The following is a 72,089-nucleotide window of genomic DNA, read 5'->3' on the forward strand; positions in this document are numbered from 1 at the left end:
AATGTGTCAGTAACTGGTTCAGCGTGTTTACACTTAATAATCTGATAACTGCAGAAAATCAGACTGTGTCAGTAACTGGTTCAGTGTGTTTACACTTAATAATCTGATAACTGCAGAAAATCAGAATGTGTCAGTAACTGGTTCAGCGTGTTTACACTTAATAATCTGATAACTGCAGAAAATCAGATTGTGTCAGTAACTGGTTCAGTGTGTTTACACTTAATAATCTGATAACTGCAGTAAATCAGACTGTGTCAGTAACTGGTTCAGTGTGTTTACACTTAATAATCTGATAACTGCAGAAAATCAGATTGTGTCAGTAACTGGTTCAATGTGTTTACACTTAATAATCTGATAACTGCAGAAAATCAGATTGTGTCAGTAACTGGTTCAGTGTGTTTACACTTAATAATCTGATAACTGCAGAAGATCAGATTGTGTCAGTAACTGGTTCAGTGTGTTTACACTTAATAATCTGTTAACTGCAGTAAATCAGACTGTGTCAGTAACTGGTTCAGTGTGTTTACACTTAATAATCTGATAACTGCAGAAAATCAGATTGTGGCAGTAACTGGTTCAGTGTGTTTACACTTAATAATCTGATAACTGCAGTAAATCAGAATGTGTCAGTAACTGGTTCAGTGTGTTTACACTTAATAATCTGATAACTGCAGAAAATCAGAATGTGTCAGTAACTGGTTCAGTGTGTTTACACTTAATAATCTGATAACTACAGAAAATCAGATTGTGTCAGTAACTGGTTCAGTGTGTTTACACTTAATAATCTGATAACTGCAGAAAATCAGACTGTGTCAGTAACTGGTTCAGTGTGTTTACACTTAATAATCTGATAACTGCAGAAAATCAGATTGGGTCAGTAACTGGTTCAGTGTGTTTACACTTAATAATCTGATAACTGCAGTAAATCAGACTGTGTCAGTAACTGGTTCAGTGTGTTTACACTTAATAATCTGATAACTGCAGAAAATCAGATTGTGTCAGTAACTTGTTCAGTGTGTTTACACTTAATAATCTGATAACTACAGAAAATCAGATTGTGTCAGTAACTGGTTCAGTGTGTTTACACTTAATAATCTGATAACTGCAGTAAATCAGACTGTGTCAGTAACTGGTTCAGTGTGTTTACACTTAATAATCTGATAACTGCAGAAAATCAGATTGTGTCAGTAACTGGTTCAGTGTGTTTACACTTAATAATCTGATAACTGCAGTAAATCAGACTGTGTCAGTAACTGGTTCAGTGTGTTTACACTTAATAATCTGATAACTACAGAAAATCAGATTGTGTCAGTAACTGGTTCAGTGTGTTTACACTTAATAATCTGATAACTGCAGTAAATCAGACTGTGTCAGTAACTGGTTCAGTGTGTTTACACTTAATAATCTGATAACTGCAGTAAATCAGATTGTGTCAGTAACTGGTTCAGCGTGTTTACACTTAATAATCTGATAACTGCAGAAAATCAGACTGTGTCAGTAACTGGTTCAGTGTGTTTACACTTAATAATCTGATAACTGCAGAAAATCAGACTGTGTCAGTAACTGGTTCAGTGTGTTTACACTTAATAATCTGATAACTGCAGAAAATCAGACTGTGTCAGTAACTGGTTCAGTGTGTTTACACTTAATAATCTGATAACTGCAGAAGATCAGATTGTGTCAGTAACTGGTTCAGTGTGTTTACACTTAATAATCTGTTAACTGCAGTAAATCAGACTGTGTCAGTAACTGGTTCAGTGTGTTTACACTTAATAATCTGATAACTGCAGAAAATCAGATTGTGGCAGTAACTGGTTCAGTGTGTTTACACTTAATAATCTGATAACTGCAGAAAATCAGATTGTGTCAGTAACTGGTTCAGTGTGTTTACACTTAATAATCTGATAACTGCAGTAAATCAGATTGTGTCAGTAACTGGTTCAGCGTGTTTACATTTAATAATCTGATAACTGCAGAAAATCAGATTGTGTCAGTAACTGGTTCAGCGTGTTTACACTTAATAATCTGACAACTGCAGTAAATCAGACTGTGTCAGTAACTGGTTCAGTGTGTTTACACTTAATAATCTGATAACTGCAGTAAATCAGATTGTGTCAGTAACTGGTTCAGCGTGTTTACACTTAATAATCTGATAACTGCAGAAAATCAGATTGTGTCAGTAACTGGTTCAGCGTGTTTACACTTAATAATCTGATAACTGCAGTAAATCAGACTGTGTCAGTAACTGGTTCAGTGTGTTTACACTTAATAATCTGATAACTGCAGTAAATCAGATTGTGTCAGTAACTGGTTCAGCGTGTTTACACTTAATAATCTGATAACTGCAGAAAATCAGACTGTGTCAGTAACTGGTTCAGTGTGTTTACACTTAATAATCTGATAACTGCAGAAAATCAGATTGGGTCAGTAACTGGTTCAGTGTGTTTACACGTAATAATCTGATAACTGCAGTAAATCAGACTGTGTCAGTAACTGGTTCAGTGTGTTTACACTTAATAATCTGATAACTGCAGAAAATCAGAATGTGTCAGTAACTGGTTCAGCGTGTTTACACTTAATAATCTGATAACTGCAGAAAATCAGACTGTGTCAGTAACTGGTTCAGTGTGTTTACACTTAATAATCTGATAACTGCAGAAAATCAGAATGTGTCAGTAACTGGTTCAGCGTGTTTACACTTAATAATCTGATAACTGCAGAAAATCAGATTGTGTCAGTAACTGGTTCAGTGTGTTTACACTTAATAATCTGATAACTGCAGTAAATCAGACTGTGTCAGTAACTGGTTCAGTGTGTTTACACTTAATAATCTGATAACTGCAGAAAATCAGATTGTGTCAGTAACTGGTTCAATGTGTTTACACTTAATAATCTGATAACTGCAGAAAATCAGATTGTGTCAGTAACTGGTTCAGTGTGTTTACACTTAATAATCTGATAACTGCAGAAGATCAGATTGTGTCAGTAACTGGTTCAGTGTGTTTACACTTAATAATCTGTTAACTGCAGTAAATCAGACTGTGTCAGTAACTGGTTCAGTGTGTTTACACTTAATAATCTGATAACTGCAGAAAATCAGATTGTGGCAGTAACTGGTTCAGTGTGTTTACACTTAATAATCTGATAACTGCAGTAAATCAGAATGTGTCAGTAACTGGTTCAGTGTGTTTACACTTAATAATCTGATAACTGCAGAAAATCAGAATGTGTCAGTAACTGGTTCAGTGTGTTTACACTTAATAATCTGATAACTACAGAAAATCAGATTGTGTCAGTAACTGGTTCAGTGTGTTTACACTTAATAATCTGATAACTGCAGAAAATCAGACTGTGTCAGTAACTGGTTCAGTGTGTTTACACTTAATAATCTGATAACTGCAGAAAATCAGATTGGGTCAGTAACTGGTTCAGTGTGTTTACACTTAATAATCTGATAACTGCAGTAAATCAGACTGTGTCAGTAACTGGTTCAGTGTGTTTACACTTAATAATCTGATAACTGCAGAAAATCAGATTGTGTCAGTAACTTGTTCAGTGTGTTTACACTTAATAATCTGATAACTACAGAAAATCAGATTGTGTCAGTAACTGGTTCAGTGTGTTTACACTTAATAATCTGATAACTGCAGTAAATCAGACTGTGTCAGTAACTGGTTCAGTGTGTTTACACTTAATAATCTGATAACTGCAGAAAATCAGATTGTGTCAGTAACTGGTTCAGTGTGTTTACACTTAATAATCTGATAACTGCAGTAAATCAGACTGTGTCAGTAACTGGTTCAGTGTGTTTACACTTAATAATCTGATAACTACAGAAAATCAGATTGTGTCAGTAACTGGTTCAGTGTGTTTACACTTAATAATCTGATAACTGCAGTAAATCAGACTGTGTCAGTAACTGGTTCAGTGTGTTTACACTTAATAATCTGATAACTGCAGTAAATCAGATTGTGTCAGTAACTGGTTCAGCGTGTTTACACTTAATAATCTGATAACTGCAGAAAATCAGACTGTGTCAGTAACTGGTTCAGTGTGTTTACACTTAATAATCTGATAACTGCAGAAAATCAGACTGTGTCAGTAACTGGTTCAGTGTGTTTACACTTAATAATCTGATAACTGCAGAAAATCAGACTGTGTCAGTAACTGGTTCAGTGTGTTTACACTTAATAATCTGATAACTGCAGAAGATCAGATTGTGTCAGTAACTGGTTCAGTGTGTTTACACTTAATAATCTGTTAACTGCAGTAAATCAGACTGTGTCAGTAACTGGTTCAGTGTGTTTACACTTAATAATCTGATAACTGCAGAAAATCAGATTGTGGCAGTAACTGGTTCAGTGTGTTTACACTTAATAATCTGATAACTACAGAAAATCAGATTGTGTCAGTAACTGGTTCAGTGTGTTTACACTTAATAATCTGATAACTGCAGAAAATCAGACTGTGTCAGTAACTGGTTCAGTGTGTTTACACTTAATAATCTGATAACTGCAGAAAATCAGAATGTGTCAGTAACTGGTTCAGTGTGTTTACACTTAATAATCTGATAACTACAGAAAATCAGATTGTGTCAGTAACTGGTTCAGTGTGTTTACACTTAATAATCTGATAACTACAGAAAATCAGACTGTGTCAGTAACTGGTTCAGTGTGTTTACACTTAATAATCTGATAACTGCAGAAAATCAGACTGTGTCAGTAACTGGTTCAAGATTGTGTCTTACAAAGTTGTGGCCACACATTAGGATCTTGTTCCCACACTTTACTAAGTCGTGGGCATGACTTAATCATCTTATTCCCACGCCTTACTAAATCGTGGCCCCGCATTAGGATATCGTTCCCACACTTTACTAAGTCGTGGCCCCGCGTTATTTTTATTTATACAGGACGTCACCAGCGGGCTCTGCAATAAGAGGTTTAGCCTAATCGATTAATAAACGCCTTTAAAAGTGATCGATCGGGAATGTTTGAATTTCCTGTCCAATCGATTCTCTGCTGCGTGTTTTCATCCAACCAACACTCACAACGCCATTTTATGACCTCCCGCCCGCTTTCTCCCTCAGCCCGCACTGTCCAATCAGCGTCCAGCGTCCGTGACAGCCAGCCAATCAGAGGCGCCTCTCCGCCCCGCGCCGACTCCGTATTGGCGGGCCGCGGCAGGAATGTAAACTATTCAACATGGAGACGGCAGTGGAGAAGCTGGAGGCGCTGGTAAGCCGCTTCACCCCGAAGCTTTCACCGCATCTGTTTACCCACAGAATCACCCGGCCTGCCGGCCAGCGGCTCAGGGGTCGGGGGACGTGGCGACGAGGCGCTTCGGGCGACTGTAAAGCGGTCAAATGTGGGCTTTTTCGCGCTTCTCCCTTTCCTTCTCAGCGGTGGCAGCGCTAGCCGCCAGCTTCTCGCTCGAATCGTCCCGGTCCACCTTAAACGGTAGAGCAGTTGCAGCGGGGTGCCCGAGGCGCCCTAATGAAACTGCTGCACCATTTAAGGTGGACCGGGACGATTCGAGGGAGAAGTGGCGAATACGAAGCCTCGTCTAGGCGAGCCTGACTGAGCAGAGGGAAAATGAGGGAAAGAGGAGGCAGCTCGCTAAATAACGCCTTTATTAGGGACTCGGGGTCATTCGCGATGCCCGGCGGGGTTCCTCACAGCGCTGCCGCGGACAAAGCGCCTCGGAAAAGCCGATAAAGCGCCCATTTCGCTGGTTTTCGCGCCGAGCGGCGGAGACGACGAACGAGCCGCGGCAGCGTTACGAGCGAAGCGCGTTCACGGCGTCGAGGCCCCGAAGCGCGTCCACGAGAAATGGACATTCAACAGGAGCGCGAAATCCTGACAAATCATTAAAAACAACGGAATTCCTCACAATATTCCAAATGTGCGGGATCAGCAGGTCGTCATCGTCATTCCCGATCTTTCCGACATAGATTCTGCTCTGCTCCTGCCTTAAAACATGCACATGTTCTAGATAACCGGTTTAAATCTCACTTAGAACACCTTCATCCTCCTCCTCATCGTAGGTCACTAGAGCCTCAGGTGTGCACATGTTCTAGATAACCGGTTAAAATCTCATTTAGAACACATTCATCTCCCTCTTCATCGTAATTTAGTTCACTACAGCCTCAGGTGTGCACATGTTCTAGATAACCGGTTAAAACCTCATTTAGAACACATTAATCTCCCTCTTCATCGTAATTTAGTTCACTACAGCCTCAAATGTGCACATGTTCTAGATAACATAACATAGGTTTAACATAACATTTAACATAGGTTTAAATCTCATTTAGAACACATGAATCTCCCTCTTCGTCATAGTTTAGTTCAGTAGAGCCTCAGGCGTGCACATGTTCTAGATAACCGGTTTAAATCTCATTTAGAACACAGACGTCCTACGTTGTTCGGTTTAGTTCGCGACACTCTTAAAGCAGACGGTTCCTCCAGGGTTTTAACTGATCTAGTGCTGAATGTTGAGTGAAGATCATCGTGTTGACGGGTTTTGATGGTGTTTTTGGATATCTAGCACCACTGGCTCTGTTCTCTCTGAGCAGTAAACACTGCGACATATCGTGCGGCGTGAAAATCTGCTGAAGTATTGCGATATTAGAATAGCAGGTTCCGCTGTATATGATCCGGTTTAGTTCACTAGAGCCGGAGACGTGCCCGCGCTGAGACGCGTTGAGTGTCGTGGTGTAGTATAGTGTCGTGGTCTAGTGTAGTATTGTGGTATCGTGTCGAGGTCTAGTACCGTGGTATCGTGTCGTGGTATAATGTAGTATCGTGGTATCGTGTCGTGGTATATAGTGTCGTGGTGTAGTATCATGGTATAGTGTTGTGGTATAGTATAGTATCGTGGTATCATGTTGTGGTATAGTGTAGTGTCGTGGTGTAATATCATGGTATAGTGTTGTGGTATAGTATAGTATCGTGGTATCGTGTCGTAGTGTAGTATCATGGTATAGTATAGTGGCGTGTTATAGTATAGTATCGTGGTGTTGTGCTATAGTATAGTGTCGTGGTGTAGTATCATGGTATACTATAGTGTTGTGGTGTAGTATTGTGGTATAGTATAGTGTCGTGGTGTAGTATAGTGTCGTGGTGTAGTATCGTGGTATAGTATAGTATCGTGGTGTAGTATAGTGTCGTGGTGTAGTATCGTGGTATAGTATAGTGTCGTGGTGTAGTATCGTGGTATAGTATAGTGTTGTGGTGTAGTATCGTGGTATAGTATAGTATCGTGGTGTAGTATAGTGTTGTGGTGTAGTATCGTGGTATAGTATAGTGTCGTGGTGTAGTATAGTGTCGTGGTGTAGTATCGTGGTATAGTATAGTGGTGTAGTATAGTGTCGTGGTGTAGTATCGTGGTATAGTATAGTGTCGTGGTGTAGTATCGTGGTATAGTATAGTGTTGTGGTGTAGTATCGTGGTATAGTATAGTGTCGTGGTGTAGTATAGTGTCGTGGTGTAGTATCGTGGTATAGTATAGTGTCGTGGTGTAGTATCGTGGTATAGTATAGTGTCGTGGTGTAGTATCGTGGTATAGTATAGTGTCGTGGTGTAGTATCGTGGTGTAGTATAGTGTTGTGGTGTAGTGTCGTGGTATAGTATAGTGTCGTGGTGTAGTATAGTGTCGTGGTGTAGTATCGTGGTATAGTATAGTATAGTGGTGTAGTATAGTGTCGTGGTGTAGTATCGTGGTATAGTATAGTGTTGTGGTGTAGTATCGTGGTATAATATAGTGTCGTGGTGTAGTATCGTGGTGTAGTATAGTGTCGTGGTGTAGTATCGTGGTGTAGTATAGTGTCGTGGTGTAGTATCGTGGTGTAGTATAGTGTAGTATCGTGGTATAGTATAGTGTTGTGGTGTAGTATTGTGTAGTATAGTGTCGTGGTGTAGTATCGTGGTATAGTATAGTGTCGTGGTGTAGTATCGCGGTGTAGTATAGTGTCATGAAGTATCATGGTATAGTATAGTGTCGTGGTGTAGTATCGTGGTGTAGTATAGTGTTGTGGTGTAGTATCGTGGTATAGTGTCGTGGTATCGTGTCATGGTGTAGTGTCGTATCGTGTCATGGTGTAGTGTCGTGGTATCGTGTCATGGTGTAGTGTCGTGGCATAGTATAGTGTCATGGTGTAGTGTCGTGGTGTAGTATCATGGTATAGTATTGTGTCGTGGTGTAGTGTCGTAGTGTAGTGTCGTGGTATAGTATAGTGTCGCAGTGTTGTGGTGTATTGTAGTGTCGTGGTATAGTATAGTGTTGTGGTATCGTGTCATGGTGTAGTGTCGTGGTGTAGTATTGTGGTATAGTATAGTATCATGGTATAGTGTAGTGTAGTATCATGGTATAGTATGTCGTGGTGTAGTATCATGGTATAGTATTGTGTCGTGGTGTAGTATCATGGTATAGTATAGTGTCGTGGTGTAGTGTAGTGTCGTGGTGTAGTGTAGTGTCGTGGTATAGTATAGTGTCGCAGTGTTGTGGTGTATTGTAGTGTCGTGGTATAGTATAGTGTCGTGGTATCGTGTCATGGTATAGTTTTGTGTCGTGGTGTAGTATCATGGTATAGTATTGTGTCGTGGTGTAGTATCGTGGTATAGTATAGTGTCGTGGTGTAGTATCGTGGTATAGTATAGTGTTGTGGTATAGTTTCGTGGTATAGTGTAGTGTCGCCGTGGTATAGTGTCATGGTATAGTGTAGTATCATGGTATAGTATCGTGGTGTAGTATCGTGGTATAGTGTAGTATCATGGTATAGTATCGTGGTGTAGTGTAGTGTCGTCGTATAGCGTCGTGGTATGGTATCGTGGTATAGTGTCGTGGTATAGTGTAGTATCATGGTGTAGTGTGGTGTAGTGCCGTGGTATAGTGTAGTATCATGGTATAGTATCGTGGTATAGTGTAGTATCATGGTATAGTATAGTGTCGTGGTATAGTATCGTGGTATAGTATAGTATCGTGGTATAGTATCGTATCGTGGTATAGTGTCGTGGTATAGTATCGTCGTATAGTGTAGTGTCATAGTGTAGTGTCGTGGTATAGTGTAGTGTCATGGTATAGTATCGTGGTATAGTGTAGTATCGTGGTATAGTATCGTATCGTGTTATAGTGTCGTGGTATAGTGTAGTGTCGTGGTGTAGTATCGTGGTATAGTGTAGTGTCGTGGTATAGTGTAGTATTGTGGTATAGTGTCGTGGTATAGTGTAGTATCGTAGTATCGTGGTATAGTGTAGTATCGTGGTATAGTGTAGTATCATGGTATAGTGTAGTATCGTGGTATAGTGTAGTATCATGGTATAGTGTAGTATCGTGGTATAGTGTAGTATCGTGGTATAGTGTCGTGGTATAGTGTAGTGTCATGGTATAGTGTCGTGGTATAGTGTAGTGTCGTGGTATAGTATCGTGGTATAGTGTAGTGTCGTGGTATAGTGTAGTGTCGTGGTATAGTGTAGTATCGTGGTATAGTATCGTGGTATAGTGTAGTGTCGTGGTATAGTATCGTGGTATAGTGTAGTATCGTAGTATAGTGTAGTATCGTGGTATAGTGTAGTGTCGTGGTATAGTGTAGTGTCGTGGTATAGTGTAGTATCGTGGTATAGTATCGTGGTATAGTGTAGTGTCGTGGCATAGTATCGTGGTATAGTGTAGTATCGTAGTATAGTGTAGTATCGTGGTATAGTGTCGTGGTATAGTGTAGTGTCGTGGTATAGTGTAGTGTCATGGTATAGTGTAGTATCATGGTATAGTGTAGTGTCATGGTATAGTATCGTGGTATAGTGTAGTGTCGTGGTATAGTGTAGTGTCGTGGTATAGTGTAGTATCGTGGTATAGTATCGTGGTATAGTGTAGTGTCGTGGTATAGTATCGTGGTATAGTGTAGTATCGTAGTATAGTGTAGTATCGTGGTATAGTGTAGTGTCGTGGTATAGTGTAGTGTCGTGGTATAGTATCGTGGTATAGTGTCGTGGCATAGTATCGTGGTATAGTGTAGTATCGTAGTATAGTGTAGTATCGTGGTATAGTGTCGTGGTATAGTGTAGTGTCGTGGTATAGTGTAGTGTCATGGTATAGTGTAGTATCATGGTATAGTGTAGTGTCATGGTATAGTATCGTGGTATAGTGTAGTGTCGTGGTATAGTATCGTGGTATAGTGTAGTGTCGTGGTATAGTGTAGTATCGTGGTGTAGTGTCGTGGCATAGTATCGTGGTATAGTGTAGTATCGTAGTATAGTGTAGTATTGTGGTATAGTGTCGTGGTATAGTGTAGTATCGTGGTATAGTGTAGTGTCATGGTATAGTGTAGTATCATGGTATAGTGTAGTGTCATGGTATAGTATCGTGGTATAGTGTAGTGTCGTGGTATAGTGTCGTGGTATAGTGTAGTATTGTGGTATAGTATCGTGGTATAGTGTAGTGTCGTGGTATAGTGTCGTGGTATAGTGTAGTGTCGTGGTATAGTGTAGTATCGTGGTATAGTGTAGTGTCGTGGCATAGTATTGTGGTATAGTGTAGTATCGTAGTATAGTGTAGTATCGTGGTATAGTGTCGTGGTATAGTGTAGTGTCGTGGTATAGTGTAGTATCGTGGTATAGTGTAGTGTCATGGTATAGTGTAGTATCATGGTATAGTGTAGTGTCATGGTATAGTATCGTGGTATAGTGTAGTGTCGTGGTATAGTGTCGTGGTATAGTGTAGTATCATGGTATAGTATCGTGGTGTAGTATCGTGGTATAGTGTAGTGTCGTAGTATCGTGGTATAGTGTAGTATCGTGGTATAGTATCGTGGTATAGTGTAGTATCATGGTATAGTATCGTGGTGTAGTATCGTGGTATAGTGTAGTGTCGTAGTATTGTGGTATAGTGTAGTGTCGTGGTATAGTGTAGTGTCGTGGTATAGTGTAGTGTCATGGTATAGTGTAGTATCATGGTATAGTGTAGTGTCATGGTATAGTATCGTGGTATAGTGTAGTGTCGTGGTATAGTGTCGTGGTATAGTGTAGTATCGTGGTATAGTATCGTGGTATAGTGTAGTGTCGTGGTATAGTATCGTGGTATAGTGTAGTGTCGTGGTATAGTGTAGTATCGTGGTATAGTGTAGTGTCGTGGCATAGTATCGTGGTATAGTTTAGTATCGTAGTATAGTGTAGTATTGTGGTATAGTGTCGTGGTATAGTGTAGTGTCGTGGTATAGTGTAGTATCGTGGTATAGTGTAGTGTCATGGTATAGTGTAGTATCATGGTATAGTGTAGTGTCATGGTATAGTATCGTGGTATAGTGTAGTGTCGTGGTATAGGGTCGTGGTATAGTGTAGTATCATGGTATAGTATCGTGGTGTAGTATCGTGGTATAGTGTAGTGTCGTAGTATCGTGGTATAGTGTAGTGTCGTGGTATAGTGTAGTGTCGTGGTATAGTGTAGTGTCGTGGTATAGTATCGTGGTACAGTGTAGTATCATGGTATAGTATCGTGGTGTAGTATCGTGGTATAGTGTAGTGTCATAGTATCGTGGTATAGTGTAGTATCGTGGTATAGTATCGTGGTATAGTGTAGTATCATGGTATAGTATCGTGGTGTAGTATCGTGGTATAGTATCGTGGTATAGTGTAGTATCATGGTATAGTATCGTGGCCGTATCGTGGAGCTCTACTCCGGCGTCGCAGAGAACCGCGGCAGCTTTCTGAGAACACTCCGATTCCTGACCGCAGTGTTATTGACCTTTGCCTGGACGTCGTTCCCCATGTTCTTAACCTTCCACCTGGTGTTCTTTCTTTCAGGCTTTTGTTTTAACGGCTTCTCGTGGTTGGGTTCTGCAGCGAAGCGGAGGACCCTGACTCTGTTCTGTCTGTCCAGTGCCCCTTTTATGTTGTACTACTGGTAACCTCGTTATGAAAGCAGTGCAATGTTAAAAGGGCATTGGCCAGGTATTTGTCTCAAAGGTAGGGTGAGGGGTCAGGCGGGTGGTCGGGCGGGCGGGCGACCCAAACCCCGGCGCTGTTCACAGGCGCTCTGACTTCATTGCACTACTGTATTGGACAGCTAGCAGTGCAATAGTATTGTCAAAGCGTCTGAGAGCAGCCGAGCTCAGAGCTTCCACTGAGGGATGTTCAGGTTCACCAGACGCAACCTGAGGGTTTCTTTCTGCCTCGTTCCTCCTTTTAATCCAATTTTATTCCAGTACGCTGCACTCTCGGAGATAAAGGTGCTAGACTGTCACTGGGGTGGAACCCTCAAGGCTCCATCTCAGTACCTTTAATCAGGGACCATAACTGAACCATAATCCACTGCAATGATCTGTTCTAAGCTGGACTGACTCCACACACCCCGCCTCGCCTCGCCTCCAGGCTTTTACTCTACTGCTCTGTTTAAAACATTCGGTTATGAAAAGGAACAAATACCAACTTTTCACCTGCAGAACCTGATTTAATACATATTCATTCATACATACATAACCCTGTGTCTCCGTTATTGCCGTGTGGAGTTTTCGGCATGTCGGGGAAACACCAGGTGATCTTTACACTGTAAATTTCATGACGACTGGACCAAAAGAAACGGCCCAAAATTCCTGGGATAGACGTCCGGTTCCATTGACTTCCATTAAAAGTAGACTCCCGTAAAGTAGCTGTTTTGGAGATGCGAGGTTTTGATCCGGCAGCAGTGATATACACGTAGTATAAACTGAAATCCGCAGGACGCTGAGGGTGAACCTCAGATGTCAGATGGTGACGTATAGCGAGGAAATAAACTACATCAGACACACAAACACGAGGAAAGTTGAAGGCAAGTCGGACTGACGGATCAAAACAGTCAGGTGAAAATATCGGGCACAAAGTGAATCGGTACAGCAGGTAAGTGGAGAAGGGAACCGAGACCGGAGGGAACATCACTCTAGCTGCTGAACAGTAAAGCCAGTAAAAACCCTCGCCGTCTCACGGCCGTCCAGGGCGGTATGATGAGGAACTGTTGAAACCTGGTTGGTGGTCTCGGTTTGTGAGGCGGGAGGATGCGTGTGGTGCCCCCCGCAGGCCGGCGTGATCGTGTGCGTTAGAGGAGCCGTACGTGACCCTAATTCCCGGGACCCTATCAGTATTGTCTCTGCTGTCCTCTGTGTTCGGAGTAGTGCAATATTGCTTATAGGGTTTCGGGCTTTAGGTTTCGCCTTCGTTCAGCTGCAAACCCGGCGGATCGCTTTAGAACCTCGCTGCACTTTAAAGAACCTGCTGTCTATTTTAAAGGGCTCATAGCGTGACTTTTTCCCCTGGCATTTGGGTCAGTTTATGTACCAAAAACATGGGCGGGGCTAAACTGCTGTAGCTGAATGGGCGGGGCTGAACTGCTGTCAGCGGAATGGGTGGGGCTAAACTTCTAATGAGGTTCTCTGATACGGGCCCTTTAAAGCTCTTTGTTTACAGAGGGGTTTTGTTATCTAGTACCGGATTAAGCCTGTTTGTTGCGGAAAGACAAATAATAATCTGATCTAATCGTCTGTAAACGCTGTCTGATCAGAACGTATTGATTATTGTGTGCGCCGATTTGCTCCCTCGACGTTCCGTGATGATGCTGAGACGTTCCGTGACGCTGTTGTGTTGTTGCAGTTCCAGAAGGCGGAGGCTGACATTGAATACGTGGAGAAGCGGCTGAAGTTTGACTTCGTGACGAGCGCGCGGGAGAGCGGCGCCGTGGAGGTGAGATCTCTCTGCCCCGACACGTCAGACTGAGTGAAACTGCGGTTCTTCATTTCACCAGAAGGTTCTGCGTTTATTTGATCTTTAGCCACCTTTTCAGATCAGCGCGTCGGCCTGACTTCACCACCCTGAGCGCTCGTCGGGGTGGCGCTCTGCCGTCGGGGGGGCGATGCGCCTCTGACGCCACAGTATCGAGACGTGTTTTAGTGTGAGCGTCAATATAGAGACGCAGACAGCGGCACAGGCAGTTAAATGGGACTAATCAATTAATTACAGTAGTAATTGTGATGATTCGGTTGAAGGTTTTCTGTGTGAAAATATAAACAAAAGGAAAACTGAAATTTGGCTTCTGTAACTTTGCTTACACATACGGTTACCACCATATTATATATGTACCATATTATATATGTATGTACAGCACTGTGAGAGTCTCAGGCTCCCAACACACATTTTAATAATCTATTTATTTGTGTAGTTTGTGTTTATTCACTGAGAAAAGTTTAAATATCTGAATAAACAAAACGCACAGAATATTAATAATGACTATATATATAATATAATATAAATAATAACTAGTGATGTTCTGGATGTTGGTGTGTGTGTTGACCCATCTCCAAGCCTCTCCTCCTCGAGGAAGCCCAGTATTATATGTAGTTAAAAAGCAGCTCCTGGTTTGACCAATCAGTGCTCAGTAAATTGAGCTCATGATGTCATTGATGATATTAACGAGTCTCTGTGGCGGCTGTGAAGGTGTCCAGGAAAAATATGGACCTGAGAAATTCTTGTTACTGTTTATAGTTTTTCTGTTTATCTGAATTATGAATACGACTTTATTCTGATGTATATTGTGATAAACTCACTGCTGAGGTCAACTGGTTAAACATTCACTTAGACGCCTAAAACGTTCCCACAGTGCTGTGTGTTGCTGTCGGAGTAAAACCTCGTATCTCCAAAATGGTGACTTTACAGGAGAAGGAAAAAACATACTGTACTTTTAATGGAAGTCAATGGAACCAGAAGTTTTTCCAAGTCATTTTGGGCTTTTTCTTTTGGTCCATTCGTCATGAAATTTGCACCCAATATTAGGGACAACATGCATTTGCAAATCAAGTCAAAGACTGAAAACCAGTGGAAATGGAGATACGAGGTTTGGTTCCGACAGCGGCGATGTACATGCGCGAGGCCAATTTAGCTGCACTGCAAACCTCATGCATTGCACGATGCAGCTCTCCTTTAAAATGAATAGGATGCACCAAGTAAACAGTATAGCACAAATATAATAATAATAATAATAATAATAATAATAATAGTTTTCATGATGCACGATATGGCGAAGCATATTTTGCCGTATTATCGTGTAATTTATGAATCCTGTCACATCGCCCAGCGCTGGGAGCCTCCTGCTGTGATTGGGCAGTTTTTACCGACTAACCTCATGCTGTGGTGATGTGTCTGTGTACTGTAGTGGAGGGTCTGGTTCTACAGCAAAGCTATTCTCTCTTCATGCCTGGTTCTCTACCTTGCAGGGAAACCCCGTTCAGCTTATGGAGAACCTGGCAGCCGTTAGGGCTCGTCACTCGGCTCTGTGCGCGCAGGTGGAGGAGATCGCGGCCGAACAGAAGCGCTCTATGGACTCCATCAGAGCTCACCTGGAGACCACGGTGAAGCTGGTGGAGGAGCTGCAGAACACGGCCGATATTCAGGTACTTTCACTAAAGTCAGAGGTTTTCATAAAAACTCCAGCAGCACTACTGCGTCTGATCCACTCAGACCAGCACAACACACACTAACACACCACCACCACGTCAGTGTTACTGCAGTGCTGAGAATGACCCACCACCCAAACAGTACCTGCTCTGTGAGGGTCCATGGGGGTCCTGACCACTGAAGAACAGGGTAACAGAGTATCAGAGAAACAGATGGACTACAGTCTGTAACTGTAGAACTACAGAGTGGAACTGAGCGGTCAGTGGAGCTGATAGAGTGGACAGAGAGTGTAGAAACAAGGATGTGGTCAGAATGTGATGGTGGTCATAATCCTGATGGTCATAATGTTTTGCCTGATCGGTGTATTAAATATATTCAATTCTCAAATCGCAAGATCTGCAATTTTGTTTACAGCCTTTGTTACCAGCAGTGTTGTCTTAAGTTCGTAAGTGTGGAATCGTAACCCAGAAACTCAGAAGCAACCAAAAATACACGTGTGACATCACAACCATGAATGACTGGCTGTCTGACAGTGTTCACGGTCGACTCAATCGCAGTTCACGATATCGGTTAGAAATATCGCCAGAGTAGATATTTTACCCGAACCGTTCAGCCTGACCAGAGGATGGATGTGTCCAGCTGAATGTGGTCGGCCAGTCTGAAGTCCAGATCTCAGATTTTTGTCTTGTACTGTTTGTGGTGGTCCAAGGACCAACAAAGGCAAAACAGCCAGGTCAGAGCGTCTGTAGAGGCTGCGTTTCCCGTGGCAGGTCAGTTAGACGGGGCGTTTCGTGTAGTATGAGTTTATAAATCGTAGCTTTGTCTGAACACGATGGTCTCTTCAAAGGAAAACCGGAAGCGTGAGCTTCTCGGATGCGTCGGCCTCAGATGTGATTCCTGCTGTCGCTGTGCTGCTGCTGAAAAAGACGGATGAGGGTCAAAACTATGAAACCTACTTTTAAGTACAGCTGTACAGAAGAGCTTTTCTGAAGAGGAACTAAACCTCCTCCGATCAGAGATCACTGATGTAGCAGAGCGAGATGACGACCTTCGTTAACATCAGCGAGATTTAATGGTTTAATTGTTAAGGTACATTTCACTCATTCACACAAGCAGCCACTCCTTTCTGAGCAGGTACTCGGTGTGGAATCGCGAGTATTTTGATATTTTGATGTTCCAGCGCCGTGTTTGATCACCCGTCCTGTTCTAAAGCTGTATGTTACTGTTCTTCTAGGTTCCTCCCTTCAGCGAGGCGGAACAGGAGGCGAGAGACGCTCTCTATTCGTCAGTAGCTGCTCTTTCTGGCGAGGTCTGATCATATTTACATTTTAATATGTTTTATTTCCCTGTTCTGTCAGAATGTAACCGTGTACTTTATGCTGTTATTCCATATTCCAGTCCTCATACCTTAACTAATGAAACAACACAGGTGTTGAGTTTTCAATGGGAGAGATGGGCTTTTGTGCTGACATCGAAAAATATTCCGCAGTAGAGCTGAGCAAGACGGCAATATTTACATTATCATGGTAAATTACGTCACAATATGCTTTTCTGATCATACACTATATTTCCAAAAGTCTTCACTCCCCCATCCAAATCACTGAATCCAGGTGTTCCAGTCACTTCCGTGGCCACAGGTGTGTAAAGTCGAGCCCCTCGGCCTGCAGACTGCTTCTACAGACATTAGTGAAAGAATGGGTCGCTCTCAGGAGCTCAGTGAATTCCAGCGTGGTGCCGTGATCGGACGCCACCTGTGCAGCAAGTCCAGTCGTGAAATTTCCTCTTCTGACTGACCTGCACAGAGTCCTGACCTCAACCCCATAGAACACCTTTGGGATGAATTAGAGCGGAGACTGTGAGCCAGGCCTTCTCGTCCAACATCAGTGTCTGACCTCACAAATGTGCTTCTGGATGAACGGCCAGAAATTCCCATAAACATTCCTAACCCTTGTGGAAAGCCTTCCCAGAAGAGCTGAAGCTGTTATAGCTGCAAAGGGTGGGCCGACATCGTATTAAACCCTATGGATTAAGAATGTGACATCACTCAAGTTCATTTTCATGAGAAGCCAGATGACCGAATACTTTTGGAAATATAGCGTATCGTCAATATTTAAACACTTTCCCAACTGTATGTTGTGAAATATGATTTGGTGCAGCCCAGGATGTAAAATTGTGAATATGAATCACTGAATTCTTAATCCGTGTCTTTTCCAACTCATCAGGAAACATTTATATTGTGATATGAAGACTTGTTGAAGTTTTATACGCTGTGTATATTTATATATTATATATATATAACATGCTCATCCACCTCTACAGTAATGTGTCAGGTCCAACACTTCAGCCAATCGGGCTGTGTGGGCGGAGCTTGGAAGCGGCTGCTAATTTCCATGCTGTTTGTCTCTGCAGGCGCCGTCTGACCGTCTCGCTCAGGAGGAGAATGACCGTAAGTCTGAGACGCTTAATAAGCGGAATGCTTGCGCTCCGTTTAGCCGGTAATCCTTAACGTTTCGTTTACCAAACCCAACGTTCTCTCATTTGGGATCATATGAAGACCGAAAGATTAAAAACTAAACATTTTCTGCCCTGTTTGATCTTAGACGATGTATTTTAAAGCTAATGTTATATGTATATAATGTATATAACTAAATATTTAAAAATATTTCCACGTGTGGTTTTGGTTCACTTCCCTAAGCCCTGTTTGAACAGGATCAGTTTTCCATGGGGAGCTGGGAAGCCGGTTACCCTCGTGTCTGTAATGTTCTGATCTGTTACATCGGTCCGATTTTCCCCACAGAGAACACGAGTCCGCGCCCATTCCAGCCTCCGAACTTCAGAAACTCTTCTCTGCCGAGTCGGTAAATGTAGCTGTTACTGTACGAGGCCAGTGGGTCTCAGAGGCAGTTTGAGTCACTAAATAACAGAATCATGGTTTTGAGAAGCGACGCCGTCTTTATGTTTCAATCCAACACCAACGTAAACTCAATGAGCCGTTTCACGCCTGAGCTTAAGACCGGCTTTACCACGGCCCCTTAGGGGCCCCGTAGATTAATAAGCAGAGCTCGTTTTTATGGCTCCTTCTATAGAAAGTACAAGGCGCTGGAGTCTGTACTGAAGCCGGAGCGCGTAGTGTTTTTGGATGGGGCTAAATTCCCTGAGAAACACCGGTGATAACGACGTTCCCCTCCTCCTCGTGTTGAACCGATCCTGCCTGAACAGGGTTTTAGAGTTCACGGTGAAAACCTGGAGAATAAAGAGTGAAAATTAATACCAAGTCTGTTTATTCTGATTTTAAAAAGGCAGAAAAGCTGAATGTTGGTCATGAGAATCGGCCGCTGCAGTAATGAGGATCAGGGCAGTAAGAGGGGCGGTGGGTGGCGCTGCTGTCGGGCCCGTCAGCCCACGTTAGTCATAGTTTGGCAAAAAGTCTCCACGAGGTTCTTTAGACTCGACTGATTCTGCAGGGCTGAGCGATCAAAAGGTTTTATAGTGAAACTGGAAGTCGTTCAGACCTCGTTATTCCGGCCTCAGCGTAACGAGGTTCAGGGGGAAGTTTAACCCAGAGCTGTATATTCAGTGTTCAGGCCTCTCCTCAGTTTCGGCAGGAATTAAAGGACCCAGAGCTGAATTTATTTCACCCAGGTCCATCAGTCCGAGGGCTCTGACGCTGATCTGCTGTTTCGTGTGTCCAGCAGCGCGGGGTCCGGAGGTGACGGACGCCGAGTTCGAAGCCGTTCCACGAAGCGTGCGAGGAAACGTGAAGCTGACGGACCTCAACACCCTGTACCGTCAGCTGACGCAGCACTTCGAACAGAACAGGTGAGGATGTGGGCAGAAACGCCTCGGTGCCGCCTTCACGAAGGGTCCCAATTAAAATGAAAACGTTCAGAATTTTACTTTTGGCACCTGTAGACTTCAGAATAACTCTGATTGTGTTATCCGGTGTGCTGAAACTCCTTACAGCTCTTTAAATCTCTTACTGTCTTAAATTTGATGAATCGGTAATGAAATCGTGAACGTTTGGATTGATGGGGTCCGAATTACAACATGAATATTCAGAACGCGCTCGGCCTTTAGACTGACCTGCTGAACAGCGAATAATCAGAGATGGTGCATTAGAGTTCATCTAAACTCTTCCATCAGGCTTTAATGAGTTTACAGCGCAGTGTTGGTCCTCCACTCTGTTCTATTAGCAGGACGAGTGCGATGACCTTCATGCTTCTGCTTCAGTCCAGCGTTTACTGGACACTGCAGAGCCCAAAAGTGACCTCTGGGTTTGTGTTATTTGTTTGTATGCTGCCCCCTAAGTAACGTTTAGGAATTGCACTTTATTTGATCGTAGACATCACAGATAGTCACGGTGAATCATAAGCTGCCTTATTTTGCATATTCATGAACGGTGAAGTCAGCTGACCCTCCCACACTTCACACTGGGCGTGGCTCTGCTGGAGTAATGTTGAAGCTGATGGGAGAAGCACTCGTTTAAGGTGGAACAGGAGAAGTAGCCGTCAAAATGCTCAAATCATAAGGCAAATTATTCACTAACTGCATGAAATGAATTTGCTGGAGTTTTTGTTGTAGAATTCCCCCCCAAATTAACAGAGAATGCGTTTTATGATCCGCCGTATGCCGAAAATCTGCGCCGCTCTTTGTGTTGTTCTCTAAAAGTAATGTTTCCAGAGCAGATCACTGAAGAGACGCCGTCTGTTTATAGTTTAGAGCCCAGATTTGGGGAAAAACGGCTCGACTTTCAGTAGAAAAACAAACTGAGTTCAGCTTCTTTTATTATAAGGGTTTAAAATGACGTCACCGTCTATTAGACTGGAGAGAAGAGCTACAGCCTCACACGACGCCCAGCTTCTGAATGGAGCTTATGGAGTATGAACGTTATGGAGAACATGATGAAGTGCGGTTTGGGACCACCGGTGGTCCCGAGGAGTTAAACAGCCGTGCAGGGCCTTTAAGAAAATCTATAACAGCCATACCTACCAAGAAAATAGGAAACATGTGGCAAAACACAGAGTAAGATCCTCTGAGAACTTAAAGCATCATCATCATGCAAATGGCCACCTAATCACGGCTAATCATCAATAATCACAAACGCAGTGGCTGTTCGTGCTGCGTCCAGCTTTAATGTGTGTGTTCTGTTCTCAGAGCGCCGCTGACCTCGCACAGGATGAAGAAACTGGACATGAAGGTCAGCGACGCCGCAGTGAAGACGCTGCAGCACCTTTCGCTCGTGGAGGTGGACAAGAAGGGAAACGTGACTCTGAGCTCCAGAGACTGAAAACGGCCACGAGACGCTTTGACCTCACGGCGTCCGCCGCGCTCGGCCAGCGCGTTCGGTCAGCTGGGCGGCGACGCCGGGGTGCGCGCTGACCGCGGTCAGACTGGATTATTCATCATTTCATACCGTTTTTAATGAAATCGGCGCCACTCAGCAGATCGATTAGCACAACCAATAATCCGGAGAACCACTTCATACAGACACTTTAACACGAGAACCACCGCAGAACTGACGCCCTGCGAGAAAACCGACTGAACGCCGCCGAGTTTCTCAGTGACGTCACAGCGTGCAGCCGGAGCGTCTGGCTTATTTCAAGAAATAAAGCGGATCGTTTGGCTTATTTCAAGAAATAAAGCGGATCGTTTGGCTTATTTTAAGAAATAAAGCGGATCGTTTGGCTTATTTCAAGAAATAAAGCGGATCGTTTGGCTTATTTTAAGAAATAAAGCGGATCGTTTGGCTTATTTTAAGAAATAAAGCGGATCGTTTGGCTTATTTTAAGAAATAAAGCGGATCGTTTGGCTTATTTTAAGAAATAAAGCGGATCGTTTGGCTTATTTTAAGAAATAAAGCGGATCGTTTGGCTTATTCCAGTGAAATGAGACACCTCAGCAGGTAAAATGTAAGCAGTCCTAATGAGGAATGTTAGTGATGTCCGATTTTAATATGCTGTATTTTTGCCGTGTGAATGACTGTGTGGGGATTTAGTGTCCAGATCCCTAAAAGCGGTATATGATTATGTTCAGAGGGAAGCTGCACCGTGTGGGGAAAGTCTGGACTGGGCGGTCAGTTAAAGGTCACTGAGTCTGACCGCAGCCCTGCAGGACGAGGAGCAGGATCTCTGTAAAGCTCCGAGTCACTGACGGGGAGATTCACTGTGTTTGTATCTGTGTTTGTTCAGTTAAAGCCTCATTAAAAGCAGAAGCACCTGAGTCTTTATTAACAGCACCATAATAAACATTCACTGAGCTTCAGGACAACACCAGAAAATACAGAGTTCATCAGGTAGTGAAGAAAATGTTCAGTTATAGTTTCCTGTTGAGGAGAATTCCACCCATTCTTTAAAATTCCCCCACAATCCAGTGCGTGAGGTGTAATCAGAGGTTCAGACGTCTTTACAGTGGTGGTGATGGGAACCAGGCGTCGCCATGACTACAACACAGATACAGACACTTTATTTACCATCCAGAACCACCAGAGAACCTACACGAGTCTTCTGAGCTTATATGGAATGTTGATGATGGAAAACAGTGGAAAATCTGGAATAATGAGTTTTCTTTGGGGACTATTTTGCCGCACAGCGCCCTGCATGTCTCCCTCCACCATGAATGGAGTTGAAGTTCTCTAAACTCTCATAAAACAGCGTCTCAGTCATCAGGCAGTGAATTCAGAACCAGTTCATGTAGGAACTTTCTGTAGGAGCTTTTAGAGGGACATCTGGTTCCCGTCAGCACCACTGTGAACGGTTCTGACTCGGTCAGGTTATCTAGAACAGAGAACCGCTCTGAACGACTCTGTTTACATCTAAACAACTTAATTAGGGAGAACTTTAGAAAAAATGGGTGGCGGTTCCCCTTTAAATATCTACTGTAACGTTTACACGCGTTGGTGTTTTTAGAAAGCAGATGTCTTCAGCTGATGGAACAGAAGTATCTAGAACACTAAATAAACAAACAGCTGAGCGTTTTGTGGAAATAATCATCTTAACAAACGTCACCAACAACATTAAAACGCTGAAACACAAGCGTGCAGAGGAAGTTCAGGCGGAACTTGGTGCTGTAAGCGTCTCTGCCAGTTACAGAACCGAAACCCTGCGGCGCTGAAAGGACGAGCTGCTCCGCTCACCTGCTTTAAACGCGCTGCGTCGTTTCCACGTCAATGCGAGATCAACAAACGCTGAGAAGACGTCAGCAGGAAAGCCAGCAGAGTCGAGATACACGCCCAGTCAAAAGTTTGGAGTCACTGTATTAAATTAAAACCATATGTTTCATGTCGTCCTGAACACCCGAGAACATCGCAGAACAAATAAATAGTAAAATAAGGAGAATTCATCGGTTCCAATGTTAAACTAAATACTGGGTGAAGCGCCTGAAACGGAGGAGCTGATATTACAGTGGCGCTGAAGCCGCACCGAGTCGTACGTGGAGTGAAAGGGGCTGGTGTAAAGAGGCCAGGCGGACCCAGGAGCCGCCCGCTGTACTGCATGTTTGTGGCCGGGGTGGACGCGGGGTCCTCGTTGAAGCCCAGGTGAACCGAGCGCGCTCTAGTTTCTGGACTTAGGGTTGCGTGACTGAGAGGTTCTGGTTCGGCTCGCTCTGCGTTTTGACGGGCGTGTGTTCCAGGACGATCACTCTGTGGACGAAACAACAGACCGAGCGGCTTTAAATCGACGTCTAATTCAGCGCTGAGCGGCTCTGAGGCGTCAACACTCGCGCTGTACCTGTGCAGCTGATTCCAGGCGGCGGGACCTCCGGACTCCGTCTGCTCTCCCTGCTCTTTCATCACATCTGCAGAAGACAAACAAGCAGCGCAGCGGCTGCGTTACTGCTGCACTTCTGTACTGCTGACTGCAGTTTGCTTCACAGCGATGCAGCTTCTAGTCTTTTATATTATTCTGCATTTCACAGGTTATTTATGTTATTAACTTACAGAGCTGCTAAATGTGATTTTACAGCAGGAGCTCGTATTTATTCTTTTATACGGGGTGATTTAAAAAGATTGATCCGATGTCTAAATGATTGATTTCACTGTAAATCATCACAGATCAGTGCAGTGAGCTGTAAACGGTGTAAATGAGCTGAAGTTTATTATGTAGTTCTACAAGGTCTCAGTCTGAACCTCCTCCAGCTGGACGGACGACATCAACACCACAGTCAGACTCATCCCAGACTGGACTGAGCGTGTCGGGCGTCGCTGCTCTCACGGCTCTTTCAGTGGGATTTCGGAGATCATCCAGTGCTGTGGAACCAGCGCCGAACGCTCTGAGCTGCTGGAGCTTCACTGCTGATGAAAATCAGGCTGCTCAGTTCTGACGGATTCACTCTGATTGACGTGGAGAACGCAGAACGTTCTGCTCAGGGGTCTCAGCTCCTCTCAGACTGAAGGAGCCGGTCAGAAACTCTATGACCTCCTCTTACAGTTGGAGTGTGATTGGTTCCTATAGGCGCTGCTCTGTTGTACAAATATGGGGCTTTGAAATGATGAATCCTTTTGAATCGCCCTGTATAATGATGGAAACAGGTGTAGTGGGCTCAGGACCACTTGCTCTGCAAGTCAGGTGCGTTTGTTAAATTTGTTAAGTTTGTGACACTTTTTTACTCCCACAAACGGAAAATTCCACCTCCGCGTTTAACCCATCCGTGAAGTGAAACACCACATACACACTAGTGAGCACACACACTAGGGGGCAGTGAGCACACTTGCCCGGAGCGGTGGGCAGCCCAATCCACAGCGCCCGGGGAGCAGTTGGGGGTTAGGTGTCTTGCTCAAGGACACCTCAGTCATGGGCTGTCGGCTCTGGGGATCGAACCGGCGACCTTCCGGTCACAGGGCCGGTTCCCTGACCTCCAGCCCACAACTGCCCCGAGTTTGGGTGAGTGTAAAAGCTGTTTTGGAGCCGGGAGCGGAACATTCGGGATAAGCGTGGGAAATTGAGTGTAGGGCCCACGTGTCAAACACCAGGCCCGCGGGCTGGATCAGGCCCACACCACAGGTTTGTTGATGTTTTTAAACCTGGCTCTTCTAGTGGTCGCGTTCCACATCCCGGGGGAGATGCGTGTGTGATGAGCGCAGTGAGGGAACTGGCCGTAAGGTAATAATGGAAACAGGTGCACCATGACCATGGAAACGGGTAAATCCCCCCGATCCATAAAGAGTGGCAGAGCTGTGCTGTTTACAGGGTCCTCAGAAACGGGAGGGTGGTCCCGTCTCCCTCAGTTAAAGGTAGTTAAAGGTTCACCTTCACCCACTGACTCACCTGACGAAACCACCTCACTCTCCTCCACTCCTTTACACGCGGCCCCCTCACTGCGGTCTCCTGCTGGACACACACACTCCTCTCTGACCTGCACGTCACACACACTGAACACAAAAAACAAACAAAACCAAATTATTCGTCCTTTCTGTTCCAGAACCGGGTCGAGTGGACCTGCATGAGCACTGCAAACCGCTCCGTTCAGGCTGCTGAAAACAACAGCGCTTTTTTTACATGTTTACATCACTCCCACCCTGTCAGTTCACCCCGTCTGGGCAGTGACCGGGCAGGTTGGTGTATCACCGTTGTAATCAGTAATTGTAATAAATCAATAATTACTTATCAAGTATAGTATTTAGTATATCGCTGCTGGCGGAAGAAAACCTCCTATCAGTTTTTGACATGGTTTGAAAACGAATATTGTCCTTTACATTGTGTGTAAATTTAATGATGAATGGACTAAAAGAAACGGCCCAAGATGACTTGAAAAGACGTTCGGTTCCATTGACTTCCACTGAAAGTAAAGAGGGTTTTTTCCTCGTCCTGTAAAGTTTGAGATCTGAGGTTTTCTTCCAACAACAGTGATGTTTATAGCGCAGCCAGTAATCAGTAGTTGTAACACAGATGTGGAGACGAGGCGTTTACAGCAATGTTTCGTTATAATTTAACACTGTTTAATTTGCCGTTTGATGTTCTGAAGCGAGCGTTTGTCTCGCATGCTGATGTTTTATCCACTCTTTTTCGATGAACGTGCCTCTCATAATATTTTTCAAAGTAAATAAAGACGTATTATGTAGGATCATCACTGACGCTGTCATCTCCGACGACGTGGCCTCTGGGTCTTTGGGGGCTCTCTGGTTCTCCGTCCGCTCCACCAGCAGCCGCTGCAGAACCTCGTCCAGAGTGGAGTGAGCCCTGTGGGGTGGAGGTCAGAGGTCACACTGATTCACCTGGCTGTGACTTTAAGGTGAATGTTGTGAACTTGTTCAGTCTCAGCCGTAACTGGTGATTTAAAGCATGCTGGGATTTTAAATTCATTTCTGACTCGTAGCTCATTAAAACGAAGTGAACTGTAAAGCGGCGACTTCACTACCTTACATACGCTCGTGTGATGTTCCGAGTGTAGAGAAGGTCTAACATCCTCTAGAGAGGCATCTTTCTGCACATTTAGATTACTGCGGAAAAAACGGGACTGTGTGTGTATCTATATATATATGTGTGTGTGTGTACACTATATTGCCAAAAGTATTCAGTCACCAAGCCCCTAGAGCAGTGGAGACGTGTTCTCTGGAGTGACCAATCACGCTTCTCCGTCTGGGAATCCGATGGATGAGCCTGGGTTTGGCGGTTGCCAGGAGACGGTACTTGTCCGACTCCATTGTGCCGAGTGTAAAGTTTGGTGGAGGGGGGATCATGGTGTGGGGGTGTTTTTCAGGAGTTGGGCTCGGCCCCTTAGTTCCAGTGAAAGGAACTCTTAAAGCTTCAGCACCAAGAGACTTTGGACAATTTCACGCTCCCAACTTTGTGGGAACAGTTTGGGGACGGCCCCTTCCTGCTCCAACATGACTGCACACCAGTGCACAAAGCATTGTCTTTGCTAAAGCACCCTTGAAGAACCACCTTGTTAAGAGTGGCAGCCCTGGTAAAGATGAGGAATAAAGGTTATCAGAAACCCACCTGTGATCTCACACTGACCAAAAGGAGAAAAATCACAGCTTTGACTGAAGTAAATTTATTCGGAGGCAAAAATCCCCTCGATCTTCGATCGTGAGGTCATCAGCGCCACGCTGCAGCAAGCGTTAGCTGCTTCGGGGGATAATGAAGGCCAGGAGCTGAAGGCCACAGGTGAAGGAGACTCGAGTGTGGTGGAGGCCGAGCCGAGAGCTGAACCACAACTCATTTCGGGATTTACGGGACAAACGGTGCACAGATGGGAACAGACAGTGAGCAGAACACTGTGACATCATAACAAGCCTACAGCTTCAAACCTGCCCACAGTGTAACGGTAGCAGAGCTAATAAAGGCATGCTTACCTGTCCGTTTCCTCCAGAGACCCAGGAGGGTCCGAGGACTGTCCTCTCACTGCCCTCTGACCGCTGCCATTGGCGTCCAGTGCTGCACAGATAAAACCTGCATGTTCATCTTCATTTAAAAGGAGGCAGCTCCATTACAGCTTACAACACATCAGCATGTTCATCGCAGTATGAGGAAATCTACACCATAATATACACTTAATATACGCTAGATTTCCAAAAGTCTTCACTCCCCCATCCACATCACTGAGTTCAGGTGTTCCAGTCACTTCCATGGCCACAGGTGTATAAAGCCGAGCCCCTAGGCCTGCAGACTGCTTCTACAGACATTAGTGAAAGAATGGGTCGCTCTCAGGAGCTCAGTGAATTCCAGCGTGGTACCGTGATCGGACGCCACCTGTGCAGCAAGTCCAGTCGTGAAATTTCCTCACTACTAAATATTCCACAGTCCACTGTCAGTGGGATTATAACAAAGTGGAAGCGATTGGGAACGACAGCAACTCAGCCACGAAGTGGTCGGCCACGTAAAATGACAGAGCGGTCAGCGGATGCTGAGGGGCATAGTGCGCAGAGGCCACCGACTTTCTGCAGAGTCAATCACTACAGACCTCCAAACTTCATGTGGCCTTCAGATCAGCTCAAGAACAGCGTAGAGAGCTTCATGGAATGGGTTTCCATGGCCGAGCAGCTGCATCCAAGCCTTACATCACCAAGCGCAATGCAAAGCGTGGAATGCAGTGGAGTAAAGCGCCACCACTGGACTCTAGAGCAGTGGAGACGGGTTCTCTTCACATCACACATCAACAAGACCGGAGATGCTCCTCCACCTGGAGCAGGTCCTCTCCCCTCACCTGGACTGGGCCTGGGAACTGGCTCTTCAACTGAAACTTGCTGAGCTACTCTTATAGAGTTATAGAGATGTGTAATAAAACCTTGGGCCCTCCTGTGGACCCTGGCCATTCAAGGGGTTAAGAAAAGCCAGTAAATATAAATAAATTAGGTGCGCGTTAGAGGACTCCGCTGTATTATATGCTTTATGTGTGCAGTATTGTTATAGTGTGTACGTGATCTGTGTGTGTATTGTAAAGCTGGACCTGAGGACAACAGGACATTCTGAACAGTTATTCCTGGCTCTATAGGCTACGAACAGCTGCTGCTCCTATACCTTTATGACCACGACCCTTCCGAGTGTCCAGTCAGTCAGCTTGGAGTCTGTGCACCATGTATGCAAACAAAGTCTGTTCTCCAGACACCAGCCTGGCTCAGATCTCTGATTCCAGAGGGTTCAATTAAAATGCACCTATTATAATTACTGACCGAGTCAGAGCTGCTCACAGTGGTGGTGATGGGAACCAGACGTCCCCCTCTAAAAGCTCCTCACAGTGGTGGTGAAGGGAACCAGACGTCCCTCTAAAAGCTCCTCACAGTGGTGGTGATGGGAACCAGACGTCCCCCTCTAAAAGCTCCTCACAGTGGTGGTGAAGGGAACCAGACGTCCCTCTAAAAGCTCCTCACAGTGGTGGTGATGGTCACCAGACGTCCCTCTAAAAGCTCCTCACAGTGGTGGTGATGGGAACCAGACGTCTCCCTCTAAAAGCTCCTACAGAAAGTTCCTACAGGAACTGGTTCTGAATTCACTGCCTGATGACTGAGACGCTGTTTTATGAGAGTTTAGAGAACTTCAGCTCCATTCATGGTGGAGGGAGACATGCAGGGCGCTGTGCGGCAAAATAGTCCCCAAAGAAAACTCATTATTCCAGATTTTCCACTGTTTTCCATCATCAACATTCCATATAAGCTCAGAAGACTCGTGTAGGTTTTCTGGTGGTTCTGGATGGTAAATAAAGTGTCTATATCTGTGTTGTAGTCATGGCGACGCCTGGTTCCCATCACCACCACTATAAAGACATCTGAACCGTTTCACACCAAACCCACTGAATCCCTCTAACTACACCATAAACGCGGAGTTATGGGGGAATTTTGAAAATGGGTGTTTGAGTGGGGTTCCCCTTTGAACCTTTCTCAGGTGCTTTTTCTTCTTCTTCTTCTTCTGAAAGTTCTTTCTCAAACGACTCCTGCTGTGGTTCAGCATCTGCCTGCTCTTCACACTCCTCCTCTTCTTCCTCCACCACACCATCCTCCTCTGCACAGAAAAACAAACATTACAGCATCATGGAAACATTTTGTCTCACTACATCACACCACCAGGATCAAACAGACTCTTCTCCACATCAAACCACACAAGCTCTGCAGATTAGCGTCCACTGCAGGACAGAAATCGCGCTCGTAGTAGCCGCCGTTACGGCCAAGAACAGCGAAATCATGATGGAAGCTTATACCAATTACATCTGACTCGTAGTTCACTGAAGCGCAGAAACTGTGAGGATTATTATCTCTTATTATCTGGGAATCAAAGTGTTCCCAGGAAACACACACCGATCAGGTGTAAGTGGGCAGTGAGCACACTTGCCCAGAGCAGTGGGCAGCCCTATCCACGGCACCCAGGGAGCAATAGGGGGTTAGGTGCCCTGCTCAAGGGCACTTCAGTGACGGACTGTCAGCGCTGGGTATTGAACCGGCGACCTTCCGGTCACAGGGCTGACTCCCTGACCTCCACCCTCTCGACTGCCCTCACACACGTCCCTCACACATGCAATCAGACTCGAACTCTAGTACCCAGACCTCCCAGCGAAGTCACATGACTCCAGAACGGTCCTCATCACCCTATCACCGTCTACCTGAGCACTAATAACGTTCAGCTGTGTCTGTGTCACATGACAAAGATAAGAGAGTTTATGCGCCGGGCTTAGCAAACGTCAGCCTGTTTCTCCTCTGCCTGGTTTGTTGGATTTATGTTTCTGACCCGTTGCTTGTTTTGAGGACAGCGATGGGATTTGCCCTCGTCTGTTATGGTCGCCATTCTTACTTTGCTGTTACTGGAACTGACCCACGCCTGTTTCCTGACTACGCTGCCTGTTACAGCGTGTGTGAGTGTGTGTGTGTGTGTGTGTGTGTGTGTGTGTGTGTGTGTGTGTGTGTACGCTGTCCCAGTCCTGCCTGCTGCGGTGTGTGTGTCATCACCATGTGTTTGGCTGTGGTTCTGTGCCGGTGTGTGTTTGGTTCCGCAGCTGGCTGTGGTGAACTCCTGGGTGATGGTGGTGGGCGTCTCCAAACCCTCCAGAGGGACGTCCAACACTCTGGGGGTCTGCAGGACGCTGGACTGCGATGGATCCGTCTGAGAACAGAAGATCAGACGACACCGTGAAAAACGATTCAGTGTTTTAACTGGAAAAACTTGCTAACCTGGTCGCCTTAAAATGCTGAACTCACTGAACTTCTAATAGTGGCTTCCAGAACGTGAGACACGGATTATTGTTCCGTTAACTGAAGTTCAGGGAGCTCAAAACTTTGAGGGAAGCAGGATATTCACTTCTTTAAGTCAAAACACGGCCGTTTACAGCGCGGCTTTAAAACAGAACGGGGGGATTTATCGAGCTCGACTCCCTCCCCCCCCTAAAGACAGTGTCACAGACATTTCACTCCCTGGGATCTTGCAGGGTCACTACTTGCAAGACTGCAACTGGATTTTTGAGATTACTTCCCATCATGCACCTGGAAATTTCCTCTGTAGTGGTACGAATGGGAAGCTATGCTGGACGGGTGTAAAGATCCAGGGCTCAGCCCAGCTCATGGCAGAACTGAACCTGTGACACGTGGAGTTACTTTTTATATAATATAAAGACTTAAACATCAACTAATGGTGCGGCGAGTCAGCGCTAAACCAGGGGTGTCCCAAGTCCCGCCCTACGGCCCACTGTGGCCAATGACGGTGCGTTAGCGGGAGATTGAAAAGATGAGGTAGAGCTCCAGAGGTCTCGACTGGCCCCAGGGCTGGTGGTGTCCCGTGTGACTGGGGGAGGTCCTGACTAGTGGGTGGAATTGGAAACGACTAAACTGGGAAGAAAACGGGGGAAAGAAGTTCTTAGTACGAAGAGCAGATTTTGAGGATTTACTGAAATATTTTCAAGAATCAAGTCTTCCCCAAACGTTTAGCAGGCGCAGTCTGTGAGATTAGGTCTATAAGGTCGGTTCTGACCGTGTCACTGGCTCCGAGGCCGGCCGTGGCGTATGCTTCGGTGCAGACGGACCGGTCAGGAGCGCTGTCCCACGGAGACGTGTCCAGCAGAGACTGCAGGGGAGGAACGGACTCACGGCTGCGTGGAGCTGGACTACAGTCAGGACCTGATACAGACATCAGACCAATCACACAACAGGACATGCAAGTAACCCTTCACTGAAACACAAGCTGCTTTAATCTGTGTCTCATAAACTTTAACAAATACGCGAAAAGCACCGTACAGTTTCTCCGCTGTAACGTCAGCATGTATCCACACACCAAAACTAAAATTTAGGGCCAAAATCGACACGAAAATTCAGGACACACTGGACCCAGAAAACAAAACGATTTATGTAAAATGAACGTATTAAAATGATCTCGGTGCTCATATGAACAGAGATTATAAAGTCATGTAAATCATGTAAAGTTCCCTGTAGAAACACTGAAATGGTTCCACATGGCCGATATTTCACGGTTCGTCCGCTGACCAAGCCGTCTGAGGGGTCTGCGCAGTATACCTTCCCCATATGGTGGGTGGTGATTAGGTGAGAAATTCAGAAAATACAGGGTGAACCAAAAGATTCATCAATTCAAAGCGAAGGCGCCGAGGAACCAATCACAGTCCAGCTGCAAGAGACTGTCAGTAGAAGGAGCTCCACCACACGGGATGATCTCCGCATTACGTAATAACTTCATGCTCATTTAGACCAGTCACAGTTCACTGCATTGATCTGTAATGACGCACACGTGAAATCAATCGTTTGGAATTCGGATCAATCTTTTCGAACCGCCCTGTGTCGGCAGCTGTGGGTTAAACCCAGGAAACAGCTCTGCGCTGGAGAAACTGCTGATGTAATGTTTTCTTTTCACCGTTATCGTTCTGAGACCAGTGACTGTACCTGGGCTGCGGGGGGTGCTGTTGCATGGTGGGAAGCGCGTGCTGCGGGGGCTGGGCGGAGCTCCATCCTGCCCCGCCCACTCCTGGAGCTGAGCAGGTGAACAGGTGATGCTGGAGAGATCGGCGATATCGGCCACCTGACTGAACCACAACCAACAACACAGATTCATGAGTATCTGTACAGTCAAATAACTGGAGGTATCAGTATTAAGGTTGAAAGATTAATCATTTTATATGAAGAAATTATAGCCTACGTTTATCAAATTAGACCAATCAGAGCCAACCATGGTGTGACATCACAACCACAGCTTACTGGTACACCACGTTCAGGGGTCAAACCTCAAACCAGAAAAGGTGGATAATCTGATCTTCGCATAAAATAAAAAACAGGCTTGAACTTTGATTTATTTATTTATTAATAAGATCTCATAATAAACTCTGAGGTATTATGGGTAAACTGGAATATCTCTTCTTTCAGCTCCAGATGTTTAAAAACTAAGCCAACCTGCTTTAAGAAGCTTTTCTCTGCCGCAATAAGATCACTAGACTCTTCTGAGTAACGTACATCATTTAGGATTTATTAATAATATTTCCAGCCGCTGTAAGAACCCACGGATAAAATGACTGGGAATTTTAAGATTCTCCTGCACAAAACTGTATTGTATTGATGTAACGTGGAGAGAGAGAGACGGAGAGGCAGGATGCAAGTGCAAGTCCTCGGTTCCATAAAAAGGTCACACAGAACCTGCTGAACTAAATACTGAAGCATAAAGGAAACCAAAGACGGAGGCACATGAAGAAAACTAGGAAACTACTGAGAGGTAACCAGAGAGCCTGAGCCTGAGAGCGCACGGCACACGAGAGGGGCGGGGCTACAGACACACACAGGTGAGACAGATAACAAAGGGCCAGGGAGGAGACAAGGACCGGAACAACAGGAGCACATGGAACATAAAAACGGAGAAAGAGGAGGACACGGCCAGACAGAACGTTCCCACTGTGCATCGCCGCTGTCGGAACAAAACCTTCTACCTTTATTTTTGTCTTTTTTCAGTTTTTGATGATTTGAAAGTGCCTGTTGCTCTTTACGCTCTGCGTACGTTTTACGATGAATGGACTGAAAGAAACGGCCCCAAATGACGTGGAAAAAGTCTGGTTCCATTGACTTGCATTAAAAGTCAAGCAGGTTTGTTGCGTCTCCTGTAAAGTCTCCGTTTTTGAGATATTTTGAGCCGTTTTGTTCCGAGTACAGCGACATGTACAATTAGTGATGTGTATTATACTGTATGTTTATGTTTTTGAGCTACAACAGAGCTAAATTACATCTTCATGCACTGGATACAATCATCACTGACTGTTGAGTGGCAATCAAATCAAATGGAGCACAAATCTGATCAGATTCTCTAACAGATCGATCTGGATCACAGCGCTGCCTGAGCAAAGCCCCGGACATTCAGCCTCTCAGTGTCAGAAAAGGAAACGTGGAGACTGCAGCTAGAACTGGACTAGATAGGACCCATATGAACTGTAACTGATGTTACCTGGTGCTCTGTAAGGCTCCCTTCACTGATGTGCTGGATTCTGGTCCAGTCTGGTCCGGCTCTTCAGGCACAGGCTCTGGACAGACTGGCAGGTGAGCCGATGGCCATGCCATGATGGGACACAGAACTGAATATTAAATAATAAGCACATAATATTTACACCTGTCAGGCAGAACGTTCTGACCACCTCCTCGTTTCTCCGCTCACTGTCCACTCTATCAGCTCCACTGACCGTTCAGTTCCACTCTGTAGTTCTACAGTTACAGACTGTAGTCCATCTGTTTCTCTGATACTCTGTTACCCTGTTCTTCAGTGGTCAGGACCCCCATGGACCCTCACAGAGCAGGTACTGTTTGGGTGGTGGGTCATTCTCAGCACTGCAGTAACACTGACGTGGTGGTGGTGTGTTAGTGTGTGTTGTGCTGGTCTGAGTGGATCAGACACAGCGGTGCTGCTGGAGGTTTTAAACACTGTGTCCACTCACTGTCCACTCTATTAGACACTCCTACCTTGTCGGTCCACCTTGTAGATGTAAAGTCAGAGACGACAGCTCATCTGCTGCTGCACAGTTTGTGTTGGTCATCCTCTAGTCCTTCATCAGTGGTCACACAGGACGCTGCCCACAGGACGCTGCCCACAGGACGCTGCCCACAGGACGCTGTTGGCTGGATATTTTTGGTTGCTGGACTATTCTCAGTCCAGCAGCGACACTGAGGTGTTTAAACACTCCAGCAGCACTGCTGTGTCTGATCCACTCAGACCAGCACAACACACACTAACACACCACCACCACGTCAGTGTTACTGCAGTGCTGAGAATGACCCACCACCCAAACAGTACCTGCTCTGTGAGGGTCCATGGGGGTCCTGACCACTGAAGAACAGGGTAACAGAGTATCAGAGAAACAGATGGACTCCAGTCTGTAACTGTAGAACTACAGAGTGGAACTGAACGGTCAGTGGAGCTGATAGAGTGGACAGTGAGTGGGTCAGAATGTTACGCCTGATTGGTGTATAAGCTAAAAATAGAGGTACTAAAGTCCGGTATATAAAGGTACTGCGTCTGTATGTTTCAGGGCGATGCAGAAACATTAAGGTGTCCATTCTTACCCCTAAAACTGGCCTCTGCGACCTGGCCCTCAGTGACCGCAGGGCTGGGGCGGCAGATCTCCATCGTAACGTCCAGATCCTCCTCTGAACTGAGTGTCTTACGGAACAAACGTTCATCAATCACAGCGTTAAATTTACTACATTTACACAAAAACATGTCCGTATGGAGCTTATTGATCATATCAGTTCTCCTCATAATGACTTACATCACCTGCCTCCAACATCAGCAGACTCGAGTCTGCGTCTCTCACGTTCTCCGCCTTTTAATGCCAAAAAGGTTCAGTCATGGCAAAATATCAAAGAGCTACACGCGGGAAATACCTCTCACACCAGTCTTCCGCCTAACGTCTCCCCTACCGCACGGTGAGAACACGACCGGATCATTTTGAATATCTCTAGAGATTTTACCGGTTCTCAGCCAGAACTTATACGATCTTATACGACATGAGCACACGGCTTTGCTTCTGTACGTCTTACTCCAAGCAAGACGATCTGCCAGTATAGAGAAATGATCTCAGACTCAAAAAAGACGGTTCTTCATTGGTTCTTTAGTAAATAGTAGTAGTTCAATATAGAACCATGAACATTCAAAGAACCCTGTCCATGATTAAAGGGCTCTTGCATTATGAAATGGCTCTTCAGATTGAAGGAGAACGTGCTGTAGATGGTTCTACAAAGAACCTTTTTAAAAAGGTTTCTGTATAAAACCAAAAATGGTCCTTCAACTGTAACGAGCCTGACATCATAACAACAGAAGAACACTATACAGAAACCTTTTCAAAAGGGTTCTACATAGAACCATCTACCGCACATTCTCCATCCATCTGAATAACCCTTTAACAATGCGAAGAACCCTTTAATCATGAACAGGGTTCTTTGAATGGTCATGGTTCCATATAGAGCCATTCTTTGAATGTTCATGGTTCTACATAGAGCCATTCTTTGAATGTTCATGGTTCTACATAGAGCCATTCTTTGAATGTTCATGGTTCTACATAGAGCCATTCTTTGAATGTTCATGGTTCTACATAGAGCCATTCTTTGAATGTTCATGGTTCTACATAGATCCAGTTTTTGGATGTTCACGGTTCTACATAGAGCCCTTCTTTGGATGTTCACGGTTCTACATAGAGCCATTCTTTGAATGTTCATGGTTCTATATAGAGCCATTTTTCTTTAAAGAACCTTTGAAGAACCATTTTAAGTGCACTTACTTGATAAAATGACTCAAACAAGTCAGAAATGCCACAGAGATGAGAAACTAATCCCCGACCGTCTCAACATGAGGAACATCAGCTATTCTGCTTTCACCTCTAAGGCTCAGTATCAGAACCGGCTTCACAGCTGCTGTACGTCTGCACGGCTCTGCAGCGTCTGGGCTGATGATGGTGATGATGAGATCACCTGAGAGAGCTGCTCTGCAGCGTCCGCACTGTCTGGGTGGTGTTTCGGAGTGTAGAAGATGCTGGAAGGCTCCACAGGAGACTCCATACAGTCTGACTCTGAACTGCTCTCCTCCTGAAAACACACGGATCTCAGACACAGTCTTACAGATTCAGACACTCATCATTTACATTTAAAGTGCAAAAAGTAGGAAAGCAATCAATCTTTTACAGAACGCTACAAATAAAGTGTCATATATCGTATCTGAAACCTAAAAAGCCTGGAATTCTCAACATCCAACATAACTAAGTGGTTCAGAGCAGTTTGGAGTAGAACTCTCTGTTCTAGATAAACTTACTGTTCACAGTGGTGGTGATGGGAACCAGACGTCCCCCTCTAAAAGCTCCTCACAGTGGTGGTGATAGGAACCAGACGTCCCTCTAAAAGCTCCTCACAGTGGTGGTGATGGGAACCAGACGTCCCTCTCTAAAAGCTCCTCACAGTGGTGGTGATAGGAACCAGACGTCCCTCTAAAAGCTCCTACAGAAAGTTCCTACATGAACTGGTTCTGAATTCACTGCCTGATGACTGAGACGCTGTTTTATGAGAGTTTAGAGAACTTCAACTCCATTCATGGTGGAGGGAGACATGCAGGGCGCTGTGCGGCAAAATAGTCCCCAAAGAAAACTCGTTATTCCAGATTTTCCACTATTTTCTCATCATCAACATTCCATATAAGCTCAGAAGACTCGTGTAGGTTCTCTGGTGGTTCTGGATGGTAAATAAAGTGTCTATATCTGTGTTGTCGTCATGGCGACGCCTGGTTCCCATCACCACCACTGTAAAGACGTCTGAACCATTTCACACCAAACCCTCTGAGTCTCTCCGTTTACGTCTCAACCACTGGAACATGGGGGAATTTTGAAAAAAGTGGACTTCCTGTTTAACTTCAGTATAATAATGGTTTACCTCTCCTTGTGTAGACTCCTGCATGGTGAAGGTGTGGAAGTCTGCGCTCTCTTCACTTTGGACACCTGGCAGAATAAAAATAAGGGAGAAGGCAAACACTCATCCACAAAATCCTGCGTCGAATATCCAAAGTAAGCCGTCATCACCTCAAGACATCTAATTTACTAAGTTTACTTTCTCTTACAATTTTAAAATGATACAATTTTACATCTAATTTTGTTTTATACTATTTTATGAACCTCCTAATTGCAATTATTATTGTTATTAATAACGCTGTTGTTATTATTACCTGCAAAGCTCTTGGACAGCTGCTCCAGCAGTGTGTGGTTGTGAGGGTTCTGTTTATCCACCAGAGGGCGCTGCTCCTCCTCCACATCTTCACTGTCGCTGCTGCCAACAGGCCCTGCCGAAGCCCCCAGCCTGCCCCGGGTCATCCGGACCACTAGCTCGCTCACTTCACCTTCACAGCACACAGACACTCAGTGAATAATCAATGCAGAGACAATAATAATCACATGTAATTAGTCTGCGACTAAATAGTGATGCACTGAAAATTACTGGTGAGCACCAGAACTCAGGAGACAGTAGAGGCTGAAACAGAACTTCCTCATACACACCTCTGCATCAGTTATAACAACCTATATTATAATAAATTAGACCTACACCTTTGGACTGAAACTGAAAAACTACAAACTAATGAAAAAAAACTTTTTTTAATTATTTCAAAGTCAGTCCTGTCAGCTGGATGTAACTCCAGTCTATCAAGTTATGGATGTCTGCTTTAATGCAGGACTTTACTGGTCAGGAGCAGCGAAAGCACACAGTGTTTAAACTAGAGATGGAATGACCGATCAGCTATGCATCAGCATTGAAATCAAATCAGATCAAATCTATTTGTAGCGCTTTTTACAACGGATGTCGTCACAAAGCAGCTTCACAGAATTCCAGTAAAGACAGAGTTTTAACAAGAAGTGTAAAAAAACCCTGGTGGGCAAGCCAGGGGGCAACAGGGGCAAGGAGAACCTCCCTCAGAGCTGAGGAAGAAACCTTGGGAGGAACCAGGCTCACCAGGGGGGACCCGTCCTCCTCTGGTCAGACTACCTACAGAGTTATTATACTACTAATATTAATAGCAGTAGTGTTAGTAGTAGGAATAGCTGGGAGTCCATAAGAACATCAGGGTACGGTGGGCAGCTCGTCCAGGGCAGGTGGCGGTAGCTGGGGCGTGGGCAGCTGGTCTGAAGCGGGCAGCAGGATTTACTGTTTGAGGATTTAATGATTTACTGCTGTGGCCCTTCGCGAGGCCCCTTGGTCACAGCTGCCTAACGAGATCGCTTTGGATTTGGTGTGGACAGGCTTTAACAGTCTGTGGTCAGTCCATCTCTAGTTTAAGCCAGTGATTCCCACTAGACGAAATCTCCACATCGGCCGTCTGCTGCTGTTACTGTAAGATAAAGAGACTGAGCTGTAAGATCCACCGTAGTGAAAGTAAAAGGTGTGTAACTAGTGTGAGTAGCTGTGCAGCAGCTCCTAGCCAGGCACCTAAACTTGCAACTCACTGCCCTACCTTATAAATATTAGGTGATCATTAGCTTACTGCGCTACAAAGTGCTGGCTGGTCAGAAAAGTCTGCCATCTGAAGCAGATCATTCAGTCGCCTGACATGAGAATGCAGTTCAGTTTATAGAGTAAACAAAGCGCCCAGTCCAGAACGACACACCTGCTGAAGAGCATGCAGATGTCTGCAAATACCCCCTACAATTTAAACTCTAATTAAAACCAAAACAAGCAGCTATTTTGTTTGTTTATGGTCAGCAATAGTGTGTTCTTCCTTCTGTCCGGTGGCACTGAAATGTGATAATGTTCCAGGCGATTTCCCAGGATAAACCACTAGAGCTCTGGTTAACATCAACATTTCAGCGTCTTACTGGTCCACTTGGGCTTGGCGTGGTCAGCGGTCAGGGGTGCGGTCATCTGCCGAGCTCCGTGTGATGATCTATCAGGTCTGAAACGACATGAAGACGTCTGTGTTGCTGATGTTCTTCTGTTTGTACAGCACTGAACAGGTGTCATTGAACTGAACACTGAGTACCTGTCGGACTGTTCAGTGATCCTGATTGGCTGCTGCTGCCTCCGATCTGCCCTTCCGTCTCTCTGAGAAACATTTCTGTCTCCCTACCGAAAAAACATAACATCACCGCTCAAACCGCACGTCCCGAGTCCTCACTCTGTCCTCAAGCAGCCCTTTTCACACAGCTAAGCCTGACACTGATGTAAGTCTCCTTCCTGTAAGTTCACACAACAGGTCGATTTCTGGCTTCATCAGCAGCACCTCCTCCTGATTTGGGCCGATCAATATTACTTTTATAGGACTAAGTGAATTACTTCAGTACTACTGAGGATCAAAAACGCCACTGATATCCAATTTCAGCCTCTTCAGTTACTTCACGGCTTACTTCTGTTCTAAAATCCAGACTGCTGATTGGCTGTGAGTAAATATGCCCCCTTCCAGTAACTCGTCTCTCATTCGAGTCACACCCACGTTTGGTTTGTTATTTAAAAGAAGGTTCTGGAAAATGTAAAGAGAAAGTTCAGGAATCAGCACCAAAGTCACAGCATTTAATCAGCTCCACTGACCGTTCAGTTCCACTCTGTAGTTCTACAGTTACAGACTGTAGTCCATCTGTTTCTCTGATACTCTGTTACCCTGTTCTTCAGTGGTCAGGACCCCCATGGACCCTCACAGAGCAGGTACTGTTTGAGTGGTGGGTCATTCTCAGCACTGCAGTAACACTGACGTGGTGGTGGTGTGTTAGTGTGTGTTGTGCTGGTCTGAGTGGATCAGACACAGCAGTGCTGCTGGAGTTTTTAAACACCTCAGCACAAACTGTGCAGCAGCAGATGAGCTGTCGTCTCTGACTTTACATCTACAAGGTGGACCGACAAGGCAGGAGTGTCTAATAGAGTGGACAGTGAGTGGACACAGTGTTTAAAAACTCCAGCAGCACTGCTGTGTCTGATCCACTCGCACCAGCACAACACACACTAACACACCACCACCACCACCACGTCAGTGTTACTGCAGTGCTGAGAATGACCCACCACCCAAACAGTACCTGCTCTGTGAGGGTCCATGGGGGTCCTGACCACTGAAGAACAGGGTAACAGAGTATCAGAGAAACAGATGGACTCCAGTCTGTAACTGTAGAACTACAGAGTGGAACTGAACGGTCAGTGGAGCTGATAGAGTGGACAGTGAGCGTAGAAACGAGGAGGTGGTCATGATGTTACGGTGTATATCATTGTATATATGTACATACTAAAACACTGCTTTGTAAAATATAGAAAATTCTGTGATATAGATAAATTGTCACTGGCATTTCCTATTATTCACAGGCACATAGACAGACAGACATATGGATAAATAGACAGACAGATAGACAGAGAGACAGACAGACAGAGAGACAGACAGACAGAGAGAGAGACAGATATCCAACCCCGCTCCTGATATCACCAAAATACTGTATAACACTCAGTAAAAACAATAAATGACTTTAGATTCCAACCTCCACACCTCAAACGCGCATCATCAATATTAAATAGGACAAATGATCAATGATCGTCACTTTACACTGGTCTGAATGGAGCTGTAGCGCAGTCTGTGTACCTGAGGACTGGGAAAGCTGTCCTCTCCAGCGGAGCAGTAATGGCTGACCTCGTCTCCGTCTGTGCCCCACTCCAGCTGACCACCCTGCAGTTCCAGCAGCGGCCTGTAGGTGGAGGGGGGTCCAACTGCCTTCAGGACCACCACCTTCCCCTCACTTTTCCTGCCCAAACCGTCCACCTCATCCTCACTGACCCCAGCGTCCAGCTCATCGTACTGTGGCCCGTCTATCAGCCCCAACTCAGCGTTCTCCAGACTGCTCTCCACCTGCTGCAGCAACACCTGCACAGACACACAGACACACAGACAGACAGACAGACAGATACATAGACAGGCAGATAGATAGATGGGCAGACAGACAGATAGATAGACAGATAGTCAGATAGATGGGCAGACAGACAGACATACAGACAGATAGATAGATAGACAGACAAATACATAGAAAGACAGACAGACAGGCAGACAAACAGTCAGATAGATGGGCAGACACACAGACAATTAGACAGACAGTCAGACAGATGGACAGACAGACAGACAGTCCCATATGTAGACTGATAGACACAGACAGCTTCACACTGATTAGTTTTAAGTTGTAAACCTTTGATTGATGACCAGACAGACAGAAAACTGCCCTACACACATTCACTGGAGCACAGATTTACTCTCGGCGCACCTGAGACACTTTGAGGTTCAGTATGATGGCGCTGATGTGCTCTGACACAGCATCGGGGGGGCGGGTTGCCAGATTCTCCTCCACAGCGCTGCTGCTGGACCACACGTCCAGAGAGCTGCTGGTTTTGTCCACTGGGGAGCAGAGTGACATACGCCACTCGTCCAGAGGGAGGATATCACGGTAGGAAATGTCCTGATGGCGCTCCTCAGCGTCTGTGCTGCTTTCTGCATCATCGTTCTGGAGTCTTCTGGGAGACGTCTGCGAGGTCTCGCTCTCCAGCAGGCGGTCCAGTCTCCACAGCTGGTCCTGGATCTCTCTGTCCACTGTGCTGTCCGAGTCTGAATACTCAGGGGGCTGCTGACCTGCTGAGAAATGATAATCATGTACTGGAGTTCAGGGACTTTTCCAAAGTTTAGTCTTTTATTTTAGAAGGAAAACTCAGTGATGTCCATCCTTTCCCTCTCTAAAAAGTTTTGTTCAGGGCTTTTTTCCATTTTTAGTAGACATGAAGACACTGTCACCTGATATGCTGCATCAAAATGACCATGAAACCTTAAAAATAACGCAGCCTTTCACAAAGTGGCTTAATGGAACACCTTATGATACGAACAGATTCAACCACAAGGGAAAAATAATAATAAACACTGGTAAAAAACTGGAGACTGCAGGTGACTGTACATGCTGCTTTGGACAGCTCCAGGCAGAAGCCCTGCATATGTTACACATGCTGAACTTTTCTTAACTGTCCCTGTCAAATAAATAAATCAATAGTAATCAATATTCAATAGATGCTGGATCAGCATGCTCTAGTAAAAGGTGGCGTGAACTACGGATGAACTGGAACGGAGAGAGATACGAATTCAAATTCTGTAAAGCTCTGAAACTCAGAGAGCTCACCTGGTTCCTCAGGCTTTCCATCCGGGAGCTCAGCGCTCCATCTCCGCATGCTCTGACCGGCTGATAGGGGGCGCCCTCCACTCCTGTCCCGTCTACCACTCAGCTCCTGTATGAGAACATATCTGTCACCGCCGCTGCATCATGTTCCAAACCCACTTTCCGAGTGTTTTCAGTTATTTTCTTAAGCTCCAGCACTGCAGGAGTGTTTAAACTGTCATGACACAAATCCCCTTCTGTCACTGAAGCAGCACCACCGACAGCTCAACTGGTGAAAAATAACATTTTTATGCAGCTCCTAAACCATAAATAGCTTAGATATTAGGAGCCTTTTCACAGTCAGGCTAGCTGGCTAGAGTATTTCAAACATGTGCCTTCATGAGCTTCTTCTGGTTTGGGTTCATGCTGACTTGTGTGCTAAATAGTGCCCCCTGCTGGAGAAACAGACAGCAAGCAACTCTCAAAGCCACGCCCACATGATTTATATTTTTTAAAAAGCTGGCATTTTCTGTCATTACAGCAGAGTCGCCCTACAGGGTTGATCAAATTCTCCAGCTGTATGTATTTTTGCTGTTATTTCATTTAGACCTTCTGTTTCACCGTCTGGGACCAAGGAATGCACCCATGCATCAAATTAGATGTTTCTCAGTGTTTCTATTAATATCGTTGTGATGATCCAGCTCTGAAATCCAGTTCAAACCCTTCCTGAATCCGTAGAGCCGCCCTTTCCATTCCATCTCACCACGAGATCACACGAGACACACATCCGGAGTTATGAGCCTGTGAAGAGGGGCTGAGATACACGTCATCTGCCTCTCAGCGTGTGGAGCTGCTGGATTTGTGTGTCCGTCTACATTCTGTGTGAAACTGACCGACGGACACTCAGGAGATCACTAAGGACTGACCGTCACGCCGGAAACCCTTCATTCTTCATTCAGTCCACATCGGAGACTCGTGTGAAACGGCGTGAGAGAGTTTCCGGCTGCTGAAGCTGCTGCAGCGGGTTTGGAAAGCAGTGATGAGGAGAACTTTTATCCACTGTTTTATTCATACATTCTACTTTGTGATCCTGAGAGTCTGTTAAACACATTTCAACACGAAAACAATCCGTCCACGTCACAAGCAGCTTTCACAAGAGATATTAGGAATTTCTAAAACTGTATTTCTAATTTTCAGCTTTCAAGGCCAATTATTTATTTACACAGTGTTGAGGTCAGAAGAGTCTCGCTACAGAGGGAGCTGAGACTGCTCTGAATATTGTGATATATAATATGCGGGTATCACGTCGTATGCAAGAGCCTTTAAGGCGAATTTAAGAACATACGCAAAAATCCGAAAGACGTCCTCAGAGCCCAGAGGGTTAATGTGCAATGCTTGCTTATACTCCTGTGTGAAACACTGAGCTTTTATAACTATAATGAATAGTATCTATAATAAAAGTTACTTGTTATATAAAGAAAGATTATTTTTATTATTCATATTATAGTTCCAGTTCTAAATGCTGTCAATCTGTTTGTAACAGATAACGAATATCCTGTGTTTAAATGAGTCAAAATGACCGGAAGCTGGGTGAGTTGCAATAACACAGTGTTAATGCAGTGAGATGTGCAGTGGTCTCACCTTTAGGTCGCAACGTAGCGTGTACCGGACGTCCAGCAGGCTGCAGGTCCTGTCCTTCGCTCGCGGCTGCAGGCCTCTCTGTAGAAGCTGATAGTACGGCTGGGGAACGGCCGGATCTGCAGAAAGAGCCTGACCTGCGTCCACGGCCTGCTTTATCCAGCGAGGGTCCACACTGCCCCACGGAACTGCATCTGACCATCACACACAAACAACGATACACTGAAACACCGAGACACCGGCTCAGACAGAGTGCTACAGATTTTAAAAAGACGGTTCTTCAAGGGTTCTTTAGTAAGGAAAATGGTTCTATGGTTCTTTGCATGATTAAAGGGTTCTTTAGGGAGCTGTAGATGGCTCAACATAGAACCTTCTTGAAAAGGGTTCTATATAGCACATCTTAATGACAGCAGAACCCTTTTTGGTGCTTTACAGAACCACGTGGAACTAGAAAGAACCATTTATAACACGTTCTACATTAATCTGAAGAACAGTGTCAAGACGCAAAGAAGCCTTTAATCAAGCGAAGGGTCTTTGGAGCGTGCATGGTTCTCTATAGAACCATTTTCTTTAAATTAAACATGTTCCCCAAATCGTTTAGGCCTAGCAGGTACCCATAGATAGTAGGCCTACCCCCACCAATGATCCGCTGCAGTTTAATCCTACATTATATTCTATTTTTGGTTTAAATGCTTTAATTATTAGTGGATTTAATCACATATTAAATCATCTAATACTAAATAACCCAAAACTGCTTCACCTGTTGTTTTAAAAGGTGTTACCGCAAATGTATGCGTTCATGAGCTTCTTCTGGTGTGGGTTCATGATGGGCCAATAGACTGCAAGAGATTTTCAAAGCCACGTCCACGTGATTTACATACTTAAAAAACCCTAAGCTTTCTGTTATTAGAGCGGAGTGACTATACAGTTCAGCTGTAGACGCCTGTAAAAGCCCTTCGTGTTTCTTTTCCACAGGTTTTACAGCTCAATCACTGGGACACTTAAGCTGAATGGAAAAGGCTGTAAATTAGTACAACACATGCAGCAGAGACAGTGTGGAATTTACTCTATCACAGCCTAACAGCTTCTCCAGACACCACAGTAACCCAGTAAAAGTGAATAAAGCATTGTGTGCGTGTATTACTTAATATTATACTTAATATTATGATATCCAGGCATTAAAGGTGAGTGTACCTAATAAACTGGCTATACTGTATGTATGGTGAATGTACCTGTATACAGCTCTTGTAGGAGCGTACAGAGGCTGTAGAGGTCAGCTTTTCCTGTGCATGCTCTTCTTCTGATGACCTCAGGAGCTGCCCAGTTATACAGCCCAGCAGGAAGTGGCAGGGCAACTTTACCAGGGCAACTGCCCTCACTGCGAAACACGGCAACAGGCAGACGGCTGAAGCAGGTAAAGTGACTCCCTCTGGATACTAAAGCAAAACTTCACCGCTTTTTCAAAGCATCTGAATAATTAAATGCCTGAAATGTAAACAGGGAGGCTCAGGGCGATTTGGTGTGAAACGCTCCGTTCTAGATAAGTCAGAACCGTTCCCAGTGGTGGTGATGGGAACCAGACGTCCCTCTAAAAGCTCCTACAGAAAGTTCCTACATGAACTGGTTCTGAATTCACTGCCTGATGACTGAGACGCTGTTTTATGAGAGTTTAGAGAACTTCAACTCCATTCATGGTGGAGGGAGACATGCAGGGCGCTGTGCGGCAAAATAGTCCCCAAAGAAAACTCATTATTCCAGATTTTCCACTGTTTTCCATCATCAGCATTCCATATAAGCTCAGAAGACTCGTGTAGGTTCTCTGGTGGTTCTGGATGGTAAATAAAGTGTCTGTATCTGTGTTGTAGTCATGGCGACGCCTGGTTCCCATCACCACCACTGTAAAGACGTCTGAACCGTTTCACACCAAACCCTCTGAACCTCTGATTACACCTCTCACTCTGAGATATGGAGGAACTTATTTTCCCTTTAAAATAAGCTTAGACCAGTATATCATGGACCTCTACAAGCAGGGAGCAACGTCAGCCTATGTTAATTTGAGGTTATGTACTACGTTGTAATCGTTGCTACCTGTCTATACCTGTCCAACCTGCTTCTTCTGAAAGCGGTAAATGTAAACAAATTTGCATACATTATGCATGTTGTCTAAAAATCACAGGCCTTCCTTTATAAGTAAGTTATAAATATATCTATAAACATGGACTAAAGTGGCCTAGCATAGCTAAACCCAGCAGCAGCCACACTTCATCTTAAACTCCGTCCCTTAACAGCCAAAACAGCTGAATCAGCACAAGGTGTCTTTCCCTGGAACTTGCTGCGTCTGTCCCTTGGTGTTGATCAGGTTTACCTGGTCACCATGAAGCCAAGGCCAGTGACCTTTGCGACCCCTGGGTGAACAATGATGACGGAGTGTGATGAGAGCGCTCTGAGGACCAGCGCTCGGCCGTGCAGGTACAACAGCGCTTCACACACCTGCAGCACCACAGCCAGCAGATCACACACCTGCAGCACAGGGAACTCTGCCCTCTGGACCACACACACACACACACACACACACACAGAATGATATACATAACAAACACACTCAGAGCGTGTCAAACTATATTAACTACTGATTATGATTATTATTCTGAACATAGTGGGTACTGAATAACTCACAGTGGGTACTGAACAACTCACAGTGGGTACTGAATAACTCACAGTGGGTACTGAACAACTCACAGTGGGTACTGAATAACTCACAGTGGGTACTGAACAACTCACAGTGGGTACTGAACAACTCACAGTGGGTACTGAATAACTCACAGTGGGTACTGAACAACTCACAGTGGGTACTGAATAACTCACAGTAGATACTGAATAACTCACTGTAGATACTGAATAACTCACAGTGGGTACTGAACAACTCACAGTGGGTACTGAACAACTCACAGTGGGTACTGAACAACTCACAGTGGGTACTGAATAACTCACAGTGGGTACTGAACAACTCACAGTGGGTACTGAATAACTCACAGTGGGTACTGAATAACTCACAGTAGATACTGAATAACTCACAGTGGGTACTGAATAACTCACAGTAGATACTGAATAACTCACAGTGGGTACTGAATAACTCACAGTAGATACTGAATAACTCACTGTAGATACTGAATAACTCACAGTGGGTACTGAATAATTCACAGTACATACTGAATAACTCACAGTGGGTACTGAACAACTCACAGTAGATACTGAATAACTCACAGTGGGTACTGAATAACTCACAGTGGGTACTGAATAACTCACAGTGGGTACTGAACAACTCACAGTGGGTACTGAATAACTCACAGTGGGTACTGAATAACTCACAGTGGGTACTGAACAACTCACAGTGGGTACTGAATAACTCACAGTGGGTACTGAACAACTCACAGTGGGTACTGAATAACTCACAGTGGGTACTGAATAACTCACAGTGGGTACTGAACAACTCACAGTGGGTACTGAACAACTCACAGTGGGTACTGAACAACTCACAGTGGGTACTGAACAACTCACAGTAGATACTGAATAACTCACAGTGGGTACTGAATAACTCACAGTGGGTACTGAACAACTCACAGTGGGTACTGAACAACTCACAGTGGTTACTGAATAACTCACAGTGGTTACTGAATAACTCACAGTGGGTACTGAACAACTCACAGTGGGTACTGAACAACTCACAGTGGGTACTGAACAACTCACAGTGGGTACTGAATAACTCACAGTGGGTACTGAACAACTCACAGTGGGTACTGAACAACTCACAGTGGGTACTGAATAACTCACAGTGGGTACTGAACAACTCACAGTGGGTACTGAATAACTCACAGTAGATACTGAATAACTCACAGTGGGTACTGAATAACTCACAGTGGGTACTGAATAACTCACAATGGGTACTGAATAACTGACAGTGGGTACTGAATAACTCACAGTGGGTACTGAATAACTCAGAGTAGCTGGTGGATAATAAGTCTTAAGCCGTGAACAGACGGTAAGAGAATTAACATACAACTGACACAAATTCCAAGGCCTTTCACGCTGATATATATGTAGATATATATATAGGTATATATGATATGTGTGTGTATACGATGTAAATGATGGTCTGAGTTACCCTGTGATACAGGACAGTGTACAGTGACCCCACATGCACTCTTTCATAAACCAGTCTGCTGCGCTGCAGGTCTGCAGTGATGCTCCCGGCCATCAGCTGCAGCAGGTGAGGGTGGAACAGCCGGCTGGAATACACACACAGTACAAACAACACACACACACACACACACACACACACACACACACACACACACTACAAACAACACACACACACACACACACACACACACACACACACACACACAGTACAAACAACACACACACACACAGTACAAACAACACACACACACACACACACACAGTACAAACAACACACACACACACACACACACACACACAGTACAAACAACACACACACACACAGTACAAACAACACACACACAGAATACAGATCACACACACAGTACAAACAACACACACGCACACACACAATACAGATCACACACACACACAATACAGATCACACACACAGTACAAACAACACACACACACACAGTACAAACAACACACACACAGTACAGATCACACACACACAGAATACAGATCAAACACACAGAATACAGATCACACACACAGTACAAACAACACACACACACACAATACAGATCACACACACACAGAATACAGATCACACACACAGTACAAACAACACACACACACACAGTACAAACAACACACACACACACAGTACAAACAACACACACACACACACACAATACAGATCACACACAGGGACACAACACCAATCAGTGATGAACTCCTCTTCAAACAGGCGTGTAAATCTTATATAAACTGTGATCACTTCAGTGTTTTTCTTCCACTTTCTTTACTTCTGTAAATACAGGAGTAAAGTTCCCGCGTGTTTAACTGCTGCTGCCTCCAGAATCACGGGGTCCTGAGAACACACGACGGGTTCTGCTCTGTGATGCTGCTGAGTGTTTCACCTGCAGTGCTCCAGCTCTGCGATGAGCAGGTCCTGGTAGAGATCTTCCTCGGCATGTTTCTGCAGCTCTTTCACTGTAACACGGCATCCTCTCCAGCTGTAGCTGTGGGCAGGGGTGAAAACCGAGGACTGCTGATTTAAAGGGCTCATATCACAGACCTTCTCTCACAGCTCTGAACTGAAGAGGCTGAGTAAACATAGAAGATATAGAAGTTTCAAACTGTACCACATCCACCCTACAGCGGTTTAGCCCCGCCCTACAGCGGTTTAGCCCCGCCCATCCACCCTACAGCGGTTTAGCCCCGCCCACCCACCCTACAGCGGTTTAGCCCCACCCATCCACCCTACAGCTGTTTAACTCCACCCATCCACCCTACAGCTGTTTAACTCCACCCATTCACCCTGCAGCTGTTTAACTCCACCCATTCACCCTGCAGCTGTTTAACTCCGCCCATCCACCCTACAGCGGTTTAGCCCCGCCCATCCACCCTACAGCTGTTTAACTCCACACATTCACCCTACAGCAGTTTAGCCCCACCCATCCACCCTACAGCGGTTTAGCCCCGCCCATCCACCCTGCAGCGGTTTAGCCCCACCCATCCACCCTACAGCGGTTTAGCCCCGCCCATCCACCCTACAGCTGTTTAACTCCACACATTCACCCTACAGCAGTTTAGCCCCACCCATCCACCCTACAGCGGTTTAGCCCCGCCCATCCACCCTACAGCGGTTTAACTCCACACATTCACCCTACAGCGGTTTAGCCCCGCCCAGCCACCCTACAGCGGTTTAGCCCCGCCCACCCGCCCTACAGCGATTTAGCCCCGCCCATCCACCCTACAGCGGTTTAGCCCCGCCCACCCACCCTACAGCGGATTAGCCCCGCCCATCCACCCTACAGCGGTTTAACTCCACACATTCACCCTACAGCGGTTTAGCCCCATCCATCCACCCTATAGCGGATTAACTCACCCATCCACCCTACAGCGGTTTAGCCCCGCCCATCCACCCTACAGCTGTTTAACTCCACCCATCCACCCTACAGCTGTTTAACTCCACACATTCACCCTACAGCTGTTTAACTCCACCCATTCACCCTGCAGCTGCTCAGCCCCATATAGTAATATGATACAGTAATATAGACGTTTGTCAAGTTAATAAATGAGATCAAAGCCGTGTGACAACACTAGGAGCAGTGAGTGGTACTTGGTCATGCAGCAGGAGGGTCCACAGCTGAAGGAGCAGAGAGCTTCATCCTCAGCCTGCGCTAACTCAGAGTCCGCTATCAGCGGCACAGACGCCAGCAGACCTGCAGGCTGCTGAGACCTTCCAGCACATAACTGTGGAGAAAGAGACCCAAGAGAAGAAGCTCAGAGGGCGAAGCGGCGAAGTGCGACATATCACAACACCTCAGGACGTTTTCATGATGCACTGTGTCCCAATATTTATTTCTTCTGATCTGATCAGCTAGAACAGACAGACAGTGCCACAGTTTTAAAAACACTATAAAATCCTCCACTTCACACAGTGAGCTGCACCAAACACACCGGAACCACCGGGACCACCGGGACCACCGGGACCACTGGGACCAGTTACTCCAGTTACATCCACAACCTGCTCACAGAGGCACGCTGCGACACACTGTGACGTAATTCATCACCACAGCGACAGATCTCGTCTGCCCAGCTCTACATCACTGCTGCCGCAACAGAAGCTCTAATCCTCTAATCTAATTAAATATTCAAATGGGCTAATGAGCTTAACGACGTGCTAACATTCTGTGCTGAATGGAGGGATAGAAATGCTCCAAAAGTCTCGTTCCATTAACCTCCATCCAAACGACGGAGGGGTGCAGTGTTGGGGCTACATGACCCTCCAAACGGAGGTTTTTCAGAGACTCCAAACAGAGAGATACGAGAAAAACAGAGAAACGGCGAGACGGAGAACAAGAGACCAGAGAAACCCACAAACGTGGGAATTTACTCTGTTTAAAAAATGACAATAACCGTCATATTATATTAGTTTAATGTGGTTTCTGTTTATTTTGGTTGTTTTTCTTCATAACAAGCATTAAAATCACTAACAGTGTCAACGTCTCTTTAGCTGACTTTCCCGTTCCACCTTAAATGGAGCAGCAGTTACAGTCTGGCGCCTCAGTCATCAGAACTGCTGGGATTAGAAAATTCTAACAAGAATCTGGAGAATCTCTGACTTCAGCTTCACATCACTGAAGAATTAGGGGGGGTGATAATAAATAACTGCCCCCCTCTTTGAAGGCGTCTGATCCCTAAATGTAACTAAAGCCCAGCAGTGAGGAGCTGAACTTTCCCCTCCTCTGCTGTCCCTGCAGACGGGCAGGGTCGCCTACAGAGCGGCGCTAGTAGCTGTTAATGAAGTGATGCTCTTTTATTAGAGGGGCTCATTTCAGAGGAAGATCTCAACCACTGCCCTGTAGCTCAGGAACAAGGGGCAGCGCTCCAAAACAAGGGGTGGGGGTGAAAGTGAGAAATGGGACGGGGCCTGAATAGAGAGTTTTAACGTATCACACTAAACGGGGCAGTAAAGACACTCACCTTCCCAAAGCCGAAACACTGGACCACGTCACAGACGGAGGACTTTGTGCTTAGTTTCTTGTTAACGAGGAGGTCAGAGCCCCTAAACAGAAGGTCAAAGTTCAAACCTCCCAGCAGCAACAGAAAGCTCCCACTCAGTGAGCGCTTCATTTAATCACACACTAGAGGGCGCCAAAGTCCAAAATGAATGGGGGCCTATGGAGCTCAAGGAAACCTGTCATTTTCCATTTTCTAACAGTGCCTTACTCGTCTATGACCTCATCCAGCCGATCGAGGCGCATGTGCGGAGACTCACCCGGGCCGGAGGAGCTCCAGCAGAGACGGAGAGCGCAGGAGGGTCTTGGAGGAAGTTGGAGTGACTCGTCCGTCTCGAGGCGAGTGTGTCTGAGTTAGACTGCACATGTGAGAGACACAGCTCTTCAGGAAATCCAGCATCTGAAAACATCAGTAAAGAAAATGAACCCTGAGAGATCACAGCTGTCACCAGCGCAGCTACATCGATAGTTCCAGCTACGCTTCTGGGAAGCAGCTGTGTGGCAACTGCACGGTTCCGGTTAGGCTACGTTTACACAGCAGGTAGAAGTGGCCCAAATCCGACCTCTTTCCTTGTGTGAACAGCCAAAAACACACTGAATCTGACGTTTTCAATTCCGATTTGGGACACTTTCATATGTGGTGATGAGCCCAGCTGTCAACCACTGGAACGTCATGCTGTGATGCTGGCGAGGACGACACCGAAAGCTCCGGGAGCGACTGGCGTTTGCTGGCCGTCAGGACTGTTGACCTCTGGACGAGCCGCCTTGTGAAGCTCTGTCCTTTCGCGCGTGCGGCTCGGTTTAGGAGCTGATCCGTTCAGACTGATGTCACAATCAGATCACGTTTAAAAGATAATCTGAACAGATTCGGCCACTTTTACCTGCTGTGTGAACGCAGCCTTACTGTTTTGTTCCTGGACGCGTTCCTGGACCGTTTTCGTTTGGCGTATTTATGAAATGCAGTGAAATGTCGTTTTGTACTCGTTTGGACTGCCTGTGAAATTTGAACCGAGCCTTGAATTTGTGATTTGGGTTTGATAATTTTATCGTTTAGAATTCAGACGGCAGTCATTGGAGTGTTAGTTTTAAAGCGCCCTTAGTGATGTGTGAATAGGGTTAGGCCTAGGATCTGTGGTGATGACTGCCATGTTTAGTTATAAACATAAGCTGTTTATTACTCAGGGTGGGGGTGATACGACCCCCGGGGGTGATATACCGTCTGTGTGCCTTGTGCTGGTGTTTCGTGTTTTCCCTGTTGTGTGTGTCCCCTCATGGCCAGACGGGGGGAAAATGACAGGTTTACTTCCTTCAAAAGCTCAAACAAGTTGAGGCGATGGCTTCAGGGACGAGCAATTGCCAAAATAATAGATTTGAAATCGTTAATTGAGTTTGTTTATTCCGCCTGATGACCGATGGGATAGGCACCAACAGCCCCCGCGACCCAGGAGGAGAAGCGGCTTAGAACGTGTGTGTGTTAATTACTTTGGCAATTGCTCGTCCCTGAAGCCATCACCTCAACTTGTTTGAGCTGTTGAAGGAAAGAAACCATTTACTGGTTTAAATGGTGTCCAGTGTCTGGCCTGGTCTGGCCGGACCCTAGATCCTAGATCCTAGACGCACCCACGATCGTGATTGGCTAAAGAGCCGGTGACGATGGCAAAACGTCTCAAAAATCAAACAGAGGGTGGAAACAATAATGTTGCATTTTCTCTGTCTGAAAAATTTAAATTTTTCATCAATTATATTCATAATTATATTATATTATTATATTATTTTTCATCAATTATATACAATTATCAATTATACACGTGCTGGAATTAATTAATCGTCGTCTGAATAAATCGCGCCGACACTTCACTCTCGGGGTGTAAAGACTTCTAGTTAAACTACGAGATGCTGGACAATCTGCCACAACTGGTCATTAAGATATAAGCTGTTTTATTTCGAGTCGTCTCTGCTGTGATTTTGTGTACATGAGAAGCAGTACCGACCCGGGGGGAGTGTTCCTGAGCTCCAGCCTCCGCCCAGTCTCGGGGGGTCCTGCCCTGCTCATCATGTAACCTTAAATCTCCTCCATGGTCCAGCAGACCACTCAGGAGCCACGGGTTACAGGAGAACACGGCGGCATGGACCGGCGTGCTTCTGTCCACACAGCGGCTGGAAAAACATTCGGTTATGTACCAAAAACAGTCGTAATTAATTTCTATATGGTCAATTTCCAGCCTCTCTTTATCCCAGACTACTTCTGTTACTGTACCTTTAAGACTGACCTATGTAAATGAGCTCTGCTCTGATTGGCTGTTGTCTCATTCAAGCTGAAACACTCTTTATATGTTCAGTGTGAGTGGGCAGAGCTAAACTGATGTAGGCCAAACAGGCAGATATATGCAAATGCCTTGATTTTGTGACGTCACAAAGACAGCGAATCCAGACTGTCTGTGCAGTTTACTTCTCATATGTGGACTTAGAAACGTAATTAATGGCCAGAGACAAGAACTACCATGGTAAAAATAGTCTGTTTTATTTTCAGGTTGACTTTAAGGAGCAAAGACTGAGATTCAGGAGTCATTTTCTCATAAATACGGCACTTAATTTTAATTACTTCCTAGTTTGTCGTCTGGACACATGAGACCACAGAATTTAAACAAAACATTAGAAAATCCCAATTTAAGTGAATATTGTTAGATGTTCAAGTTATAATTATACAAAATTGGGGCATTTTTTACACACCACACTAAATTCAGTGGTTGGACGTGCAGTGACTAACCCAATCAGAACACAGCAGTTTAATCTCAATCAGAGCGTATCAATGTATAAAGTAACTATACATGTATAAAATAAAACAGGGACTGGATTTAGACGTAGCAGCTCACGCTCTCCGGTCAAGACCAGCAGGGTGAAGTGGTCCAGAGAGAGTTATTTACATACATTGGGAGTCTGTTTCTATTCAAATCTTAGCCTTTTAAAATAAAACAGCGGTCTATACTCGGGTTTAGGGTCAAGGCGCTGAACCCGGCCATATGTTTCTCCTTGTCCACAGGTTTTTCTGTAAGTGCGGTCTTACTGATTGGGGTCGGCTCCGTACTGCAGAAGAAGTTCAACCACGTTGGTGAGGCCCAGCAGAGAGGCGCAGAACAGCGGCGTCTGGCCGAGGTCGTTCTCACAGTCCACGTCCACCCCTTAAAACAAGATTAAACCAGCGCACACAAACAGCTCTGAAGACTGAAAACACAAAGAAAACTTACCTGTATAGCTCTATAATCTAGACTTACCTGTATAGCTCTATAATCTAGAGTTACCTGTATAGTTCTATAATCTAGACTTACCTGTATAGTTCTATAATCTAGAGTTACCTGTATAGTTCTATAATCTAGACTTACCTGTATAGCTCTATAATCTAGAGTTACCTGTATAGTTCTATAATCTAGAGTTACCTGTATAGTTCTATAATCTAGACTTACCTGTATAGCTCTATAATCTAGACTTACCTGTATAGCTCTATAATCTAGAGTTACCTGTATAGTTCTATAATCTAGAGTTACCTGTATAGTTCTATAATCTAGACTTACCTGTATAGCTCTATAATCTAGAGTTACCTGTATAGTTCTATAATCTAGAGTTACCTGTATAGTTCTATAATCTAGAGTTACCTGTATAGCTCTATAATCTAGAGTTACCTGTATAGTTCTATAATCTAGAGTTACCTGTATAGCTCTATAATCTAGAGTTACCTGTATAGCTCTATAATCTAGAGTTACCTGTATAGCTCTATAATCTAGAGTTGCCTGTATAGTTCTATAATCTAGAGTTACCTGTATAGTTCTATAATCTAGAGTTACCTGTATAGCTCTATAATCTAGAGTTACCTGTATAGTTCTATAATCTAGAGTTACCTGTATAGCTCTATAATCTAGAGTTACCTGTATAGCTCTATAATCTAGAGTTACCTGTATAGCTCTATAATCTAGAGTTACCTGTATAGTTCTATAATCTAGAGTTACCTGTATAGCTCTATAATCTAGAGTTACCTGTATAGTTCTATAATCTAGAGTTACCTGTATAGCTCTATAATCTAGAGTTACCTGTATAGCTCTATAATCTAGAGTTACCTGTATAGCTCTATAATCTAGAGTTACCTGTATAGCTCTATAATCTAGAGTTGCCTGTATAGTTCTATAATCTAGAGTTACCTGTATAGTTCTATAATCTAGAGTTACCTGTATAGCTCTATAATCTAGAGTTACCTGTATAGTTCTATAATCTAGAGTTACCTGTATAGCTCTATAATCTAGAGTTACCTGTATAGCTCTATAATCTAGAGTTACCTGTATAGCTCTATAATCTAGAGTTACCTGTATAGTTCTATAATCTAGAGTTACCTGTATAGTTCTATAATCTAGAGTTGCCTGTATAGTTCTATAATCTAGAGTTGCCTGTATAGCTCTATAATCTAGAGTTACCTGTATAGCTCTATAATCTAGAGTTACCTGTATAGCTCTATAATCTAGAGTTACCTGTATAGTTCTATAATCTAGAGTTACCTGTATAGTTCTATAATCTAGAGTTACCTGTATAGCTCTATAATCTAGAGTTACCTGTATAGCTCTATAATCTAGAGTTACCTGTATAGTTCTATAATCTAGAGTTACCTGTATAGTTCTATAATCTAGAGTTACCTGTATAGTTATATAATCTAGAGTTACCTGTATAGCTCTATAATCTAGAGTTACCTGTATAGTTGTATAATCTAGAGTTACTTACATAGTTCTATAATCTAGAGTAACCTGTATAGTTCTATAATCTAGAGTTACCTGTATAGTTGTATAATCTAGAGTTACCTGTATAGTTCTATAATCTAGAGTTACCTGTATAGTTCTATAATCTAGAGTTACCTGTATAGCTCTATAATCTAGAGTTACCTGTATAGTTCTATAATCTAGAGTTACCTGCATAGCTCTATAATCTAGAGTTACCTGTATAGTTCTATAATCTAGAGTTACCTGTATAGCTCTATAATCTAGAGTTACCTGTATAGCTCTATAATCTAGAGTTACTTACATAGTTCTATAATCTAGAGTAACCTGTATAGTTCTATAATCTAGAGTTACCTGTATAGTTCTATAATCTAGAGTTACCTGTATAGTTCTATAATCTAGAGTTACCTGTATAGTTCTATAATCTAGACTTACCTGTATAGTTCTATAATCTAGAGTTACCTACATAGTTCTATAATCTACAGTTACCTGTATAGTTCTATAATCTAGACTTACCTGTATAGTTCTATAATCTAGAGTTACCTGTATAGTTCTATAATCTAGACTTACCTGTATAGTTCTATAATCTAGAGTTACCTACATAGTTCTATAATCTAGTTACCTGTATAGTTCTATAATCTAGACTTACCTGTATAGTTCTATAATCTAGAGTTACCTGTATAGCTCTATAATCTAGAGTTACCTGTATAGTTCTATAATCTAGAGTTACCTGTATAGCTCTATAATCTAGACTTACCTGTATAGCTCTATAATCTAGAGTTACCTGTATAGCTCTATAATCTAGAGTTACCTGCATAGTTCTATAATCTAGACTTACCTGTATAGTTCTATAATCTAGAGTTACCTGTATAGTTCTATAATCTAGAGTTACCTGTATAGTTCTATAATCTAGACTTACCTGTATAGTTCTATAATCTAGACTTACCTACATAGTTCTATAATCTAGAGTTACCTGTATAGTTCTATAATCTAGAGTAACCTGTATAGTTCTATAATCTAGAGTTACCTGTATAGTTCTATAATCTAGAGTTACCTGTATAGTTCTATAATCTAGACTTACCTGTATAGTTCTATAATCTAGAGTTACCTGTATAGCTCTATAATCTAGAGTTACCTGTATAGCTCTATAATCTAGAGTTACTTACATAGTTCTATAATCTAGAGTTACCTGTATAGTTCTATAATCTAGATTTACCTGTATAGTTGTATAATCTAGAGTTACCTGTATAGTTCTATAATCTAGAGTTACCTACATAGTTCTATAATCTAGATTTACCTGTATAGTTCTATAATCTAGAGTTACCTGTATAGTTCTATAATCTAGACTTACCTACATAGTTCTATAATCTACAGTTACCTACATAGTTCTATAATCTACAGTTACCTGTATAGTTCTATAATTTAGACTTACCTACATAGTTCTATAATCTACAGTTACCCATATAAGTTCTATAATCTAGACTTACCTACATAGTTCTATAATCTACAGTTACCTGTATAGTTCTATAATCTAGACTTACATACATAGTTCTATAATCTAGACTTACCTACATAGTTCTATAATCTAGACTTACCTGTATAGTTCTATAATCTAGAGTTACCTACATAGTTCTATAATCTAGATTTACCTACATAGTTCTATAATCTAGACTTACCTACATAGTTCTATAATCTACACTTACCTACATAGTTCTATAATCTAGACTTACCTGTATAGTTCTATAATCTAGAGTTACCTATAGTTCTATAATCTAGTTACCTATATAGTTCTATAATCTTTTGATTAAAATAAAAACATAAATATATATAAATAACCAGAAAGCTTCTTGAAATAAGGAGAGTATCTCAAAATAATGGCTTAGTAATTCATTTAATAAAAAAATGATTAGGCGCTTAGACTTTTTATTTGAAGTGGCGGGAATGGGCTTCCATACTTACCTTTCTTTAGGAGCTTCTCCAGCTTACGGATGTTTCTCTCAAGTGTGTACATATGGAGTAGAACAGCTGGACCATCGGATTTGATCTTGCCCAGGCGGATGGGGCAGGGAATAGGCGGCACAGCGGGCATTTTCAGCTCCAAAGAGCCCTAAACTGGCACTTTAATCTGCACTCAAAAGAGCCCTACACTGGCACTTTAATCTGCACTCCAAAGAGCCCTACACTGGCACTTTAATCTGCACTCAAAAGAGCCCTACACTGGCACTTTAATCTGCACTCAAACGAGCCCTACACTGGCACTTTAATCTGCATTCAAAAGAGCCCTACACTGGCACTTTAATCTGCACTCCAAAGAGCCCTACACTGGCACTTTAATCTGCACTCAAAAGAGCCCTACACTGGCACTTTAATCTGCACTCAAAAGAGCCCTACACTGGCACTTTAATCTGCACTCAAACGAGCCCTACACTGGCACTTTAATCTGCACTCAAAAGAGCCCTACACTGGCACTTTAATCTGCACTCAAAAGAGCCCTACACTGGCACTTTAATCTGCACTCAAACGAGCCCTACACTGGCACTTTAATCTGCACTCAAACGAGCCCTACACTGGCACTTTAATCTGCACTCAAACGAGCCCTACACTGGCACTTTAATCTGCACTCAAACGAGCCCTACACTGGCACTTTAATCTGCACTCAAACGAGCCCTACACTGGCACTTTAATCTGCACTCAAACGAGCCCTACACTGGCACTTTAATCTGCACTCAAACGAGCCCTACACTGGCACTTTAATCTGCACTCAAACGAGCCCTACACTGGCACTTTAATCTGCACTCAAACGAGCCCTACACTGGCACTTTAATCTGCACTCAAAAGAGCCCTACACTGGCACTTTAATCTGCACTCAAACGAGCCCTACACTGGCACTTTAATCTGCACTCAAACGAGCCCTACACTGGCACTTTAATCTGCACTCAAACGAGCCCTACACTGGCACTTTAATCTGCACTCAAACGAGCCCTACACTGGCACTTTAATCTGCACTCAAACGAGCCCTACACTGGCACTTTAATCTGCACTCAAACGAGCCCTACACTGGCACTTTAATCTGCACTCAAACGAGCCCTACACTGGCACTTTAATCTGCACTCAAACGAGCCCTACACTGGCACTTTAATCTGCACTCAAACGAGCCCTACACTGGCACTTTAATCTGCACTCAAACGAGCCCTACACTGGCACTTTAATCTGCACTCAAACGAGCCCTACACTGGCACTTTAATCTGCACTCAAACGAGCCCTACACTGGCACTTTAATCTGCACTCAAACGAGCCCTACACTGGCACTTTAATCTGCACTCAAACGAGCCCTACACTGGCACTTTAATCTGCACTCAAAAGAGCCCTACACTGGCACTTTAATCTGCACTCAAACGAGCCCTACACTGGCACTTTAATCTGCACTCAAACGAGCCCTACACTGGCACTTTAATCTGCACTCAAACGAGCCCTACACTGGCACTTTAATCTGCACTCAAACGAGCCCTACACTGGCACTTTAATCTGCACTTATTTACCTACTAAGCCCGCCCGCTGTGCCCTCAGTGACAGAGCTGTGCGCTCTTTGGTCTCTCTGTCGTTAATTTGATTAATCTGCTGCATTAATTAATGTTCTCATCACAGCTATGAAGCCAATCAGCCAGCCAGCGTTTCCAGTGACGTTGGCTTTTTAGCTTTCGGTACCAAAACAATGCAGTTTACAGATCTGGAACTATGTGTGAAGAATCCAGGATGAAATCAGTCCGATCTCAGCAGAATCGGACTCTGATCGGACTCGGATTCGGACTCAGCGGACTCGGACACAGCGGACTCGGACACAGCAGACTCGGACACAGCGGACTCGGACACAGCAGACTCGGACACTGACTTAGCGGAATCGGACTCAGTGGACTCGGACTCAGCGGACTTGGACACAGCAGACTCGGACACAGCAGACTCGGACTCAGCGGACTCGGACACAGCAGACTCGGACACTGACTTAGCGGAATCGGACTCAGTGGACTCGATTTCGGACTCAGCGGACTCGGACACAGCAGACTCGGACACTGACTCAGCGGACTCGAACTCAGCGGACTCGAACTCAGACTCAGCAGAATTGGACTCGACGGACTCAAACTCTGTCTCAGCCTCAGCGGACTCGGTCTCAGCCTCAGCGGACTCGGACTCCGCGGACTCAGCCTCAGCTGACTCGGACTCAGCCTCAGCGGACTCGGCCTCAGACTCGGCGGACTCGGACTCCGCGCTGCTGACGTTTAGATCGTTAGCGGACTCAGCCTCAGCGGAGGACTCTGACTCAGCCTCAGCTGACTCGGACTCAGCCTCAGCGGACTCGGCCTCAGACTCGGCGGACTCGGACTCCGCGCTGCTGACGTTTAGATCGTTAGCGGACTCAGCCTCAGCTGACTCGGACTCAGCCTCAGCGGACTCGGCCTCAGACTCGGCGGACTCGGACTCCGCGCTGCTGACGTTTAGATCGTTAGCGGACTCAGCCTCAGCGGAGGACTCTGACTCAGCCTCAGCTGACTCGGCCTCAGCCTCAGCGGACTCAGACTCAGACTCGGCCTCAGCCTCAGCGGACTCGGCCTCAGACTCGGCGTCTCGGCGCTGCTGACGTTTAGATCGTTTGTTAGCTGGCTAATTAGCGCGCTATCGTTAGCCTAGCGTCCGCAGCGCTGGCTAAGCTCCAGGCGCCCGTGTTTATTGTAAACTCGGCCGCTCACCGGTTCCTCTCACAGCCCGCGGACTACACCTCTCACACACCGCGGACTACACCACTCACAGCCCGCGCACTACACCTCTCACAGCCCGCGGACTACACCTCTCACAGCCCGCGGACTACACCTCTCACACACCGCGGACTACACCACTCACAGCCCGCGGACTACACCTCTCACAGCCCGCGGACTACACCTCTCACACACCGCGGACTACACCTCTCACAGCCCGCGGACTACACCTCTCACACACCGCGGACTACACCTCTCACAGCCCGCGGACTACACCTCTCACACACCGCGGACTACACCACTCACAGCCCGCGGACTACACCTCTCACACACCGCGGACTACACCTCTCACAGCCCGCGGACTACACCTCTCACACACCGCGGACTACACCTCTCACACCCCGCGGACGATCGCTCCGGCCTCCCCGCTCAGCCCACCAGGCTAACGGACGTTCTGAGGTGAACGCCGTTAAAATTTACATACGCGTTTGCATCTTGCTTTGTGATTGGTTAGGTGGCGCTGGGCTTTTGAATTTACATAATCCGTTGGCTTTGTCCTTTGTGATTGGTTGTTCAGCCTAAAATATGCTCGTTCAGAGAGAGAGAGAGAGAGAGAGAGAGAGAGAGAGAGAGAGAGAGAGAGGAGTCTGGCCTCTGCATGGCAATAAACAGACTTTAACTGTGCCCTGTTCACTATATTACACACTATTTTGGTGTTCCGTCATTCTGTAGTGGTGTCTGAAAACAGTGCAGAAGATCCAGTGCATTCAAACAATCCCACAGTAGTACATTTACATTTACAGCATCTGGCAGACGCTCTTATCCAGAGTCACTTACAATGGGATCATTTGGCAGGGAGGCGAAGGCGTTAGGTGTTAGGAGTCTTGCCCAAGGACTCTTATTGGTATAGTGGAGGGTGGTTACCCAGGTGGGGCACTGAACCCCAGCCTACAGAGTAGAAGGCAGAGGACGTAGTGTAGTATAGTAGTGTAACTTACAACAGACAGTGGTGGTCAGTAACTGAGTTCCACATATGCAGTCGAGACTGACGCGGCTTTTTTCTGAATTTCTACAAACACCATTTCATTTTATAGTAAATGAGTTTGGGCTGGTTTATGTTTATGAACAGACGCCTACAGATCAACATAGTAAAGGAGCTCATCTGTGATCCTGAGTTTAAAGCCAGTTTTTATTCAACTTAAACTTGGAACTAAGTTGTAAATAAATCTGAAACTGAAACTTTGCTTGTGTGTAAAAAGTGATTTCAGAGCCACTCGGTTCTCCCTGATGGAAACTGTTTACCTTCAGTGTTTTGTGCTTCTGATCATTTTAATAGACGTCAGCGTCACTAATTAATGACCTTCTATTAAAAGACTGGTTTACCAAGAGAGACGCTGGAGGACTTTCACCTGAAATGAGTTCATGAAGCCAGTCTGGTTATAAAAATGATAACAGGACATCAGAGCCAGAATTCCTCTTTTAGTACTTTTACTTTATACTTAAGTACATTTGAAGGGAAATACTTTAGTACTTTTACTCCAGTGGAGGTCTAAAGGGAGGAACTTCTACTTTTACTGGAGGAATATTTTACCTCAAGTACATCGTTTCTGTACTTCATCCAGCACTGCCAACAGACGCAGCCTGGGGGACAGTGGATACCCAAAATGCACTGCATTGTTTGTATGTGATCTGTGTAACACTAGTGTCTGAAATTGTTCACTACCATCCCAAATCCTGTTCCCTGTGATAGGGCTCTGTACAGTTACCCAGATGTTCCTAGGTAGTGTACAGTGATCCAGATGTTCCCAGGTAGTGTACAGTGATCCAGATGTTCCCAGGTAGTGTACAGTGACCCAGATGTTCCCAGGTAGTGTACAGTGATCCAGATGTTCCCAGGTAGTGTACAGTGACCCAGATGTTCCCAGGTAGTGTACAGTGATCCAGATGTTCCCAGGTAGTGTACAGTGATCCAGATGTTCCCAGGTAGTGTACAGTGATCCAGATGTTCCCAGGTAGTGTACAGTGATCAGGGTCCATTAGGGAAAACAGCGCCGGTCCTCTAAACACTAAAGTCATAGTAGAATTTAAGACAATCTGCCCTGAGACGCGATGCAGCCTGTACTGCTTCCTCTGTGCAGCGCTTCACATTAAACACAGCGAGTCCTGGGCTCGTCACTGCGGCCTGTTCTCCTGTCTCTGCAGTTTAAACGCAGTGCCGCCTGTTTTGGTCCCATTCCAATGAGGAAATACATCTGAAGTACAAAAGTCATGTGACGTGAAAACTGTTGAACACTATGAACAGAAGTCGTTACGACTGCATTTCAACGAGGAAATCTGTTGCACTACTACTGTAAAAAAAACAAGAAAACCTCTATTAATACTTCCAGCAATAGTGACTCTTCTGTTAGTATTACTACTAATACTACTGCAGTACCAAATACTAAAATTAGTACTTCAGCCGTTATTGCTCTTACCAAAAATACTAATACTTTCTTGTAGTCTAATTACTCTGCTGTTTATAATATTAATACTACTGCTTGTACTGTTACTAATACTACTATCCCACTACTACCACACCAAAATATCTTTTTTAATGTTTTAATTGGCATTTAATACTTATGACCGTATTGAATGTAGCAAGAGGTTGGAAGAGTAGCCATACTGAATTAAAGCTCAGTTACAGCAACGAAATGATGACCATGTAGAGGTAAAATAATATCCAAACCTATCATTATTACTATTATTACTATTATTAACAAGAATGAAAATTATAAATATTTTTACTGTTATTATTATTATTATTAACAAGAATGACAATGAACAATGTTTTTATTATTACTATTAATAATAATAATAATAATGGCACTGGTTAATGTTTTTATTATTATTGTTATTTTGAAACCCATGGCCGCAGCGCTCGCATGACGTAACGTCCGCCTGTGCGGTGGAGCCGGTGCCCTGGGCTTCACTCCGAGGCACAGAGCTCGGAATAAAGAGCGTCTGTAGTTTATAACGGGTAGTTTATAAAGGTGTAATAAGCCTGTTATATCAGTCCCTATCTGAACGCTGCGGGTGATCAGCCGATAACTGATCGATAATTCCAGTAACTCGCTCCACTGAAACACCGGGCGGGTTAGCTCGCTTCACTTAGCCTGTTGCTAACGGGCTTAACGGAGCCGAACAGTTTAATGGTTTTAATGGTTTTAGTGGGTTTTAATGGTTTAAAATACATGTGTTTGTTAAAGTTACACAATCATCCGTGGTGGAAATGAGAATAATGACCGCTGACTGGACTCAAAACACTCCGGACTGATCCGCACAAAGTTGGCAGCTCCCGCTGCGAATTATCCGTTCCACCTTAAATGGTGTGAGAACGCGGAGGGACCGAGTGAAAACGGGCGAACTGAGGTGGAACTGAAAGGAGGGGACAGGACTGAGTATCTGGTGCTTTCCTCCTCTCCCAGCTGGAGGAAGTGAGGCGGTGATTTCCAGCCGAGGACGAAGCTGATTCGCCTGCTACGTATTCGAATTTCCCCGTTCCACCTTAAACGGCTCCACCTTAAAAAAAAAAAGAAAAGAAAAAGTCTTGTTCAAAATTTCTTAAAAAGTTCCATCTTAAATCCTGGTTACAAGTTTCCCGTTCCACCTTAACTGAATGTAAGCGCCGCACTATTTAAGGTGGAACGGGGAAAACGAGCAAGACGCTGGCGAATAGGAAGCCAGCCTCAGCCTCGTCAGCAGACGGGCGCTCGTCGGCGGGGTGGAAGCAGCTCGCGGCAGGAGCGTCTGCGGGGTAAAGGGAATATCCCGAGATGGAGAGCTAAACCGCGCCGTATCTCGGGCTCTGGCTTGGTTCTGTAGCGCTCTGTTGACCCGCACGGCCACAATGTCGTCCGCAGAAAGTTTGCTGGACCTGCAGTGGCTCTGTGTGCTCACCCTCTTCATGGCCTCCGTGGTGACTCTGCTGCTCTACTTCGTGCAGTACTTCTCGCGTTTCTCTCCTCCTGGGAGCCGAGCGGAGACCGAGGAGGACTCGGGGGAGGCAGAGGAGCTTCTGTGCTGGACGCTGGGGCTGAAGAGCTGGAGGAGTGAATGGAGAAGAGCCTGGTTCAGAGCTTTAAACCAGTCTAAAGCAGAGGTGAGGCTTCTTTCTCAGCACAAACGCAAAGTTTACAGATCACTCGCTCGCTCATATTGGGCAGGCGGGAGGCTGCACGCTGGAATTTCGACAGGATTCCTATAGGAATCGTATAATAAGCACAGACAGTTGGGGTAGTTCACCGCACAGACGCCACCAGAAAGCGCTACAGGAGCGTACAGAGTACAGAAATCTGACTCAGAGCAGTGTGTAGGTATGAAATATATGACCTTTATTAGCACATATGGACTCCCTTCTACCCAAGTTATGTTTGGGTGCGACGTATATGACAGCTGATTTGAGGTTTTTAAATATGGGACGTGTATTTCAGTCGTTTATCAGCATAAACGACCAATAATAATATAAGATATAAAGCGTTAGTCCTATATGGATGGCGTATCACGCGTATGCTTCTGTATCTGTGATCCACATGTCATGCATGTGTGGACCCACCCAGACATCAAGATTAGATTGAGAGACCCTTATTAGTCCCAAAACGGGGGAAGTTTAACCCACCCAGGGGTGAAACACCACATACACACTAGTGAGCACACACACAGGAATATTTCACCTTGGGGGTCTCGACTTTAACTCAGGTCCAGGGTTTGTGTACTTGGTCCACTTCTGCTAATACTATACTGTACTAATCGTTTCTGGTCCCTGAAGGAGCCCGGAGGGACGGTAAAGGCCCGGCTGTGCCGTCAAGGCCTTTCTGTAGTAAGTGGGTTTTAAAATGTTTGGCTCTGATTTTTTAGATTGATTTCTCTCGTTTTTCTCGTCAGGGGCACGTCCAGCTGACTTTTGAAGAAGACGGTGTGCAAACGTCAGAACTGACCGTGGGCCGCATTTCGAGCTTTAGCAGATCAGCAGGACAGAAGGTGAGGAATTTGATGGGTTATTGTTTTTTGTGTAGTGTCCCCTTTAATGTCCAGGGCCCACCAGCGGGGCCAGAGTTTAAATACACGCCTCTAATCTAAGAACAGCTCAGCCTGTTTGCACTGAAGTCCCGTAGTTACTGAATAATCAGCCTCAGTGTGTAATAACAGAGATTTTGAGGGGTTAAACGCCAGAGCTCATCGTCACTGTCCAGTAAAAAACACGTGTGTCCAGCATAGTAAAGCTTTCTATTGGTCCATTCGTTACGAAGTGCAGAGGACAGCTGCTGTGCTCACATGAGGTTTTCCGGACAGCAATGATTTACATCGGTCAGGCGTAACATTCTGACCACCTCCTCGTTTCCACACTCACTGTCCACTCTATCAGCTCCACTGACCGTTCAGTTCCACTCTGTAGTTCTACAGTTACAGACTGTAGTCCATCTGTTTCTCTGATACTCTGTTACCCTGTTCTTCAGTGGTCAGGACCCCCATGGACCCTCACAGAGCAGGTACTGTTTGGGTGGTGGGTCATTCTCAGCACTGCAGTAACACTGACGTGGTGGTGGTGTGTTAGTGTGTGTTGTGCTGGTCTGAGTGGATCAGACGCAGTAGTGCTGCTGGAGTTTTGCAATAAATGACCTCAAATCCACTCGACCCGGCCTTTAATACAGATTTCCAGCTCGTTTTCTGCTTTAGCCGAGCGCGCTAACGTTCCTCCTCCTAATAAACAGACACCCGTTCAGCTCCGCCTCCTCATTATTCACCACCATCACTGTAATCCTCCATCATCTACATTAACACAGGAAGGTGGTCAGAGGGGCGGTGGAGTTCGAGTCGGCAGCGTCTGAGATGTTTAAAACGCAGAGTTAGAAGAGAAAAACATCTCCCAGTGAAAGCCGCGTTTTACAGGAGGAATAAACGGAGCTCATTATGCTGGTAGTGAACTACGCTGCCTGACTCAGCCGCCTCAGAACCAGAGAAACGGGCCTTAAACAGGAGTCAGGACCCTGCTGGGGTTCATCCTGAAGTTAGGACAGGATTTAGGAGGTTTAGTCCAGTTAGGATGTTTGTGTGACGCTGTTTTTCTGATCTGGAGTTCATGATCAGTTAACTCGGTCGTCATGGAGACCGACCGGATCAGATTTCAGAGTTGGGATGTTTCTGTAATAAGAAGAACAGCGAGTTTGTCCTTTACGGTGTTTTGTATTCGGTGGCCGTATCTCAGTTTGGGCTGATGTCCTCCACGCTGCCCCTCCGTACCTCAGATGACTCACCGTGTTTGATTTGTGCTCCAGCTTCATTTCGTTTTGCCAGAAACTTCAAGTCACGCTAAATTCATTATCCTCCGAGACACTTTCAGACCACTTCGGGTGGGCTGCTAATTGCTTTGCTGGCAGTAGAAGCAGCACAGAAACCTGGCCTTTCCACAGCTTTTCCATTAGCACTTAATTGAGATATTTCAGGGAAGGAAAGCTGCGTTTTCACTGATTTTTCAAAAATTCCCCATAACTCAGTGTGTGAGACGTAATCAGAGGGATCCAGAGGGTTTGGTGTGAAACGGATCAGACGTCTTTATGGTGGTGGTGATGGGAACCAGGCGTCGCCATGACTACAACACAGATATAGACACTTTATTTACCATCCAGAACCACCAGAGAACCTACACGAGTCTTCTGAGCTTATATGGAATGTTGATGATGGAAAACAGTGGAAAATCTGGAATACTGAGTTTTCTTTGGGGACTATTTTGCCGCACAGCGCCCTGCATGTCTCCCTCCACCATGAATGGAGTTGAAGTTCTCTAAACTCTCATAAAACAGCGTCTCAGTCATCAGGCAGTGAATTCAGAACCAGTTCATGTAGGAACGTTCTGTAGGAGCTTTTAGAGGGACGTCTGGTTCCCATCACCACCACTGTGAGGAGCTTTTAGAGGGACGTCTGGTTCCCATCACCACCGCTGTGAGCGGTTCTGACTCGGTACGTTTATCTAACTGCTCTGTTTATGTCTGAACCGTTAATTTATACAGGAATTTTGGAAATTCAGTGGAGTTCCCCTTTGGTTTGTCACGTCTGCAGATAGTGTGGTATAAAATTCTGCATCCTGTTAAAATGATAACTGTTTGCTGACCCAGGAAATGATGTTTGCAGAGCCGTGAAATTGTGCACTTCCCTCAGTTTGATGCCCCACATTGTGCTGTCAAGCTAATCGTCCAGCCACGCTGAACACCCCCCCCAACACCCCCCCCCACCATTCACCCCCACCAGCTCACAAATATCACTGTCACTTCAGTTTGGCATCAAACTCTGTACATTTTTCCCCTGCTGACTATTCCGGGTCTCAGCCAGTGTTTTAAACACCAGCGATCTTTTGGAAAATTGACCGTTTTCTTTCTCCAAACGTAGTCGGTCGAGACGTGTTTGGTGTCTGAACTTTCCTTCTCTAGTTTTAGGGCCGGAGCTCTGAAGCTATGAAGCTACCGGGAGGTGTTCAGTCTCTCTATTACTGATTATGTCTTTTCTTGGCACTGTTATCTATAAACAACGCCTACCCGCGTATTTTGTTATGATATGTGTCATATAAACCCTCGTATCTCCAAAACAGCAACTTTACAGGAGGAGGTGAAAACCTACTCTACTTTTAATGGAAGTCAATGGAACCGGACGTCTTTCCAAGTCATTCTGGGTCGTTTCTTTTGGTCCATTCATCATAAAATTTTCACACAATGTAAAGAACAACAGGGATTTTCAAACTCCGTCTAAAACTGAAGAACTGATCGTATCTCCCTGATTAAAGGGCTCTCTGCGTCAGGACAGAGTTCTTTACAGCGATGGAGAATGTGCTGTAGATGCTTCTATGTAGAACTTATTTGAAAAGGGTTCTAACCAGCACCTGTTTTTGTAAGCTTGACATTGTAACGGTAGAAGAACCCTTTTGGGTGCTATATAGAACCATTTTCAAAAAGGTTGTATATAGATACGGATTCATGATGCAAAGAGCCCTTTAATCATGGGTAGGGTTCTTTGAGTGTTCGTGGTTCTTTATACACCAATCAGGCGTAACACTATGACCACCTCCTCGTTTCTATCAGCTCCACTGACCGTTCAGTTCCACTCTGTAGTTCTACAGTTACAGACTGTAGTCCATCTGTTTCTCTGATACTCTGTTACCCTGTTCTTCAGTGGTCAGGACCCCCATGGACCCTCACAGAGCAGGTACTGTTTGGGTGGTGGGTCATTCTCAGCACTGCAGTAACACTGACGTGGTGGTGGTGTGTTAGTGTGTGTTGTGCTGGTACGAGTGGATCAGACACAGCAGTGTAGCTTCTGTGGTAAAACGTCCGACACCAAACAGGTCCTGGCTGACTGACCACGTTTGGGTTGAGGGTGACTTCTATAAATTTGTTGAAGTGTCGTGTGAGGGGTCAGTGGGCTACTGCCTCAGCACGTCTGTGTCTGAATGAAAGAACCCAAACATTCTTGGTCCTAATTTCGTTGTGTTTGTTTTTGCTGTTGGCAGAATGTGCAGTGTGCCATGTCCGGAGAACAGCTGCAGTTTTCTCTCAGCGCCTCTCGAAACGCAGCCCCCACAGAGACCCCCCTGAGATACAGCGTCAAAATATCCCCCCTACAGCTGCAGGTAAACACAACAAACTGCTTTAGTTTCAGCTGAGCTTCAGTGCACATAGCAGGAATATATGATTACTATTCATGGTAATTACTGAATAACTCACAGTACATACTGAATAACTCACTGTAGATACTGAATAACTCACAGTAGATACTGAATAATTCACAGTACATACTGAATAATTCACAGTAGATACTGAATAACTCACAGTACATACTGAATAACTCACTGTAGATACTGAATAACTCACAGTAGATACTGAATAACTCACAGTAGATACTGAATAATTCACAGTAGATACTGAATAACTCACTGTAGATACTGAATAACTCACAGTAGATACTGAATAACTCACAGTAGATACTGAATAACTCACAGTACATACTGAATAATTCACAGTAGATACTGAATAATTCACAGTAGATACTGAATAACTCACAGTACATACTGAATAACTCACAGTACATACTGAATAACTCACAGTAGATACTGAATAATTCACAGTAGATACTGAATAACTCACAGTACATACTGAATAACTCACAGTACATACTGAATAACTCACAGTACATACTGAATAACTCACAGTACATACTGAATAACTCACTGTAGATACTGAATAACTCACAGTAGATACTGAATAACTCACAGTACATACTGAATAACTCACAGTACATACTGAATAACTCACAGTAGATACTGAATAATTCACAGTAGATACTGAATAACTCACTGTAGATACTGAATAACTCACAGTAGATACTGAATAACTCACAGTAGATACTGAATAACTCACAGTACATACTGAATAACTCACTGTAGATACTGAATAACTCACAGTAGATACTGAATAACTCACTGTACATACTGAATAATTCACAGTACATACTGAATAACTCACTGTAGATACTGAATAACTCACAGTAGATAATGAATAACTCACAGTACATACTGAATAACTCACTGTAGATACTGAATAACTCACAGTAGATACTGAATAACTCACAGTAGATACTGAATAACTCACAGTACATACTGAATAATTCACAGTACATACTGAATAATTCACAGTACATACTGAATAACTCACAGTACATACTGAATAATTCACAGTACATACTGAATAATTCACTGTACATACTGAATAACTCACAGTACATACTGAATAACTCACAGTACATACTGAATAATTCACAGTACATACTGAATAACTCACTGTAGATACTGAATAACTCAGAGTACATACTGAATAACTCACTGTAGATACTGAATAATTCACTGTAGATACTGAATAACTCACAGTACATACTGAATAACTCACTGTAGATACTGAATAATTCACAGTAGATACTGAATAACTCACAGTACATACTGAATAATTCACAGTAGATACTGAATAACTCACAGTACATACTGAATAACTCACTGTAGATACTGAATAATTCACAGTAGATACTGAATAACTCACAGTAGATACTGAATAATTCACAGTAGATACTGAATAACTCACAGTAGATACTGAATAATTCACAGTAGATACTGAATAACTCACAGTACATACTGAATAACTCACTGTAGATACTGAATAACTCACAGTAGATACTGAATAATTCACAGTAGATACTGAATAACTCACAGTACATACTGAATAACTCACTGTAGATACTGAATAACTCACAGTAGATACTGAATAACTCACAGTAGATACTGAATAACTCACAGTAAATACTGAATAATTAGTATTAGTAATGGATTAGTAAATCATTTGTAGTAGAGAGCGATGTAATTATACAGTAATGATGTAAGAGCATCATACAAATGGAATTCATGGAAGTGTGAATGTGCTGGAATATGTTACGACTGTTTTATGTTCTTGGTCAGAAGTGACTGTAAGGGTTTCACAAAAATGCTCTTAGGATTAAATAACTTAGATTTTTGGTGATTTTTTGCTCGTAAAATATCCAAAACATATATTCCAAAAGGCTGTGGATTTAAGGCCTGTGGACGTTCTGGTGGTGATCAGCAGTGAAACGTCTGCTGTTTTCGTTTGGCTCCTGCTCGCCGTGTTTGAGCTGCGCTGTGTTTGCTCTGCCAGGTGAGTCCGAGCAGGTGACGGCTTTTGTGTAAACAGCTTTAGTGAGCGCTGTCGTTTCAGTCGCTGCAGTGCTGCAGTGCTGAGTGACCGATTCACTAAGTCTAATAGAGACTCTGAAGTCGCGCGCCGTACAGGTTCCATTCATACAGAACAGCTGACTCAGCGAACGCCTGTGTGAATCACTGTGTTTGTGTCCTACATAATCCTATATTCCCGCTCCTTCCCATTTGGATTAACCTACAATGTAGAAAATATTAACAAGAAAGAAAGAACACTGAATGGGAAGGTGTGTCCAAACTTTTGCTGGCACTGTGTAACTGATTATGGTGCCTCATTAAGCAGGGATTTAAAGTGTGTGTTGAACTATAGCACGGCTACATGGTGCTTTAACCGCTCCTCCGGCCGGCGTATTAATTAGCTATTAGTAATGAAGCTTATTGTTCAGGTATTAATCTCATGGCTTATTAATCAGTAACTATCAATATAAATATCTGGCCTTTGATCCAAATGTGATTCTTTTGGAAATGATTCAGTGTCAGAAATCTCAGACTTCAGCACCGTTTAATTCAGT

At 44.6% G+C, this 72,089-nt stretch overlaps 3 protein-coding genes across 7 annotated transcripts in view; 2 read left to right on the top strand and 1 right to left on the bottom strand.

Moving 5' to 3' along the window:
* The first annotated feature begins 5,181 nt into the window (after positions 1-5,181).
* Positions 5,182-20,952, top strand: ska2 (spindle and kinetochore associated complex subunit 2). 2 transcript variants are annotated; one of them, XM_017683549.2, is made up of 7 exons: positions 5,182-5,234; positions 13,611-13,700; positions 15,227-15,403; positions 16,642-16,716; positions 17,817-17,853; positions 19,100-19,226; positions 20,562-20,952. In XM_017683549.2, the coding sequence occupies exons 1-7, from the start codon at positions 5,202-5,204 to the stop codon at positions 20,692-20,694; spliced, it is 672 nt and encodes a 223-aa protein (XP_017539038.2). In that variant the 5' UTR covers positions 5,182-5,201; the 3' UTR covers positions 20,695-20,952. The 2 variants fall into 2 exon arrangements, with proteins under 2 accessions (XP_017539038.2, XP_017539039.2); XM_017683550.2 differs by having other exon boundaries at positions 19,103-19,226.
* A 1,888-nt stretch (positions 20,953-22,840) lies between these two features.
* On the bottom strand, positions 22,841-58,155 carry LOC108411800 (inactive serine/threonine-protein kinase TEX14-like). Its single transcript, XM_037547489.1, has 30 exons — positions 57,991-58,155; positions 54,342-54,456; positions 53,269-53,434; positions 51,538-51,677; positions 51,243-51,324; positions 49,876-50,009; positions 48,671-48,772; positions 47,728-47,851; positions 45,931-46,109; positions 44,798-44,943; positions 43,569-43,759; positions 41,952-42,057; positions 41,055-41,419; positions 40,385-40,663; positions 38,810-38,892; positions 38,646-38,722; positions 37,007-37,177; positions 36,718-36,782; positions 35,770-35,883; positions 34,366-34,462; positions 33,257-33,383; positions 31,717-31,856; positions 30,797-30,942; positions 29,782-29,935; positions 28,718-28,843; positions 26,701-26,782; positions 25,478-25,582; positions 24,671-24,774; positions 23,135-23,201; positions 22,841-23,046 (listed from the first exon to the last, which is right to left on the bottom strand). Exons 1-30 carry the CDS (start codon positions 58,118-58,120, stop codon positions 22,971-22,973), a joined length of 3,993 nt encoding a protein of 1,330 aa, XP_037403386.1. The 5' UTR covers positions 58,121-58,155; the 3' UTR covers positions 22,841-22,970.
* Positions 58,156-64,189: 6,034 nt separating this feature from the next.
* The window catches only part of LOC108415417 (C2 domain-containing protein 2), a 48,150-nt gene continuing 40,250 nt past the window's right edge, over positions 64,190-72,089 (top strand). For 2 of the 4 annotated variants that reach the window (XM_017688455.2, XM_017688456.2), the window contains exons 1-3: positions 64,190-64,917; positions 65,700-65,795; positions 69,313-69,432. In XM_017688455.2, the coding sequence (XP_017543944.2) occupies positions 64,666-64,917; positions 65,700-65,795; positions 69,313-69,432 (468 nt within the window). In that variant the 5' untranslated portion in view covers positions 64,190-64,665. The remainder of the gene's footprint in view (positions 64,918-65,699; positions 65,796-69,312; positions 69,433-72,089) is intronic. The other 2 variants (XM_017688459.2, XM_017688460.2) reach the window with 2 other exon arrangements.

Source organism: Pygocentrus nattereri, chromosome 18, assembly GCF_015220715.1.
Source record: "Pygocentrus nattereri isolate fPygNat1 chromosome 18, fPygNat1.pri, whole genome shotgun sequence".
Lineage (NCBI taxonomy): Eukaryota > Metazoa > Chordata > Actinopteri > Characiformes > Serrasalmidae > Pygocentrus > Pygocentrus nattereri.

Excerpts from the sequence above, each read along its gene's own strand:
- ska2 (XM_017683549.2), top strand. The coding sequence starts at position 5,202 with ATGGAGACGGCAGTGGAGAAGCTGGAGGCGCTG. Across the intron at positions 13,701-15,226 it reads GGGAGAGCGGCGCCGTGGAG|GGAAACCCCGTTCAGCTTAT; the intron begins GTGAGATCTCTC and ends TCTACCTTGCAG. Across the intron at positions 17,854-19,099 it reads CGCTCAGGAGGAGAATGACC|CAGCGCGGGGTCCGGAGGTG; the intron begins GTAAGTCTGAGA and ends TCGTGTGTCCAG.
- LOC108411800 (XM_037547489.1), bottom strand. The coding sequence starts at position 58,120 with ATGCCCGCTGTGCCGCCTATTCCCTGCCCCATCCGCCTGGGCAAGATC. Across the intron at positions 36,783-37,006 it reads GCTGTCCAAGAGCTTTGCAG|GTGTCCAAAGTGAAGAGAGC; the intron begins GTAATAATAACA and ends TTATTCTGCCAG. Across the intron at positions 23,202-24,670 it reads GAGTGAGGTGGTTTCGTCAG|ATGTGATGAAAGAGCAGGGA; the intron begins GTGAGTCAGTGG and ends TGTCTTCTGCAG.